The sequence below is a fragment of the Lathyrus oleraceus genome, chromosome 1 (genome assembly GCF_024323335.1).
Source record: "Lathyrus oleraceus cultivar Zhongwan6 chromosome 1, CAAS_Psat_ZW6_1.0, whole genome shotgun sequence".
NCBI lineage: Eukaryota > Viridiplantae > Streptophyta > Magnoliopsida > Fabales > Fabaceae > Lathyrus > Lathyrus oleraceus.
Window position 1 is genome coordinate 144,080,784 of NC_066579.1, and position 72,089 is coordinate 144,152,872.

At 36.7% G+C, this 72,089-nt stretch overlaps 2 protein-coding genes and 1 long non-coding RNA gene across 3 annotated transcripts; 2 read left to right on the plus strand and 1 right to left on the minus strand.

Annotated features, from left to right (window-relative positions):
- Positions 1-28,653: 28,653 nt before the first annotated feature.
- Positions 28,654-29,453, plus strand: LOC127122770 (uncharacterized). Its single transcript, XM_051053060.1, has one exon. The coding sequence runs from the start codon at positions 28,724-28,726 to the stop codon at positions 29,291-29,293; it is 570 nt and encodes a 189-aa protein (XP_050909017.1). The 5' UTR covers positions 28,654-28,723; the 3' UTR covers positions 29,294-29,453.
- A 2,091-nt stretch (positions 29,454-31,544) lies between these two features.
- Positions 31,545-42,114, minus strand: LOC127115539 (uncharacterized). The gene is made up of 3 exons (XR_007800764.1): positions 41,619-42,114; positions 33,376-33,640; positions 31,545-32,264 (listed from the first exon to the last, which is right to left on the minus strand). It is a non-coding gene; the product is annotated as an uncharacterized LOC127115539 (long non-coding RNA).
- Positions 42,115-48,362: 6,248 nt separating this feature from the next.
- On the plus strand, positions 48,363-48,866 carry LOC127096215 (uncharacterized). The gene has a single exon (XM_051034815.1). The coding sequence runs from the start codon at positions 48,363-48,365 to the stop codon at positions 48,864-48,866; it is 504 nt and encodes a 167-aa protein (XP_050890772.1).
- Positions 48,867-72,089: the final 23,223 nt, after the last annotated feature.

The window sequence follows — 72,089 nt, forward strand, 5'->3', positions numbered from 1 at the left end:
ATAAAGTGTCCGAAGTCACAGAATAGGGGAACTTGGTAACAAGTGACTGAATAAGTATTGTTTGAAATCGAAAGGTGAAAGTATATTGGAATCCTTAAGAGAAATGAGATTTCTACCATAGAGGGAAATATCGTTAGCCGATACGTGGACTAGCAGGCCGCCACTATAGGGTGTTAGCTAAAAAAGAAGGAATTAAGTGTTTGGGTTAAGGGCCAAACAACTCTTGGTAAAAATGTAGACTATTCGTTAGGCGTCCTAAAGGGGTATATATGGAATTCCAAAGAAAGTGTATTTCGATGTCAAAGGAATAATATGTCATTGGGTGAACGATTTATGATCGAAGGGTAGATAATGAGTAGTGAAAGATATGGGTGATGCCCTATGGAGAACGAGGAATAATTAGAAGCATGTTTTCCAAGGATTCACATCCTCGTGCCTATGTATTCTCATTGTGCAATGAGAAAGTCAGAGCAATCGTAGTTCGGAACTACGAGAATGAAGGGAGAGAGATGTTTGTCTAAGCAATAGAGAATCACAAGACAAACACAAAGTCAAGGAATGATTGCAGTACTGAAGTGCAAGGAGTAGTGTATCACTTGCTGGGGAATCAACAATTTAAGATCAAATCAGGATAGTATCTTGGATCCAAGAGAAGGATAAACTCTTAATAGAAGAGCAAAGTAGGCACTTACCAATACGTGGACTAGCAGGCTTCCACTATAAGGTAAAGCTAAAAAGAAAGACTGAACTACGTGTTTGGGTTAAGGGCCAAACAACTCTCGATTAATAAGGTGGACTGTCGTTATCGTCCTAAAAGGATGGACAATGAGTCTAAGGAGAAGTATGACGATCTCAAAAGGATGGTATATATTGAATGAATGGAGAATGATTGATTGATAAATAGGGTAGCAATTGATAAGGTAGATTGATAAATAAGATAGCTCGCGAAGAAACCGGGTTCTCCTGCCTACGTACCCTTATGGTGCAATAAGGAAATTAGAGCTTTCGTAGTTCAGCCCACTAGGGCTGAAAGCAAGATGATGGAGGCAACAAAATGTGATCCAATAGAAATAGTGGAATAGACTTGATGGTCATTTGATAAGAATAACACTAAAGTCTATGAGTAAAAGTGGATACGATAAGCAACGAGCCAAACGTCTCGCACCCAAAGATATCCAGAATGAATGTAGGAAAGCTCCAGTCTCATTCCTTCTTTACCACTTAAGGCTCATGGCATGTAACTCTGGTCTTAAACTTCAAGTGGAGAGAGAAGAGTCTTTGTAGTTGTTTCTTGCATTGACGATGAAGACCTTATCAATCGTTCGATTCGAATTGCACTAAATATGAATAGAGGTGAATACGATGAGCGCTGGGTCATACTCCTATACCCAAAGATACTCAGAATGGGGGTAGGAATACTCCAGTCCCACTCCTTCTTTATTTCTTAAGGCTCATATCGTACAACTTGATTCAGGATTGATAAGTTGTTGACGTGGTCCTTGCTTGTTGTTTTTGCTTTGTTTGTGAGAGAGACTTGTCAGGCGTGAGATTAGAATTGTGCTAAAGTCTATGAATAGAGGTGAATACGATGAGTGTTGGGTCATACGTCCCATACCCCAAGATACTCAGAATGAGGGTAGGAATACTCCAGTCTCACTCCTTCTCTATTGCTTAAGGCTCGTGTCACACTCTTCTAACTTTGATTTAACAAGTGTTGAAGATTCCACCTTTGATGTGCTTGAATAATCCGCTGCTTGGTATGACTGAGGATGCCTTGATCGAAGATCTTGTCTTGAGGCCTTGAGCTCCACAGCTTGGAAGAAAAGTCATATTAAGTGACCAAGGGGTCTTTTGGTCACTCAATTTAGACTGTGGGATTATACAAGTTCAAAGGATTTAATCAATCAAAATGTATTTTGATCAATTTAATCATGGGTTTTGTTTTGGTTTTAGGGAACTAGGTTTGGATATAATCAAAGTTAGTAATTGTTAGAAACTACCCTAAGGGATCATGCATTAGAAACTGATTGAAAATTCGAAGTTAGAAGTCCTAAGGGAGCATGTGCAAATTGGTCAAAATATTGATTAAAAGTCCTATGTATAAGTACTAAAATTATAAGAAAGTGATTAAATTCTATGTCACATTCTAATCCTAAAGGGATCATGTCATTCTATCACAAAAAATACCAAAATAAGCCCATAAGGGCAAAATGGTCAATTGTAAAATATGTCAAATTCTATCCACGACCTAAAGTTGATTCTAACCTAATGTAGAAAATTGTCATGATTCTCAAGTTAGTCAAACCTAATTGTTTCTAGTTAAGAGTCCTAATTAAAATTCTAAGGGAAAAATCCTAATAAAATTCTAATGAAAATTCTAATTAAATTGCAAAAATCCTAATTAAGTTCTAATATCCTAATGATCAAGATTTAAATTCTAATTTCAATGATTAACCTAATTAAACCAATAATATGCTAATTAACCTAATTAAATTGTAAAAACAATAAAAGAAAATAAAAGAAAACAAATAAAAATGGAAAAGGAGGTATGAATGGGAGAGGGGGTATAACCTGAATTTTGGCTAATAGGCTGCAAGAAGAGCCCATTGCTGATTTTGTATAACAATCAAGTCCAAAAAAAAGGGGGGTATGCGAAGCAAAAACAGGAATGGGCTGCCTAAGCCCAAACAACATTCAAGCACTCAAAAAAGGGGGGTTCACATTGGAATTGTGAGGTGAAACCGGTGAAAATGGCCATGGGCTTGGTTAAGCCCAATTCAATTTCCTTCTCAAGTCACTAGGGGGTGTGTTAGTAATGGTTGGTATGTGGTAAGTAAATCTCAATGGGCCTCAAGGGAATAAGCCCAAAGCCTCATATCTCTGTTGACTTGTCCAGGTCAATAGAGTTCAAATGACTCTAACATGCACGCTCCACCTTACTGTCGATCACCTTGGCTCACCGTGCCGGCGTCCGTCGCCGGCGCTGGTGTTGGCTCATAGCTAACCACCACTACCAATATAAGCACAAAGCCAAGATGATCATGAATATGGAGATGAAATGGGTAAACACTCCTTGTGTTGGTCTAATCGCACATCTAAATGGAGGAACCCTAGCCAACTACAAGTTAAATTAAATAGTGTATGGCGCAAATCAATCCCTACTACCAAAGGGCTTATATTTCCTACCTCAGATACTACAACTTGGTGTGCTCAGAGTAAGAAAAAGACACTGAACAAGAAATGACATACCGGAGAAGATGATCGGAAAATCCACCGGTACGTTTCCTGAACTTGATTCTTTCTTCTTCTTCTTCTTTCGCCTCCTTCTTCTTATTCTGAATTGGCATAGTGAAAAGTGAGGATGTTGTGGCTTAGCTCAAGCGAAATTGAAGCTTCAATGGCTTCTAGGAGAAAGTAGAGCTCTAAGTAGGGTGAGGGAAGAGATTGCAAAGAGAGTGCATAGGTTCAAGCAAATTTCAAGGATGATGAAAATGTGAATGGTGAGTTTCTTAAATAGATGCTAGGCTTGGGAATTGTTAGATTTTGAATGAGGTTAGGAGTTATTTTGGTGTGGTTAGGAGTTAGTTAAGTGTGACTCACTGAGTTAACTAAAAACTCAGTTAGTTAGGAATGACTCAATTAGTTGGTGATAGTTATGTTAGTTGGTGAATGATTTTGTTTTTAACTGGCTGCTGCAGGTTACCACTTAAGTGGATTTGGCTTTGTACTTTAATCCTTGACCTGCTGAATAGGTATCTTTGAATGCCCATGGCCAATGATTTCCATTGTGGTGAATGTTATTCCTTCTGCTTATGTTTTGATCATTGCTCTACAAACTCACACATGTGTATACTTCCACTGCTTGCACTCATTCCTTTGTTTTTCTTCCTATAACCTCCTTGGTTTTGCTGCAGAATTTTTGCATAATAGGAAATTCATTGAGACAGTGGTCATGGTTTGAATTTGATTTGCATAGATACTTGCTTGTTTTCATCACCTTGTGGCAAGTCTTACTCACACTTGGTTTGGTTGTGGCTAACAATGGAATCATTTTGATGTAGGCTTGGAACAGGGTATTGTTTTAAGGTGTGTATTACACTGCTATGATGGTGCACTACATGTTTCAGGTTCATACTTGGCTTTGCAATGCATGTGTGTGAACTATGTTGTAAAGGTATTATGGTTATGTCATTGTAGGGTTTACATGGTTGGCTACTGATGTTGGTAGTGTTAGGTTAGTTGATTGGAAGTTGATGTCATGGTGATTGTTGTAAACACTGACTCATGTTGTACTGAAGGTTGCACTGGGTTTGTAATGTTCTGCCTTGGTATGTTACATTGAGCATGATGAATGTTCATATATTGTTGCAAATGTATTAATGGGTTTTGAGTTGCATTGCCCAAGTTAGGTATATGACAGTTAGGTATTTCTTATGGTCTTGTTTTGCAATAGGTCTACAACTCTGATGTACAAGCTTGATAGGCATCATGCAGGTGATTCTGTTTGATGTTTTGTGGACTGGTTCAGGGTCATGATGCCACTGACTTGTAATTGGCTTCACTGTAGGATGGTCTTGGTTTGCATCATGTATGATGTTGTGCATAGCTATTTCCACTCATGGGTTGGCATGCTTCATGTTGTAGGACTGCCTTGTTTGGCTTGTGGTGAGCTTTCAATTAATTGCTGGTTGTTTTCAGTGTTAACTTTTGGGTGACTTGGCATTTATGACCTTGTTTCTCATACAGGTCTGCTATGTCAAGACTTGTGCACATGTAGCATGATGAAGCTAGCTCCAGTTCTGACTTTGCAACATGTCTTGCCCCCTTATCCTATGCCATTATGACTCTGTTTCTTGCTTATGTTGGGCATGGCTCCAAGTGTGCTTGGCTGCAGGTTCATGATGGTTCTTGGCTGGCAGGTGAGTCCTTGCATTGCAGCATGATTTAAGGACCTGTTTTAATGCCATTCTGCCTTGGTTTTGCAGGATGTGTGAGGTTTGCATTTGGCCTTGTGTTGGTTCATTATTGTGCTACATTGGCCTGCTCCTGGTATGCACGGCTTGGTGATGCATTTCAAGTCTTAAATGTGCATTGCCTTCATGACTTATATCCTACAACATGGAGTCCAGCTTGGTCCAGCATGGTGCAACATATCATGTAGTGCATGCATTTTTGTTTGTGGTATCGTGATTGATATGGCATTGCAGGTCCATTTGGTATCTTCTCTGTTGCATGATGCTACTTGCTTTTGGTTTGTAGGTGAAGATGCAATGTTTAAACAGGGTATGAGTTATTCCTGCTGCATTTTGATTTGGGCAGAAGTTCATGGTGAGTTTAAACATAAATTCATGAGTCTTATTCCATCCAATTGGTTAATGTATGTGCAACATTTAATTGTGTGACCAAGACACTTGGTATGGTGGATGCAATACCTGTTTGGCAAGGTAGAGTTATGGTTAGAAATGCAACAAAGTCTAAGTCATGGTATGGTGTACATGACTTTGGAAATGGGCCAAGTTACTTGGAAATGAAGAAACAAAGCAAAACCAAACCAAAGATGACTTTTAGATGATGAATCAAGGCAAGGTGGATTAGATGAGATCTTAGGTGGCCAAAAAGGGTTGAGTTGACTTTGGTCAAAGTTGACCAAAAGTCAATAGTTGACCAAAGTCAACAATTGGTCAAAAGTTCATTTTTCTTTGTATTTTCCTTGTAAATGGACATTGAATGGATGATTATGTGTGATTTTAGGGTTTATGGAATTTGGGGTGACTTTGGTCAAGGTTGACAAAAAAGTCAATTGTTGACCAAAGTCAACATTTGGTCAAAAATGTCAAGACTTGTATTTTCTTATGTAGAATCAAATGTAATGGTTTAAAATGACATGAAGTGGATTAAAATGGTTTGAAAAATGATTGGATGTTGGTTTCACAATTGGTTTACTTATGACTTGAATGTTTGACTTTTGAAAAGAGAATGACTTGACTAATAATGTGTGTTGACAAGGCCATGAACTGAGGGCATAAGATTAGGGTTTGAATGGGGTATCCATGAATCAATGGTCATGACTAGCAGTTGGCTAGAGACACAAGAAGATTGGTTGTTTAAATGACCAAGACCAAAAATGTATCCACAATCACATGAACAACACCATGACTTTGGACCAAGACCCATGCTCATATAAACCAAAAGTAAGGTTAGGCCAAGCATATTGATAAAAGGTGAAGATTGAGGGGTCATGGATGCACAATCAGGCCACCAAGTTCATATGATTCACCATCTCCTGATTAGGGTTTTGAAGGCCAAGACAAGGCCTGAGGAAGCTTCATGAGATCATGCCTTGAAAAATTAGGGTTTTGAAGACCCTAAAGGATTGCCTGTCCAAGTCTTTGTTGAATTCAAGCCTTTAACACCACAATTAGGGTTTTGCATCCCCCATGTTGATGATATGGTTAGACCATGCTCTTGAGCCTTGATATCCACACAAACCCTAGCTTTATAAGCCCATGTTTTTTTGAATCCATGATGAATGATGCATGTGGATGAATTATGAATGTATGCAAGTGATCTCCTGATCAAGTGGTTGGATAAATAATTAAGAAAAGGGGAGGGAAATTTTTTGGGTACAATAATAAGCCCTTTCATTCTGTTAACCACGATCCTGCTCAGAATCTCATGAACCACATTGCATAAAGCTATAGATCGAAACTGACTAATGAGCTCTAGATGAGGGACTTTAGGAATGAGGCAAATCCCCATACAGTTAACCTCAACAATTTGCACATGATGCCTCCATGACTGTATGGTAAACTGACACACGACATCTCCAACAATATCCCAAGAATTTTGAAAGAAACCAGTAGGAAAACCACCAGGACCCGATGATTTCTAAGCTGCCATATCGAAAGTAGCTTGCTTGATTTCCTCCACCACAAGCCCAACTGCCAGACTGAGTTTGGAAACCTCCAAAAGCGTTGGAAATGAGATGTCGTAAGGCTATCACAAATATCTATGTTAGAGGTATACAACTGATACAATTTTTCTCTAAAATTAGTATCAATTTCAAGTGCATCGGTTAACTAAGTCCCATTAGCATCCTTAATAGTGTGCACTTTCTCGCGACACCGACGTTGAAGAGCTTTTATGTGATGGAAATAGGTGTTTCTATCGCCATCTGCTAGCCACCATTCCGTGGCTCTCTGAAACCAGGCTAACCATTTCTGATAAAGGATTTTGTGGAGATCCTTTTGCAAGCTAGGTTCCAGTCTACGAAGAGCAGCATGACAAACACCATCATGAGCTTTGTGTTGAATCCCTTCAACTCTGCACATAATGGCTTTCTTTTCCTGCACTAAACTCTAAACCGAGTGTAAGTTCCAACTTTTAGCATGAGCCCTGACTTCGTCCAAATTTTGCGACATGCCTAAGTAATACTTCCAAGCAGCCAACATCATGGATTTAAAGGAGCTTTCCAAAATCCAAGAAGATTCAAATTTAAAGTCCTTCGCCATAGGTTTGCATTGGTCCTCATAAAGAGAAACAAGAGTATGGTGATGGTCAGAGTAGTCTATTCTAGTGAGAACCCTAATAGAGGCATCCGAAAATTGAAACCTCTAGGTATCGTTAAAAATAGGCATGTTTAACCTTTCAAAAAATCAAATACCGCCATGGCCAATAGCACCACGCCACGTGAATTTATGCCTAGTAGATCTAAGATCAAGAAGCTTGCACTCATTTAATCTGTCATGGAACAAGGAACACTTCTTGTCCAAGGGGGAAACACCATCACATTTCTCGGATTTATCCTTGATATCATTAAAATCCCCACCTAAAAGCCAACCAGAATAAGACTTAGCAGTAACCTTCATGAGCTCTTGCCATAATTCCTTCTCCCCTTCAAGCTTGGGACTAGCGTAAAAAGTCGTGAAATTCCAAGAAGCTTCATTCCCACTCGTAATTCTAACATGCAAAAATTGGAAGTGCTTTTACAAGAGAGTGAGTTGAATAATATCACTTTCCAACCCATGGCAACCCCTAGCATAACCTTGATTCTCAAAGAATAGATAACCATCAAAACCCAAGCAGGAAAACATTTTACTAAGTAAGATAAGATCTATACGGGCCTCCATTATGATGAAGATAAAAGGATGGTTCTCCTTAATATAGTGCTTACAAACACTGACAAAGTCCTTATTGCCGACTCCACGATAGTTCCAAAACAAAACTGTTGATATTTGTAAATATATAGTGTTGAGAATATTTGTATATAGAATAGTCCCACATCGACTATATCATGTAATTAGTTGTAATCTCTCTATATATAATAAATTCTATGTAGTGCTTTTAAACACACACGATTTAACCTAAATGTCTCTTAGTCTCTCCTAATTCAATATGGTATCTAGAGCCTACTAAGAGACAACTCTTCGCCGTGCTTTACCCGGTTGATCCACTGTCTTCCGGTGAGATTTTTTTTCCACAAATCGTGTCACCACTCCGGTTTGCCTCTCACTTCTTAAAATTCTCAGGTAAAACCACCTTGTCGCCTGATCCAACCGTTTTCCCAGCCGCCCCACTCGTCTCCCTCCATCGATCACAGATCCGGTCTCCATTTTTCATTTCGACTCTCGAAAATTTGTGCTCCAATTCAAACGGCCCCGGTTTTATTTCTTTAAGCCACAGGAGATGTTGATTCCGTCTCGTTTACTAAAGTTACGCTTATCCCATGTGAAAAACTAACCGGATCAGACAACTATAACATATGGGCTCGTGCTGTCGATATATGGTTTCATGGTCAGGGATATGAAGATCACCTAACCACAAAATTGGTTGATGTTGTCACCGTAAAACTCGCTAAATGGAAGAAAACAAATGCCTATCTGTGTACTTTGTTATGGTTTTCCATCGTACCTAACCTCCAAGCGCAGTATAAAGCCTTCTCCACTTGCAATGAGGTTTGGGAAAAGGCTAAGAAAGTCTTCTCCAACGATGTTCATTGTCTATACAGTGTCATTCTCGAACTCGACACACTGAAGTTGCAAAATATAGATATGCAAGCCTATCTGAGTAAGCTTGATGCCTTGAAAGCGAGTTACGAAACCCTCATGCCTTATGCAAAAGATGCAACAACTCATTCCGAACAACATAGTAAAAATTTCATGGTCATGGCACTTAAAGGACTACCACTAAAACCCGAGTCCGTTCATAACCAGATTTTATCAAGTACTAGTGTTCCTAACTATGATGCAGTTAATGAACAACTGTTGTGCTTGGCTACACCTCATGCATTTGGTCCAATTTCCCCTCCATCTATTGTTGCTCCGACACCAGGTGACACTACTACCCTTGCATCTCTTGGAAAAAATCAGAATCGACTTCGAGGGGGGTCATCCAACTCTAAACCTTGTACCAAGTGCGACCATTGTAACCGACTTGGACATACTATCGACCGTTGTTGGAAGTTACATGGCATACCTCCACGCCAGGTAAATGAAGCTCAAATTGATAACCCAGACACTATGCAAACTTTACCTTCTCTTCAGAGCCCTACGCCAAGCTACGAGTATTTTCTCAAGTGGTGTCAGACTAATTAGACCTCTGGTTCCACAACTTTGATTGCACACACTGGTAATTCATCTGTTTGCTTCTCTCAATCATCTCATATTGGTCCTTGGATCCTCGATTCTGGTATGTCTGATCATGTTATCGGTAATAAAGGTTTTTTTTCTTCCCTCTCTACCTCTGGTTTCTTACCGAGTATAACTTTCGCAAATGATTCTCAAACCCGATCCCAAGGGATTGGTACTGTTCAAATTTTACCATCTTTCTCTGTAACTTTTTTCCTATATGTACCTAATTACCCATTTAATTTACTGTCATTCATTCCTTTAACTTGTTCCCTTAATTGTTCTATCACCTTTACTAATAGTAATGTTACTCCGCAGGATCAGAGTTCGGGACAGACGATTGGCGTCAGATGTGAGTCTCAAGGCCTCTACTACTTCTCTATGTCATCTACCACATGCTCCACCACAGATTCTCCACTCATTATACATACACAGTTAGGTCATCCAGGTCTTCCCAAGCTACAAAAGTTGGTTCCTAGTCTATCTAAATTGTTCACTTTACATTATGAGTCTTGTCAGTTAGGGAAACATACTCGTAGTCACTTTCCTGATTGAGTCAATAAACGGGCTACGCCCCCTTTTACCTTAGTTCACTCCGATGTTTGGGGTCCCTCGCGTACCGTGTCTACTTTTGAGTCTAGATATTTTGTAACTTTTATTGATGATTTTCCACGTTGCACGTGGCTATTTTTAATGAGGAACAAATCTGAATTGTTTTCTATTTTTGAATAATTTAATCAAAAAATAAGAACCCAATTTGGTTTGTCTATTCGTACCTTAAGAAGTGACAATGCACGTGAATATTTATCCCAACAGTTTCAAACTTTTATGTCATCCAATGGTATTCTGCACCAAACATCTTGCCCTCATACACCCCAACAAAACAGGGTAGCCAAACGCAAAAATCGGCATCTTGTAGAAACCACTCGGACCCTACTTCTCCATGGTAATGTTCCTCTCCGTTTTTTAGCGGATGCGGTGCTCACGACATGTTACCTCATAAATCTCATGCCCTCATCTGTCCTTAATAATAAAATCTCTCATTCAATCCTATTTCCAAACTCTCCTCTCCACCCAATTCCTCCTCGATTATTCGGATCAATGTGTTTTGTACACAATCTCTCCCCTGGTCTTGATAAACTAGCAGCTCGATCACTAAAATGTGTCTTTCTTGGTTATCATCATTCCCAAAAGGGTTATTATTGCTATTCTCGTACTCTACAATGATACCTCATATCGGCTAATGTTACCTTCTCCGAGTCTGTTCCATATTTCAGGTCCAACCCAGTATCTCCGAAACCTCTTCAAGAAAGTACTCCCACACCTTTTCCGGAAGTTATTAATGTCCCGCCTACCATTATCCCCCACCAGTCTATGGCTCCTGACCCCCTACTTCTCGACCACTTCAAACATATCAGCATCGTCGCCCAACGTCTGTCGTCCCTGTCCCTGAGGTCATTGTAGACTCTCCTCCGCCTCCGCCATCACTAGATCCGATCCTGCAACCTGAGTCCGACCTTTCGATTGCCCTTAGAAAAGGTATACGTCAAACACGAAGTCCTTCTCCATATTATATTGATTTATATTATCATCGTCTTTCCCCTTTGCAGTATACTTGTTTGTCTTCTTTGTCTTCTATTTCTATTCCTAAAACTCCAGGTGAAGCATTATCTCACCCTGAATCGAGGCAAGCAATGCTTGATGAAATGTGTGTTCGTCAAAGCATTAGTACCTGGGAACTGGTTCTCTACCCCCTGGGAAATCTTTAGTAGGTTTTCGTTGGCTTTATACAGTGAAGGTTGGCCCAGATGGTAAGATTGATCGATTTAAAGCTCGCATGGTAGCTAAAGGATACACTCATATTTTTGGATTGGATTATAGTGATACCTTCTCGCCTGTAGCCAAGATGGCATCTATTAGACTTCTTTTAGACATTTCATCCATTCGACATTGTCCTCTTCATCAACTTGACATCAAAAATGCTTTTTTACATGGTGATCTTGAAGAGGAAGTATATATGGAGCAACCATCTAGATTTGTTACTCAGAGGGAGTCATTGAATATGGTGTGTAGGTTACACAGGTCTCTTTATGGTCTTAAGCAATCTCCGAGAGTTTGGTTTGGCAGATTCAACACTGTAGTACAACAGTTTGGTATGGTCTGTAGTGAAGCAGACTATTCTGTTTTTTATCGTCACTCAGCCCAATGGTGTATTTATCTTATTGTGTACATAGATGATAGTGTCATAACTGGTAGTGATCAGCAGGGTATACTCCAGTTAAAACAACATCTCTTGAATCAATTTCACACAAAAGACCTTCGTAAACTCCTCTATTTCTTGGGTATTGAGGTAGCCCAATCTAAAGATGGTTTGGTGATTTCTCAGCGGAAATATGCTATGGATATTTTGGAAGAAACATGTTTGTTGAATGTTAAAACAACTGATACTCCTATGGATCCAAGTGTCAAACTACTACCCAATCAGGGGGAGCCTCTATCTGACTCAGTAAGATATATGAGATTGGTTGGAAAGTTGAATTATCTCACAGTCACACGTCCAGATATTTCTTTTACGGTTAGTGTGGTAAGTCAGTTATTAACTTCCCCTTGTCAGGAACACATGGATGCTGTTATCCAGATTCTAAGATACATCAAATATGCTCCAGGAAAAGGTTTAGTGTATGAAGATAAATGACATACTCAGATAATTGGATACTCTGATGCTGATTGGGTAGGGTCACCCATTGATAGACGATCCACCTCTAGGTATTGTGTACTTGTTGGAGGAAACCTTATATCCTGGAAAAGTAAGAAACAAAATATAGTTGCAAGATCAAGCGCCGAGGCAGAGTATAGGGCCATGGAAATGGCAACATATGAACTTATTTGGTTAAAACAATTACTCAAGGAACTTCAAATTGAAGAAGAAAGACCAATGACACTTATTTATGATAATCAAGCTGCATTGCACATTGCTTAAAATCCAGTCTTCCATGAGAGGACCAAACATATTGAGATAGACTGTCACTTTGTTAGAGAGAAGATCGAGTCAGGTGACATCGTCACAAGCTTTGTCAACTCTAATGATCAATTGGAAGACGTGTTTACAAAATCTCTACGAAGTCCCAGAACTAATTATATATGTAACAAGCTTGGTGCATTTGACTTATATGCTCAAGCTTGAGGGGGAGTGTTGATATTTGTAAATATATAGTGTTGAGAATATTTGTATATAGAATAGTCCCACATCGACTATATCATGTAATTAGTTGTAATCTCTCTCTATATAATAAAGTCTCCATAGTGCTTTTAAACACACACGGTTTAACCTAAATGTCTCTTAGTCTCTCATAATTCAATAATAACTTTAATATGATAGTGATTCATGAAAAAACTGATGAAAGAAACTAGCCCCTTGGAGCTCCTTGGGAGTTTCCTCGACAAATTCCACCTCAATGAAGAGATCCTTGGACCTTGATTCAACAACACCATCCATCATTTGTTCCAACGCTCTAGGAGTAAAACCTTTGTCAGGAACAATAGGAATAATTAAAGGTTGAGATAGACAATGCTCTGCATCAACTACCACTGCAGCACCTCGGGCTCTCAATTTTCGGACCAAGTTGATCAAGATTATTTCGCTTTTTTATTTGAGCTCCATCATCATCCTTAGGAGCAACTTTCTCCACAACAGTTGATTCATTTTTTAGCTTAAGACCTGAAACAAGGGCAATGACTTTATCTACTGACAATAAATCATCCATATCTTGGCTTCCTTTACTCTTCGCTGCATCTCTTCCATTCCTTTTATGAATTCTTCGGGTCCTCACTATTGACAACTATTTACTTATCTGCTACTTATTTAATAAAGCTTTTCTGATCTTCCTCTTACCCCTATTGACTTGGTTAACATCCAATTTCTCCACCAATGGGTCATCTTCAGACTGACTGATAGCATTTATATCCGTTCTAAACGAGTGAATCTCTATCTCCTTTTCCTTATCAGCAACAATAAAATCATCACCAAGCACCCTAAATCCGGAGCCCATTCCGCTAACAGGATCTTTAGTTTTCCCAGAAGGTCCAACTCTATCAACCTCTTTAACTTCCTTAGTAGCCTCAATTTTCTTTTTTCTAGCTCGTCTCGGTTTCTGAACCACTGTCCATAGACCTGGGGCCTTAACTCCATCTTAAACCATGGATGCTCCAAGAACTATACCTTCAGTGACATAATTCATTTTAACTTTAGGTTGGAGATCCTTAGCAGCATTGCATCCACCATAATTATGACCAAATCTCCCACAAGAAAGATAGAGAAGGTGAAACCCTTTGTATTCAATTTTATAGTGTCTTCCCTTTATCGAAAACATAGAAAGCAAAGGCTTCAGCAAATTGACTTGAATACACAATCTGACATATTTCCCTCTCTCTCTCTAGGAAGCGTGTTCTTGTCTATTTTGACTGTTTTTTCTATTTTATTACCAATGTACATCAAAGCTCTTCCATAGTATTTAATTGACAAGCCTGAGATACAAACCCATACCGTAAGATTTGAATCGCATCACCAACTGGATATAAGTTAGGGCTCCAGTCTCGCACAGTCAAATAATGATCTTAAATCATCCAAGGACCCTATAGTAAATCAAATTCTTGATCTTCTTCACATATAAAGGTAACGAGAAAGAATTATTTCCCAATATCCATTATGTGAAGGATACCTTTTTGCACCCACAGTTGTTGCAATCTAGTTTCCAAGGCTTTGAACCTTATACGCCTCCCCATCATCTTGACAATGACGCCATTTTTCCATGGTTGAGCAATGCGGTTCTCGTCCTCCTAAGAGAGTATGATTTTAGGTCACTCATACTCACCGCATTTGCGTTCTTCAATCCTTAGCCCTTGCATCCTTCTCCTAGGCTCCCATAATACCTCCTCAATCGACTCTTTCTCAAAATGATGAACATTCTCACCCAAGCGTTCCCCACTAACCATATGTTTATATAAAGGAATATTCTCCTGACAATGGTGCATATTTTTCTTAATCTTGCATTGTCAATTTCTGACCTAACAAGGAGTTAGATGGAAATAGCACAATCAAGCCACTATTTCGCCTTCAATGTCGCTATGAGATGTCTCTAATCCTAAGATGAGGAATATAAACCATAACAAAGAGAATTATCGTCGATGAAGCTGGGCAAACACCGGGAAAGGGTCACACCGGAACCCTGACCCAAACCCAAACTCGGTATCTCAGTAAATTCTTATTTTATAATCAGACTGCACTAAAAAGTAACCTTATTTGATTAATGCATATGCAACATTCTCTCATTTTATACGATTTTGTATACTACATAATGGTATTTATGGCATATCATATAAAATCTGAGTTGTCATGATCATAATATTATTTATTTTCATTCTTTATTAATCTTTTATTATAAGTCGCTTTGGGAAAATATTTTCTATTACAATATAAGTCGTTTTATAATATTAATGAATCATCAATGTTAACTTCCTATTATACCCTTAAATATTTATTATTCTTTTTTTTTTCAATTATGTTAATTTGTCTTTCCAATATCATTAATGAAGGATATTTTTATAATTTTTTTTCATAATCTCTCTTTTTTTATACCAGAATTATTATATTTTTTAATACGTGTGAAAAGTCAAAACGACTTATAATAAAAAACACCTGGAGTAATATATAGCATACAAATTATTTGGTTGCTAAAAAATTAGAGTTCATAATTAATTCATGAAATGTCTCTCATACACTCTTCCACCAAAAAGTTAGAGCTAATAATTAATGCATGATATTAAAAAAGAACGACTATCTTTAAATCACATGTAATTTATTCTTTTTACAGACTCATAAGTTATTCTTATTAGATCTAATCGGTTTTTTTACAAAAATAACCCACTTTTTCAAGGAAATTCCCAAAATATCCCTGGTTTAAAAAAAAATCCCAAAATACCTCACTTTTAGGAGGAGTCTCCAATTGAATTAGCGACTCCTCTTAAAACTTGAATCGAGGCGCTAATTGGATTGGCTAGGACAGGTGCCCTAGCCAATCCAATTGGCGCCCCAGTGTAGGTTTTAAGAGGAGTCACCAATTCAATTGGAGACTCCTCCTAAAAATGCATTTTTTGTCTTATAAATAGATGCGTTGTGTGACTAATTGTTCCACATCTCATATAATCATTTGACTATCATGTTTGGTGTTCATCACCGATACGGAAAGGTGATTTATGCGAGAGACAAACCTCAAATGCTGATGCTGTTTTGGAACATCACCACGTTCGATCAACTGAAGAGGGAGCTGGTTCGTTGGTTAGATGGGAAAATACCAGAAGGGGAAAAATCAGAAGTATTGAGAGACTTGACAGTATCTTTGGTTGGGTGCGAATGAAGACTGATAAGGATGCAAGGGAAATGATGTTCGGTCGAGACGACATCAATTTGATTATTGTAATCAGTTAGAAATATTTATGTTTTCAGATGTTTTGTACTGATGTTTGTTGTGAACCTCGTTGTAACAAGAACTTAATGATATATAATGATTGAATGTTACAGAAATACAATGTTACAAAAAGCTTAAGACCTAGATGATGCTCCTCGATTGGGACAATTGTTCTTGTTGTGTCCTGGTTGACGACAGATACTACATAATCTTATCATTTTATCTGTGAAATCCATCTCTGTTCTGATACATGTGTTCTTTGGCCTTCCTTTCTTCTTTCTACGCATCTCGTCATTGTGCCAAACAATATCACCTTCATATGAAGGCCAGTAATCCTCCATTGGTAGTACTGAGAAGCTTTGAGTATATACATTCATGATGGTGTTGGCCTTGTAGACATCAGATAAATGGCTGTAAGCGTCTTGGCGAGTATAAGCGCATGCTGCTATGACATGTGAGCAAGGTATGCAGAAGGCCTGGAATTTTCCACAATCGCACCAACTTCTATTTAGTCTAACAGCGTACGCTAAACTTGGTCTCCCCTCGTTGTGGTCCATTATTTCCTGGACGCTGAAATTTTGTCTATGACGGTCAAAGACTGTTACAACGTGTGTGCTAGCTTTGATGCTCTCCTCTTTCATGACCTTCATGCAACACTCACTGAATACTTTCCCGGACATTAACACCGCACTCCATCTTTCACCTCTGGTTGCGAACATAGAAGCCAACCTATAATAGGTTGATCTTACCAAGGCGGTTATCGGCAGATTTCGAATTCCTTTGAATACCCCGTCCATGCATTCCACAATGTTTGTTGTCATGTGGCCCCATCGACAACCTCTGTCAAATGCCCTTGTCCACTGCTCTAGTGGTATGTTATTTATCCATCTCACTACGTCTTCATTAGACAGTCTAATTTCATCACGATAATATTGAAATGACGGTTGAGTTAAAGCATACCAAACATTCATCACCTTCTTGCGAAGATTCTTATCTTTTATAGCACGCATGAAGTTTTGTGCAATGTGTCTGATATAGTAGACATGTGTAGAAGGAGGATCATGCCATCCGTTGTCATGGTTGTTATAGGCACTCTCAATGGCAGCATGTCTATCAAAAATCAAACAGAGATTGGCTTGTAGAGCCACATGCGTTCTGAGATGTCGAAGAAAGAAACCCCTTCCACCATCCGTTTCACCTTCAACAAGAGCAAAGGCAATGGGAAAGACATTGTTGTTGCCGTCTTGTGCAACCGCCATGAGCAAAGTACCCTTGTATTTTTCGTATAACCAAGTGCCATCAATTTGAATAATAGGTTTGCAGAATGCGAAACCTTTGATGCACGAGTCAAATGCCCAAAAGAGACGGTGAAATATTCTATTACCTGTAGCACAGGTTCCGTCTGGCATCATCGCTGGCACTGTCTCCATAATTGCCACAGTTCCTGGGACATATGTTTTTAGTGCCCATAAAAACCGTGGCAATTCCTTGTATGAATCCTCCCAGTTGCCGAAAACTTGTTCAACAACCTTTGTCCTCGCAATCAAGGCTTTTCTTGTAAGATGGAGTATAATTATATGTTTGTTCTGATATGGGATATAATTATACTCACCTTCACTGATGGGTCTTTATTAACCAACGACAGAATATCTTGACATATCAAAGTTGCGCTTAGTTTACGGTGATCTTGTTCAACGTTAGTTGCAATGCAACTGTGCGGTGGGTCTATTGAAGCGATCTCCCAAGAGTCATTTTTCTTCTTGTAAGACGCAGCCAAACGAAACATACAAAGCATGTTACGACATTCGATAACATACCTTCTAGAATTAGTGCATTTCACTGTAAAGTCAGTAGAGTTGTTCATGTGGAATTTTTTGATTGCTAGAACACATTCTTCTTTGGTACGAAACATGTCTCCCACCTTTAATTCGCCTTCTGATCTCAGATACGGATTATAGAAAACACTGTTAGATGTTTCATCGCCGTGAAGATCCATATTTGTCATATGTTGAGGCGGATTATAGACATGACTAGGAGGTATTGGTGGTGGTTGATCATCATCTTCAGCGTCGTTGTTCAGCATGTGATCAATCTGTATCTCGGTCTCCTCTTCTTCTTCATCAACGACATCCACTTATGCTCTGCTTCTGGGTTGACATCATCTGATTATTGTCGATCATCTTCACCAGATTCATCCTGACCGGTTAGTTGAGACTGTTGAGATGATATACATGGTTAAAGAGTAATGTACAACTCAAAACAGTTGCAGCCTGAATGTTCATGACTAACAAACATGTATTCAACATCTTCATCGTCTCGAATCTTAAGGGGGAAATACTTGCATTGACCATTCTCAAAAAATATTGGATTTTGATATGTGATCTTTGACATAATACCCGATCCTATAAAGGATTGTATTCTTTTTTTCAAATGCAAGAAGGTTGCATTTCTCTTGATCGTGACTCTAATGGTATCAGTGTTTCGAAAACAAAAACCATGTAGCTCAGACTCGTATGTTTCACCGTTGCAGTGAACGTTGACACTGTATAACGATGAAGATGACATTGTGCAGGTGAAAACTATTTTCTTACTGCAGATGAATGTGAGTGAAGTGTCTTGGATGTTGATAGTAAGACACTTAAATAGATGAGTTAAGTGTCTCACATGCTAGCTAGTTCGGAGTGACGTGTCGCACATGCAAGCTACTCCGTAATGACGTGTCGGACATGCAAGATACTCCGAAATGATGTGTCAACCATGCAAGCTATCAAGAAGTGACTTGTTCAGCATGCAAGAGACAAGACAGCCACGTGTCAGACATGCAAACACACACTCCAAATGGATTGGCGCCTCCACTTATTCCTTGCACATGGGCGCCAATTCAAGTGGAGACACCATGCATTCAGACCTCGAAACCAAGCAATCAGACCTAGGTCTTGCATGCATGTCCCTATGGAGGCGCCAATTTGAATGGCGACCCCTCTTAAAGGTTGTACATGGTCGCCAATTCAAATGAAGACACCATGCAAGCACAACTTTTCATGCTCCCATCCATTTGCCTATAAATACATCCACTCCATCAACACTTCTTCCACACCATCACTCTCACTACTTCTTCTACAATTTCATCTACAACAACTTGTAGTTTCATCTACACCAACCCCCCGAAAAAATGTCTATCCTCACAATGGGCGAAGCACATAGAGGAACGGTTGCAAACATCGCAACATATGTAAGTTTTTTCTTTTGTTAACTTTTTATCTTTCATCTTCACCAACCTCATTTTATTTTGACATACCAACTTAGTCAAGTTTTTTATTCTTTCTTTTATAGGATGTATCAAGGTTCCGAACTCGGGTCCACGAATATGTCCATATGGACCCGATGATTCAACCTTATGTTGAACTCGCCGTTTTTGGTCATATTAGCAAGATTTTGTCTTGGTCCATAGATAACAAATTTATTCTAGCCTTATGCGAAAGATGGAGACCAGAGACACACACATTTTGGTTCCCAACCGGTGAGTGTACCATGACGTTAGAAGCCGTCTACATGCTTTTAGGACTATCCATTGAAGGTAAGACTGTTAATGGTAAGACCAACTATGCAAATTCAATTTGCATGGAGCTCTTAGACACTGATTTGTTAGATGATAATGCAAGAGGTCAAGGTATACTACTCTCACGCCTTAAGTCGTACTATAATAGTTTATACTTAGATGAACATTCTACCGAAGATGCTCGAATAATAAAAACTAGGTGTTACATTATGCTATTAATTGGATCTTTTTTATTTCCCGAAGGTAGTGGTTCTAGCATGCATATTATGTACTTACCTCTACTTAGACATGTAGATAGAATAGGAAGTTACAATTGGAGATCTGCTTGTCTAGCCTATCTCTATAGCTCCTTGGGGATCTGTAGTTAGAATAGGAAGTTACATTTTTTGGATGTGCTGTTTTGCTACAAGCATGGGGTTGGTGTTAGAGAATAGCCATCCAAGGCGCAGCGGAATTTAAAAATTTCTCCATTTAGTGATCCTTACGAATGGGCATGATCAGCGATAGAATCGTTAGCTCTTGTGGCGATTCAAACCTTTGGTGCAGATCTCTGATAATGATCAAAACCTTTGATACAGATCCACGGGGCGATCACAAACGTTGAACGATGACAACGTCTCTACTCAGTCCACACGAACGGATTCCTTCAATCGCAGTGCTAGCTGTTATGAATGAAGGCTTTGAGTGAGAGAAAGAGGGAAACAAAATTCCAAGTCTCTACTTGAATTTCAGTCTGAGTGGAGTGGAGTGACAATGCTTCTACCCAAGGGGTTCTATTTATAGAACCACTTGTGTGGGCTTCAAGTTAAAAAGCCCACTTAAGTGTATTTTGGCCCATATCTTATAATATGCCCAAAATCACTTAAGTATTTGGTACCTTACCATATTTCGTCTCCCACTTAAGTGCACCGTACCTTACGGTGTTCCTTAGTTACTCTATCTCTCATCAATCCGTCCTTTGTGTGTGACCCTATAGGTTTTCGCGGCGTTGGCAATTATATTAAATCACGCATTTAACATAATAAACAGTGAGAGGTATCTAGCAACACATCACTGCTACCCAAGTCACGAAAATGTCATGTGATCTGACAAAACCTCCTGTGATAATAATTACGTGTATAATTACCCCTTTGCCCTTATGTCTATATTGAACACAAGGTATAGACCGTGTCACCCTTGTCCAGTTCAATATTGGGTCCATAGACATTTATCCTGTTACGCAGGATTGGCAAATTCCATCTAGGACACTCATGTCCCTCAGCATGCTTCGTGGAGTACCCATCAACTGTCTTTATGGTTATCCAGTTACGGACAATGTTGGATCAGCAATAAAGCACTCGACTCTACATCTAGGATCCATAGTGGTTTCAGGTCGAAGAGTGGTATACACTATTATCACCATGAGAATAACTTATGACACTTTCAATAACTTTCTATATAGTATTCTCATAGCGGGTCAATCCGGTATAAATACTACTCCTAATATTCATACCTATGTTTAAGACTTGATAACTCTTTATCCATGATCCATGAGATGTGATCATCAGTCTACAAACATAATAGTCTTAATGCTTTAATATTATCCCACTTCACACTAAAGCTCGACTATGGATACTTTAAGAATAGTGTCCTTATGTTCAATGTGTTCTCATGATTAAGTCACACTTAATACATTAAACGGACTATCTATTCCAGGGACTTTATTAATCAACCATAATAAAGAAAATGCCTTTTTATTATTAATAAATAATTCGATACAAGTACCAAAAGTATTGGCCTCTAGGGCTTACACCAACAGTTGGTCAAGACTACCGTCTCTAGCACCGGTCAATAACAACCCTTTCACGTTTCCGTATGCACAAAAGTAAGTTGTTTAAATTGCTATATCTTTACTTACTTCTTTAAAGTTTATTACCTCAAACTAATTTTTTTTGACTTTTTGGTGTAGATGGTCGGCACGTGGTATGAGCTACAACAGATGTCCGAGACACTGTATTACTCAGTATCGCGACGTGTTAGATCACCTTCGACCGACAGACGTAAGCAAAATAACTTAATTATTTCGTTATATTTTGTTAAATTTTTCTACATTGATTATAATCCTATCTTCTTTCACATTTCAGTTCATTTGGCATCCATACCTTAATTTGGATCATGACCATGAGGTCAACGCTGAAGACGTAGCCGTATGGACTGCATGCACACCGATAATACGGTTCACAACTGTGGAGATGCACAACAGTGATCGTGTGAAGCTGCAGTTCGGTATGCTCCAGAATATCCCAGATCCCCCAACTAGCCTAGGAGAATGACATCTGCGTAAAGTTAACGACCAATGGAACTTCAATCCATGGCAAAGCTTCGCAAGATCGGAGTGTCGCAAATGGAAGCACCGTCATGACCATGTGTTAACTGACGCAGTCATGCCAACTGAGGTAAAACCAAGTCGTACTTATATGGCTTGGTACAAATCGGTTGGTTTTCAGTTCATCGCCGAAGATATGTACCTATACGACCCACGCCAGACAACTTACACACAAGAAGGATCAACATCTAACCCCCAACAACATTCTCAGTCCGGTTACTCACAACCCCCTATCCGTCAAACTTTCCATTCCACAAACACACAAACATACAACCAAAACATGCCATTCACCCAACCCCAATACCAAGAGCATACCCCATACCACGACCAACAAATTGACCATCAACCTGAGACCCAACATCGCTACGCACCCACCTCATCACCCTACCAAAGTCGCCTTAGCCAAAACACCAACCGCCCCTTCTCCTACCGTAGCCAAGAAATCCAAACATCTCAAAACCAAAACATCCAACAACCTTATCTCTATCAAACACCCCAAAAACCTTTCCAACCTTTCCTCGACGCATCATTCATACCCATGTCTCCCCTCAACCGTCCCGGTCGCCCATCCATGAGTCAACCACATCCCAACTTCTCTGGCATGGGTCATGAGCTCAGCTACGGCGGTACACCATCGATGCATACTGAAGACTATGCCGACTTGTCTGAATACCTCAACGGACCTTCTCCTGTAGTTGGTAGTGACGCTCCTGGCCCCTCAGATGATCAAACACCGGTGCAGAATCGTCAACGTGGGTTAGAGCCAAGGGTTAGGGTAGCTAGAGGATGTGGGACCGGAGGTCGGTTAGGTGATCCCGGTCATCACCATTAGGTTTCTTTGTGTAAACTCCAAACTTTATTAATATCAAGTCGTCTTATATCAAATTTATCTTTCACTTATACCATAAAACACAAAAAAAATGCATTTTAGGAGGAGTCTCCAATTGAATTGGCGACTCCTCTTAAAACCTACACAGGGGCGCCAATTGGATTGGCTAGGGCACCTGCCCTTGCCAATCCAATTGGCGCCTCCATTCAAATTTTAAGAGGAGTCTCCAATTCAATTGACAACTCCTCCTAAAAGTGGGGTATTTTGAGATTTTTTTTTGAAACTAGGAGTATTTTAGGAATTTCCTTTAAAAAGTGGGTTATTTTTGTAAAAAAACCGATCTAATCTTTTGCATTTCTAACTTCTCACCCATCTGATTGAAATAATCTTAATTGCATTTCTAACTAAATTCTTAATTACAATTCATGAAATATTCTACACTTTATTTATGTGATTGGAATATTCTTAATTGCATTTCTATCTATATTCTTAATTACAATTCATGAAATATTCTACACTTTATTTATGTGATTGGAAATCATTAATTGCATTTCTAACTTCTCACCCACATATAAAATTCATGAAATTTTCTACACTTTATTAATGTGATTGGAAATCACTAAGTAAATTTGTCTTCTTTATCTATAAATATAAATCAAAATGTATGTAACATACTAGAAATGTATTTTACATTTAATTTACATTTTCTAGTTTTACATGTTCCTATGATGTCCATTTTTTATATTATTTTTGTTATCACATCCAATTCTTTAAATTAATTTTTTTTCTCCGTCTATCATGTTATTTATTTAGGAGGGACACTTTGTGTAAATTAGAGATGATATTCATTTAAATAAACACGTACTCATTTCATCTAATGTAGAATATCTTTTCAATATAAACTTCAATCCCTTATTTTATATCCAACTAAAAAAAACTTAACAACATTAACCTAAATAAATTTAACTTTTCTTTTACGTTTTTATCTTTGATAATCATATTTTCTTTAACAATATAATTATTTCTTTATATATATATATATATATATATATATATATATATATATATATATATATATATATATATATATATATATATATATATATATATATATATATATATATTCTTCTTTCAATATTCATATCAATAAGCATAACTGATATTTAAATGTAATTAATTTTTAACTACAATTTATTATATATTTAATAGGAAACTGAAAGTATTTATTGATTATTCTTTAATAGTTTTTTTTTGTTATACATAAAGAAAGTGAGAATATGTAGTATATGGATTTTTTTTAATGGTTACTTTACTTATACCTTCTAAAATGAAAATAAAAAATCTACAATTATATAATTTAATATATTATGTAACTTGTAAAATGAAAATAAAATCTACAATTATATAATTTAATATATTAATTAAGTTTTTTTTAATGTAAAATTAAACAAAAAGTAATGTACTAACTATTAAAAACATAATTGATATCTATCCATAATTTCTCAAATATACACAATCATTCTCAATTTCATAAACTCTGATTATATTATATATTTCTCCAATAAAGTATTCTATCATAGAATTCATTAAGGTAGGTAGAGATGTCAAAAATGGATTATTTGACCCGTTTTGATTTTATTAAGAATTTTAATGTTTCCTATATCTCTAAAAGGTGATGGTGTTCCATTCCGATGACCTGTACTTTCTTATCACCGTAACCAAGCATTACTTTTACCGAATAAAAAATTATTAATAAAATACATTATAAAACATATTATTAAAAATTCTTAATAGAGCGCATTATGAATTTATAAGTCATACTTCTTTCAACCTTTAGATAAAAATTATCAACTTTATATTTTATATGTATAGGAAGTTATTTATACGATTTTATTTCTAACATGATTCAGATAGATCCATCCCATTTTATTTTTGTGTGTGGTATATTTTAGAAGCTTGGTTCTTTGTATCATGTCTCTAACATGCATTAACACCAATATTTTTTATTGTCCGACCTCAGATAGTTGTGAATTCTACATAAACTCAATTAGAATTGCTTAACATAGAGTTAAATATGTCCCAAAAGGCATACCATTCTTGTAAGTGAGATTGTAAGTCTCTCATTCTTCATGGCATTGTGTGAAGACTTAACCTTTTTTTCCATTTGTGAGAGCTAGTGACATACTTGTTGATTTATCCAAGTCGGAGCCCTTCTCATAGGGGATGTCTTCATTTAGATCTTCATACTTGTGAATGAATGGTTGGGTGTTCTCAAAAGAATGACTTAAATAGTTGAACTCTTCATTAACATTTGACTAACTTCTTCTTCTTATTGCTTTACTTTCAAGTCATTTACTTAATGCAATTTAAATTTCAATATCTTTATCATTCATTGCCATTTACATTTCATGCAAGATGTTTATGTTTCAGTCATTTTTACTTTGCTTACTTGAGCCATATCATTTGTGCTTGTATATATTGTGTGTTTGTGATGTTGTTCTGTTTGTGGTCTTAGGACCTTAAAATACTTAATAACAACAAAACACCCTAAAAAATATGTTGGTGGATTGTTGGACCTCTTCCCTTGACTTGATCTGAACTCTTGGACTTAGAAGTAGGCAACATTACCTTGTTTTGAAGGGCTTGACCAATGCCATTATTGTGAGTCTGAGATATCCTTAACTGTGCCTTTCATCTTATGCAAACCTTGAGTGCCCTTGGCTCATCTGTCACCTTGTCTTTGTGCTTAATTGTTATGTTGTTATTATGATTGATGTCTGATGATTATTTCTGTGAGTTTGCCAAGAAAATATTTCATCTGATACATTTGAAGACATTGAAGACTGCTTGCTATTGGAGTGCTTGCTTGGATATTATGACCATCTTTATTTGATACCTTGGTCTTCATATTATTTGCTTGGATGTTGCTTATGCTTATTGCTTGCTCAAAAGTCCAAAGGAAACAGGTTTATATATGACATTCTTATCTTGTGGATTGCTTTCCATTTGTCAGATTTTTCAACACTTAACTTTTAATTTTTGTCTAGGATAATCCCTTCATCTCCATCTTTCTTTCTTAAATTTTAAAATCTCTCCCTCCTTTTAAAAACTTTCTTTGTGTTTTCAAACTTAGACATATTTTAATGAGTAGAAACTTTGGTCTTATGCCAATGAATTTTCAAACATCTTCTTAATCAACTTTGTGAATAAACTTAATCATATCGACTTAACTTAAAAAAAAAAGAATTAGCAACTTCAATAAAATTTCTGGCCATTTTGTGCCCTTTTCCTTTTAAACCTTTGCTAAAATCAATCCACCAACTTCTTTGAAATTTTTACCACGAACTACATGACTTTGATTCTTCATTTTTATGTTGGTACGTAGGCATAAGACCGAAGGTCTTGTCAAACACAAAAATATAATAAATTAATTCTTTTCTCATCCCCCCATTCCATTTTTATCAAGCACCTTTTCAACTAAATCACTTGCACGTAAAAAAGGGCTCTCTAGGAGTACCTAGGACACTTTGGGTGCTAATACCTTCCTTTTGTGTAACCAACCCCATTACCTGTAATCTCTGACATTTTATTAATTTTAATTTGAAAATTTCTTATCTCTGGGTTTTGTTCGTACTTTTTCCATTTCCTTTGGAAATAAATAAAGTGCGGCGACGACTCTGATTTTTTCAATGACGTCGGGTTCATCCATAGCTCGATGGTCATGAATGCACCGCTATAGGCACCCGCTCCTCACTCCCTTCATCAGAATCATAATAATACATCATCTATGGAACTTTTCTTTTCTTTTGTTTCTTCTTATTCTTATTGCGTATCCTCACCCGTAATGCTTCCTGTGTGTTAACCAACCTTGTTGATTGGGTTTCTTCCACCTGTTAAGGCGTTTGTGGTACCAGAACTTCATTGGGCATGATGATTGTCACTGTCTTGTTTGGAGAAGCCATTATGCTTGAAGAAAAGTAGAGATGGATGAAAAAAAATGATAAATGTGGTTTTGATGGACTGATTTCATAAGTAAGATGAGTGTCTTGAACGTTGTAAATGAGAAAGTACAACTTCTAAGTCTTGAACGTTGATAGTACTATTGTTAATGAACTCATTTAAATCTATTTCAATGTTTTGATAATAAATCTCTTATTTTCTCAAAATGGAAACGGTAAGATTTCAAACCTCACGATTTTGTTAAACTGCTCTTTGTTAACTTTGTTTTTGTTAACTATTTTTGGAAAATATGCACACACCAAGATTTGAATATCCAAAATTAGAGTGTTTAAAATTGAATCAATCTAATAAAAAATCGCTAATCGAATCAAATTAAATCAAAAATTTTAAAAAATATTGAAGTTAATTCGGATGTGCTTGAATCATTTTTAACATTAGGTATTGTTCAGTTTTGATTGCAGTTTATATTTTGCAAACCGAATCAAACCAAACCAAATCATATTATATTACAAAATCTTATATATATATATATATATATATATATATATATATATATATATATATATAATATATATATATATATATATATATATATATATATATATATATATATATATATAGTCATATTTTTTATATAATATTTATTTTAATTTACATATAAAAAAATACAAAATATTATTTATTTATAAATATTATTATTTTTATTTAAAATAAAATTGATATATATTTATTATTTATCTATTTTTAAATTGTTAATGTTGATAAAGATAAGATTAAAAAATTATTTAATTTACGTTACTTTTGTATCCTTTTATATATAAAATATTGATGATAAAAAAGAAATTATACTATTATCATCTAACATAGTCATATGCATGGAGTTGCTTGTAAGAGATAATTCATATTTATGCATTAAATTATAAGTTTATTTTGATAATTATAAACTCATTTTATAGTAATGTATGAATTACTATACATAAAATATGTTGTCTTTTATATATATATATATATATATATATATATATATATATATATATATATATATATATATATATATATATATATATATATATATATATATATCACTTGTTTGTAAGAGATAATTCATATTTATGCATTAAATTATAAATTTATTTTGATAATTATAAACTCATTTTATAGTAATGTATGAATTACTAAATACAAAATATGTTGTCATATATATATATATATATATATATATATATATATATATATATATATATATATATATATATATATATATATATATATATATATATATATATATATATATATATATATATATATATATATATATATATATATGGCTCAATAAAAATATTAAAAAAAATCGAACTAAATAAATCACATTGATTTTATTTCTAAAAATAAATTAAATCAAACCATATTTTTTCTCATATAATTCGGATGACTTTGAACATTAAAATCACTCAAACGATGACACGGACCCCTAGCCAAAACAAAGATAGTGAAAATTTATTAATAATTTAATTTAGAAATATGGTAACTAAGAAATGCGGGATTCTCTTATCATAAGAGTCTTGTTCACTATGTGCCTATGTCACAAACTTATCACTCCTTGAAGGCTAATGACTATTGAGATGATTTGGTATTGCACGCCAAGACCAAACACTCCTTGTTTGTAATGTGTTTACTTGTCTCTTGATCACCTTACACCACTCACATTCACATCTTGGCTTGTTATATTCTCTCATCATCACTACTTTACTCTTTCATTGTTGTTATCAAGTCCCCCACATCACTAACAAAACTATCATTCTTGCTTCCACATGAAAACCACTTTATCACATTCATTTATAGTCAAGTTTTCTAGTTCTATTCTATACCTCACCACTCAAAACACTAAGCAAACAATAAGGAAAAATCTAATCTTCCAATATGAAGATGAAGAAATGTGAATGTGAGAGAGAAACAAAAAAACAAGAATTCAATGAAGATAGCATACAAAGTGTAATGTTCACATTAGGTACTTTTCTTCTAATGGTTTGTCTAAAGGGTTTCTTAGTTGAAAAATGGCGTTCTTATATGTTTATTATTCTCAATGTTATTCTATTAGCCATTCTTTACATGTCTATGAAGCCAAATTATTGGAGTAGTAGAAATTTAGAAAATGAAAGCAATGTTGAAGAAGTGAAAAATGATGACAAAGAGAAGAAAGGGGCATGTGAATTTTCTCAAGAAATTGAAGAAGAAAAAGAATGTTACAAAAAACAGTGTTGGAATAGTACTGGTAGTTTTCATCATGTTGATGTTGAAAATGAGATTGATGGTGAAGAGAAAGAGGATGAACATGTGGAAGTGTTGTCTAAGGAAGAATTAAATGAAAGAGTTGAAGCATTCATAGCTATGTTTAGAAAACATTTGATTTCAGATGTTAAACAAGGTGAAAATTTTAGACACCAAAAAACATCAAATTTGGCAACAAAGATTCAAGTTTCTTGTTGTTGAGATTTAGGTTCAGAAGAGAGAGGGCTAGATTTTTTGTTTTGTTTGTTATTTAGTATTTTGGTCTGAATGATTAAGGATGTTTTCTCGGTACGTACTACATTGTTTGGACTCATACAAATTGTTTACATTATATAAAATCCAAATTTAGTTTATGCGTTTATATTGTATGTTTATATGAAAGTGTTGTAAAAATGCCCCGCATAATGTAAGAGTTAAAAAAAACACAACTTAATTGTTGAGAAATGCAATAACTTCTAGAATGTTTTGAAATAACTTCTAGAATGTTTTGAAATGTACATGAAATAATTTTGTTATATTTTTGTTACTTATTTTATATTAAGGATAATGTAGTCATTTCACATATAATTAGGGATGTGAATTGGATGGATATCTATTGAATTGTTAATGGATGAATCAAAATAATTTATTAATCTATTAACAATATTTTTTATGAATATCTAATCAAATTTATTCATTAAGGATAAAATTCATCCAATTACCATATTTTTAGTGGATGAATATTCATCTATCCATTTTTTTTTTAAATAATTTATTTTATTTTATTTTTGAAAGTCGATATTTTTTATATTTAAAAAAAATGGTTTTTTATTTATTTTTGAAAATCATAGATTTTTTTTTTTAAAAATATAGATTTTTTTATTTTCGGAAAAACATAATTTTTTTTATTTTTCAAAAAAACATAAATTTTTTGTATTTTCAATTTTTTTAGAAAAAGAAATTGTATTTTTGTATTTTTGAAAAAAACTATTTTTTTTATATTTTTGGAAAAAAATTCGATGTTTTGTATTTTCTGGAAAAATATATTTATTTTGTATTTTTCGGGAAAAATATCATTTTTTTTGTATTTTAGGAAAAAAATCATTTTTTTTTATTTGTGTAAAAAATCGATTATTTATATTTTCGAAAAAATAATTTTTTAATTTTCGGGCCAAACAATCGAATTTTTAAAAAAAGAAATGATTTTTTAATTTTCAGAAAAGAATCGGTTTCTTTTATACTTTTGAAAAAAAATAAAATTTTTTAAGTAGATCTAATGGGGATAAAAATAATTCATTGGATCATTATCTTGGATGAATTGGACCAATCCATACATCTAAATCTATTTAGTCCAATCTATTAACTTAGTTTTTATGTGGTGATTTATTTTTTTATGGATGGATGAAATGAATTTTATTTTAATGGTTCAATTGTCCTCCTACATATAATATATAAATGTGAGATATATGAGATTTTTACCTGCTATCCCATACTTTAAGTTGACACCCTCCCAAAATTTGAAAATATACCCATATTATTTTTGTCAAATTTTTAGAGAAAAAAGGCATATAAAAAATCTGATAGAACAAATAAAATATTCGGTATAAATTAAAAAATCGACACTGTATGTAAAAAATTCGATATGCATTTATATTGTAAAAAACTGGTATGTGGAAAAACTTGTTTTTCTTTTAAAACACCTTATTATATCAGTTTTTTTGCAAAGCTTTGAAATATTTTGCAGTGTAAAATCAACGTTTTTAAAAAAAAACTCCTGCATTTATCAGATTTTTAATGGGGCATCAAATATCTGGTAGTGTAATTTCTAACCGTTGAGATTTTGCTGATAATTTTGTATGACTGTGATTGCACAAACAATTGTGTGGTCCAAAATGCATCCAAACTTATATAAATAGGGATCACATGTTGTTAAAAATAATATCTTAAAATGCATCATTATTCATTTATGGCATGTGTGCACTTCAACAGGGCGAAACCGACTCTTGATTTTGGACTCCCGGGGGACAACACATGTCTTGCTCTTTAGAGATTGAAATTGAATAATATGTTGCCTAACACCGAAAATAGAATGGTGAGTAAGATCGAGTTTTGTGCACCATAGATTGATATTTATGGAAAAATGAAATACAACCATATTGAGTTGAAGACTAATGCAAATTTAAAGGTTATATGGAGAACATATCATGGTAGGCTAACAAAGGTACCGGTCGTGTTTGATATAATATTTTTTTGACATGTCGACTACATATTCAAGATGTTGAAACATCCCAAATCATATAGTAGTGTCTAGGTTTTTGTTATTTATTATTGTTAAGTTATGTAATTGTCAGTGTTAAGATATGTTAATTGTAATGTGTTAAGTTATGTTCATCTTGCAATAATGAAAGTGACAAAATGTTATCCAATAAATTATACGGTACAAATGTCTGAGTAATAATACACATAATATACAAATAATACAAAAATAATAATAATAATTACACAGGTCACCCACAAGCTATGTGTGTTGCCTGCGATGCCAAAGTATAAACCTCACTATATGGCTTTACCAAACCCATGAGGTTATCCATAATGACTACTATCATCTACAGACGATGTTGGTCAGCCACAACAGGTGGAAACGGTTGAGGCGGTGACACGTCATTAGAAGCCCCCCCAACATCAAAAGGTCCAACATCATCTCCAGTCTCAACAGATCGGATGATGTGGGGGTGTGATACAATAAGGTACCACTCTAAGTAACCATTCACACACTGCGCAGGGAACTGAACCTCCATTACATGATCTCTAATGACACGAGCATAACTAATAACATTACCCACAAACCATCTATCAATACCCTCGGATGGAACGATATGAATTGGTCGTGGGATGTCCTGGACATACCCAAAAAATGGAACGTACACCTCTCAGGTAAGTGTCTAGCCATTAAGGCATCCCATCGCAAATAACTAGAAAAAAGGAATATTTATCAAACTCCCGATGCACTCTATGGTCTACGTAAGGTGTCTAGATGATATTGTATATACTTAGAACATCAATCCTCTTCCTGTACTCCAGAACACCGCCTAGGTGTGCAAGACTGGACTTTCATCTTCTGGAATGTGTGGAGCTAGTAGTCGTATGAATACCGCCTCTTACAAATGAAAGAGAAATGCTCGTATATTCGACACTGCACAAGAACATAGGAAAGTAAACAAATGTCATAAATTAGAACTAAATTAATAAAAAATAATATTTTTTTATACTTGAAATAAACTCATATAATTGGAAATCTTCCTAGTCTCAAAGATAGACACCTCTCAAAATGAAGAATATAGAACAATTCGTGTATCACACCCTTATGCCTAGAGGACATGGTGAATATTACTAAACAACCACATGTACTTCACATTAATATATACATGAGACTTATCTGTTAAGATAGTACATCCTATAAGATGTAACATGTATACCTTAGCAGCTACCTCATACATAGATTGTTACACCATCATGGCATACCTCTTTTGGAGCAAAGATAGGTGAAAGTGAGCCCCTTATTACCCTTAAACTCATCTAACACTTGCTCCTAAGCAACCCCCAAGTAGGGTGAGAATAGTTTTGGTCGAGTTAGGATTTGCCAAGCCTGAGCCTAGCTTATAAAAACTTTAAATCCTAAGCCTTTCTTGTATTCTATCATAGGCTTATTTTAGGCCCGAGCCTAGCCTTTTCGAAGGCCTGATTAGCCTACTAACCTACTTAAAAGCCTACTTCATATGAACATTTATAAATAAGCAATTCAATTAACATTAAATAGACTAACAAATTAAAAGATCAATGAGACTAAATGTTTCTTTTCATTAACTCATTCGAGTTTACCTATTAGCATAAGTTTTGTGATACTATTTATTTGAGAGAATATATGAAAACAACATATGACATTGTTTATAATATTTTTTTTAAACTTATTTTCATAAGCTCTTAAAGATAACTAAGCTATATTTTTGTATTTTAATTCAAAGTGCAAAATACAATATCATAATAATAAAAAGTTATTCATGTTTTCTCATATAGACCGGCCTGATATGCTTAAAAAACTTTTGTATGGCCGTGACCTAGCCATTTTAGATAAATAGGCTTATAAAAAATCCTAAGCCTTTTCAATTAAAAAAAATCTTGGCCTGACCTGAGCCTGTGTATGCAACTGTTAGTTGATCTGGCATATTCCCACCCCTACCCCCAGTCTTATATAGTAGTAATACATGCTAGCTGCTAGCTAATGAGAGGAGCAATGAAGAAACTACCTGGCAGAGAAAGATGGAACTGAGAGGAGACATCATCCAAGGTAATCGTCATCTCACCAAACAGAACATGGAAGGAAGATGTCTCATTATGTCACCGCTCAATAAAAGCTCTCAATAGTGAAACGTCAAGAATGGTCAGGGAATAATCTACCAATGTAAGGATACCACAATCATCAACAATCTCCTTGACCTCCCGAGGCAGCAGGGCATCTAAGAAATTTTTCAACTTTGCCTTGTGGGTGGGCACCTTCAATGATAGTCGGTCCTGTAACAAACAAAGTAAAAAGCATAAATTATTTTAAACGTATCAATAATAAATAAATTCAAGTTCAAAAATAACATATATACACCTCTCCTCGCCATAATCTGGATGCCACATGATCGACATATCCAGTGAGCACGGAATGGTCACCGGGCCTTCCAAGAAACCCTCAATCTATGTGTACATACGACTTTGTCAAAGCCATAGTAGTAACCCCTGCCTCACTCGTAGTAGGCACAATAACCTATGTATTATGGAGGAGTAGATTCCATATCACTCGTAGTAGACTCATTCATATCAGTTTAAAGAGTTACCTCTATAACATCCTAAGGAGTCTCCATATCATCCAAGGCCTTTGTCTCAGTACCATGGGTCACCTCTGTCTCGACCACCATCTGCCTATCTGTCGCATCTCGAGAAATACGATCCCTCGCGATGGTCGCAGAAAAATGTGTTCGAACAGAGTTTCCATCGAACTTTATTTATCCCAATAAAGGAATAGGAAAATATCGATAATTTTTTTTTTTAAAATAGAAAATTATTGTCATAACCATATTCGGGTTCAGGAGTCGATTACACAAGGGGAAGGTATTAACACTCCTCACATCCGTTGTACTCAACAAGAACCTTTTAGTCTAATTTGTGATTTGAATGTTAGCTAAATGTTATTTGTTTTCTTCGAAAGATAAAGAGATTGAAAAGAGAAATGAAGCAAAACCTCAAAAGGGGAAAATGGAGGTTTTTTATTAGCGTGCTCGCCAAGATCTAGCAATCTCGTGCCTACATATCCCTAGAGTGAAATAAGGAAATCAGAGCATTCGTAGTTCTTGGAACTATAGTTTGTTGGTGTCTTTTAATAAACAACTTTTTAGATCACATTCCAAAGGCTAAACACTGGCTTGTCTACTCTCGATGGAGGCTTAAGCACTAGTTTGTTATGCACGTTAGAAGGGATTAAACAAGGTTCTTTTTTAAAAGAGTTTTGATCACACGGTGGTGACAAGTTGGATTAATATGTTAGATGTTTTATTTGAATGATGATTACTCGGATAGTCAAGTAAGACAACTCGTATCCAAATAATTGTGGAGAGAAATCGAAAGCTTTAGACTATCTCCCTTTTCATCCTTAATTGCGAAGGATTTGATAATATTAAGGAGTTTTAAATGGACGACAAATACCTGAATGGTCGAGTAAGGAAACTCGTATCCAAGTATTCGGAAGTAGGAAACGAAGGCTCGAGACCATCCTCTTTTTCATCTAATTTGTTATAAAAAATGGGTTTGCATATGGTTGATATTTTTAAATAAACGGCAAATACTCGAATGACTGAGTAAGGCAACTCATATCCAAGTATTAGAGGAGAGGAATCGAAGACTCTAGACCATATCCCTTTTCGTTCTTAATGAAATGGTGTTTAATTTTGATTAGGTACTTTAATTTGATTTGGATAAAATACTCGATCTTTGATCAAGATTTGAATTTGTGTTTGCGAATTAATTAAGGGTATAATTGGTGAATCAAACGTCTAATCAATTAATTAAAATTGAATAATTGTAAGAAAGCCCAAGAGTAAGCTATGTGAGGTTGATGACGATGCTAAAAGCAATCGACTTACAAAGGTAGGGAAATGAGGCTTGATATTGAATCGGGAATTATTTGATCTTTCTTTGAAATTGGTTTGACATGGTTTTGAATTGATGATGAGATAGTTTTGAAATGATGTGAGGTCGAAGTGATTATAAAATCGAGTTGGTAATTTGAAAATGATTGTCGAGACGACGGTGAAATAAGTCGATCAATTTCTAATTAACAAAACTAATTAATTAAGATTTGATTAAATCACTTATTTAATACAATAAAAAAGAATTATCAAAATTGTTTGATTTAAATCAAATATTCAAGATAATTAAAATAAATATTGAAATTAACTAATTTAAACAAATCTCAATTAATTAATTAAAAATGATTGAAGTAAATAAATCACAATGTGCTCAAAAACCGGTTTCTACGAAATGACAACATGATCAATGTCATACGCAAGATCATAACGTGGTGATAATATTCTATCGATGTATTGAAACTTTGGTGGCATATCGATATAAAATTTCCAAATCCGTGTATTAGAATAGCTTATATTATTCTTTTATTCTTTTTACTATAGGATAATATATTGTACAGTTGACTACTTCTTATTAGGTCTCTTAGTGTTTGTATATAAACTCTTATCTTGTAATCTTTTCCTTTTTTATCAATGATACACAAGAAAAGTTTCTTTACAATGCTTCTTCTTCATCCCTTAACAGTTTTTCTGTTATTCTGTTACACGATTTCCACCATTGTTGACATGGTATCAGAGCTTTAGAAGCTCTGGTAGCCATTGTTTCCTTTTGCTGCGATTGTCTTCTCTATTCTCGTTTTTCCTCTTCCTCTTCGATCGCACCTTTTCTTTCTTGTTTTCTTTGATTCTTCAATGGTAAACCAAAGTTATGCCGATTTCACAACCAATTCTGCAAATCCGTATTATCTTCATCCTAACGAGAATCCCGCTCTTGTTCTCGTTACGCCTCCTCTCACGGACAAGAACTATCACACTTGGGCGCGTTCTATGCACATCGCGTTGATCTCCAAGAACAAGGAGAAGTTCATCGACGGAACCCTAGCCAAGCCACCGGTATCTGATTCTCTATATGCGCAATGGATTCGTTGTAATACCATGGTTCTTGCGTGGATTCAGCGTTCAATCTCGGAGTTAATTGCGAAATCGATTCTATGGATTGACAATGCCGCTGGCGTTTGGAACAACTTGCAGATATGGTTTTCTCACGGCGACATCTTCCGCATCTCTGACATTCAAGAAGATCTATACAAGTTCCGGCAAGGTACTCTCGACATTTCTAACTATTTCACTCAGCTGAAAGTAATGTGGGATGAACTTGAGAATTACCGGCCAATTCCTTTTTGCTCTTGCGCAATCCCTTGCTTGTGTGGTGCTATAGCTTCTGTTAAGATGTATAGGGAACAAGATTACGTTATACGTTTTCTTAAAGGATTATTTGAAAAATTTGCTCAGTCCAAATCTTAGATCATGATGATGAATCCATTACCTGACATCAACAAAGCTTTTTCTCTTGTAATTCAACAAGAACGTGAAATGGATAGTGTGGCATCTAGTGTTGTTGCTCCTGCAGGTTCTGCTGAAGATGCTTCTGCATTGCAGGTTCAGGCACATGAAGGCAATTATGCCTCTAAACAAGGCACAAACTCTTCTCGTCCCAGAAATCAGAATTCCAATGCTCAGAGAAGCAACAACCGTGTTTGTACTCACTGTGGGCACAACAATCACACTGTTGAGACATGCTTCATTAAGCATGGATACCCTCCAGGATTTCGAAACAAAGCAAAATCTCAAGGGATTTCTGCAGGTGCAGCAAATACTGACAGTACGTCTAGTGCATCTCCTCAAGGTTCAACCACACCATCATTTGGTTTTACTAAAGAGCAGTATGACAGCATCTTAGCTTTGCTTCAATAATCCAAGTCCAACCCTGTTGTCAATTCTGTCAGCACCTTTCCCTTTGTCATGACTTCTCATTCCAGCAATGTCAATGGTAAGAATCCTCTTTTATGGATCCTTGATACTGGTGCCACTGACCATTTTTCTTTTGATCTGTCATCGTTTATTACACATAAGAGCATAATTCCCATACATGTTACTCTCCCTGATGGATCACAAGTCACAGCTTCCATTTCTGGCACAGTTTCCATTTCACCCTCTCTCACCCTTCATAATGTTCTCTATGTTCCTACCTTTAATGTGAACCTTATTTCCATAGCAAAACTTGTAGATTGTAATCATTGTTCTATTCAGATTAGTGCTAATACTTGCCATATTGTGCATAATCATTCCAAGGCAATGATTGGTATAACTAGCTTGCACAAGGGGCTCTATGTTCTTGAATCCTTGCCCAACAATTCTTCTGTCAATAATTCATGTAATTTTGTTTCTCAAAATACATGTAACCTGTGGCATTCTAGACTTGGCCACATTTCTAAGATAGGTTTACAAGCTATTTCTAAAAAATTTCCCTTTATTACATGTAATAATGACAATGTACCTTGTGACTCTTGTCACTTTGCTAAACAAAGAAAGTTGCCTTTTTCTAATAGTATATCTCAATCTATTGTTCCTTTCAATATTTTACATGCTGATTTATGGGGTCCCTTTTCTACCATCTCCACTTAGGACATAGATATTTTCTAACTCTTGTGGATGATTACAGTCGACATACTTGGGTAATTTTCTTAAAAACTAAAGATCAAACCAAATGAAGTCTCATCAATTTCATAGCTTACTTTGAAAACTAGTTTCATACCACCCTTAAATGCTTGAGAACAGACAATGGCACAAAATTCATTGCCATGACTAATTTTCTGTTGTCCAAAGGTATTACTCATCAAAGAACATGTGTTGAGACACCCCAGCAGAATGGGGTGGTTGAGAGAAAACACCAACACATTCTCAATGTTGCTAGATCAATTTTTTTTCACTCTAATGTACCTTTAAATCTGTGGAACTTTTGTATTCAGCATGATGTGCATATCATCAATAGACTCCCTAGTCCTCTTCTGAAATATAAAAGCCCTTATGAACTTTTGTTCAAGCAACCTCCTGTCATGTTGCATCTCAAAGTCTTCGGGTGCTTGTCCTATGCTACTTCCCTCCAGGCACATAGAACAAAATTTCAACCTAGGGCTAGAAAAGCTGTTTTCATAGGATATAAAGAAGGAACCAAAGGATTCATTCTTTATGACCTTGAAAACCATGACATCTTTATCTCAAGAAATGTTGTTTTCTATGAAACCACTTTTCCTTTTAAAAGTCACATTTCTCCCCCTGCTATATCTCCACACACTGCCCAAAATCTGGATGATATCCTCCTTCCCACATCTCAGTCATCTTTTGGTCAGCAGCATAGCATAAACATGACTTTATCTTCTTATTTTTCATCTTCTACAAGTACAGATCCTGCTAGCCCTACTTCTCCTAGCTCTGTCTCCCCTGTACCCATTGATTTGACCAATCACAACCCTACTGCATCTACTTCTAGTGAACCTACTGCATCTACTTCTAGTGACCCTCTTTTAAATACTCAAAATAACATCCTTACACCCATACCTGTCACGAATACACAGGATAATCTCATATCAACAAACATTTAGCCTTTACCTACTAGACATTCCTCTAGAACTTCTCATCCTCCTCCACATCTAAAAGACTATCATTGCTATGTAACTTCCTTTGAACATTCTTCCAAAGTCCTTTATCCCTTATCTTTCGTTCTTAGTTATGATAAATGCTCACCCTCATATAAACATTTCTGTTTCTCTGTTTCTTCTATTGTTGAACCAAAAACCTTCAATCAAGCTATTAAACTTGATTGTTGGAGAAAGGATATGGATGCTGAACTGCAGGCTCTTCAAGAAAACCATACATGGAGAGTGGTTGACCTCCCACCTGGTAAAGTTCCCATTGGTTGTAGATGGGTTTATAAGGTCAAATATAAATTATATGGCTCCATTGAAAGATATAAGGCTAGGTTGGTAGTTAAAGGCTATACACAAATGGAGGGAGTTGATTATTTTGATACATTCTCACTTGTGGCAAAGATTACCACAGTTAGAGTTCTATTGTCTATTGCTGCCATCAAAGGTTGGCATCTTGAGCAACTGGATGTCAACAATGCATTTCTCCATGGTGACCTCCATGAAGAGGTATATATGACAATGCCTCATGGAATTTCTATTGATTCTTCTTCTAAGGTGTGCAGGTTACAAAAATCCTTATATGGTCTCAAGCAGGCAAGCAGACAATGGTACTCTAAACTCCCATCTTTTCTGATTTCTTTAGGATATGCTCAATCTCAAGCTGATCACTCTTTGTATGTGAAGTCTCACCATAATTATTTTACTGCTATCTTAGTGTATGTTGATGACATAGTCATTGCTGGAAGTTCTTTGTCTGAGATTGCACAAGTTAAGCAGGTTTTAGATCAGAAATTTTGAATAAAAGACCTTGGTAAGCTCAGGTTCTTTTTGGGATTTGAAATTGCTAGATCCTCTAAGGGCATTTTCATGAATCAGAGGAAATACACTCTTGAATTGTTGGAGGACACAGGTTTTCTTGCAGCCAAACCATCCTCTGTTCCTTTTGATCCGAACCTCAAGCTTTCTCCTACTGATGGTGCTCCTCTATCTGATCCCACCCTGTATAGAAGACTCATTGGAAGATTGATCTACTTGACCAACACTAGGCCAGATATCTCATTTGCTGTGCAACATCTGAGTCAATACGTTTCTAAACCTCATGATTCTCATTATCAGGCTGCTACTAAGGTGTCGAAATTCCTTAAGTCTTCTCCGGCTAAAGGCATCTTATTCTCAGCTTCCAGCACTCTTAAATTGTGTGCTTTTGCTGATTTTGACTGGGCCAAGTGTCCCACCACAAGGAAATATGTTACTAGTTTTTGTGTGATTCTTGGCTCTTCTCTTCTTTGCTGGAAGTCCAAGAAACAAAACACAGTATCCAGATCCTCTACTGAGGCCGAGTACAGAGCTTTAGCTTCTCTTGCTTGTGAGATACAATGGTTACATTACTTGTTCAATGACTTCAACATTAGTTTTTCTCAACCAGCAGCCGTTTATTGTGATAGCAAATCTGCTATCTATCTAGCTCATAATCCTGCTTTCCATGAAAGAAGCAAACATATTGAGTTGGACTGTCATGTTGTAAGAGAAAAGATTAACTCAAGACTTATTCACTTGCTTCCTATTTCCTCTGCAGCTCAATTGGCAGATGTTTTCACCAAACCGCTGCACTATCCAGCTTTTTCATCATTTATGCACAAGTTAGGACTCTGCAGCTTGCATAGTCCAACTTGAGGGGGCATATTAGAATAACTTATATTATTCTTTTATTCTTTTTACTATAGGATAATATATTGTACAGTTGGCTACTTCTTATTGGGCCTCTTAGTGTTTGTATATAAACTCTTATCTTGTAATCTTTTCCTTTTTTATCAATGATACACAAGAAAAGTTTCTTTACAATGCTTCTTCTTCATCCCTTAACAGTTTTTCTGTTATTCTGTTACACGATTTCCACCATTGTTGACACCGTGGATAAAAATCCGATTTGACGTAATGAACTTAAACAGTAATCCAATATTATTTATTACACTATTTACACTATTTACATTGTTGTACCAATACCTCAATATCAAAATCTAGCATAAGCATCACGTAATTAAATCGTAAACAATACAATAACCGAATAACAAAAAAAAAAGCAATTCGGGCTATCCAATAAATCCAAAGTTAGAAAACCAATACATCATCTCATCCATTATACTTACACTATATTATCCTCTGCAGTGGCTGAATGGTCCTACTCCATCTCAACCACTCATTTTGATCAAATATAAAAAATTATTAATATTAATTAATGCACAAATGACTAAGATTGAAGCAGTATAGAAAACATGAGAGAAGGGACAGGAGACGATCTGTGTCCTACCTAATATCACCATTACAACTCTTAAGACAAAAATCCAGTGGTAATAATGGAACCGAAATGAAAACAAATTAAACATAACTGATACAATGAACTTGCACAACCGAAAAGGAACTTGCTTAATTAATACACAAAAACCAGCCCGTTAATAAATATAATACTTAACAGAAAACAAAACCAAATAAAAAACTTCATTAATATAACTAAAGAGAAGTCATATTTAAACAAAATAATCAAAAGAAATTGAAATAAAAGAATAACAGGAAGAAAACTTGTAGGCAACGAAATGCATCAATGCCATAACGGAAGATCCAAAGAACTCATACTCACAGCGGAAAATTCACAACTCGAAATGAAAGGAAGAACATAACACGATTAAACATAACAATACTTTAGAGCAAAATTGTTACCGTAATGTTGTTGTTGATGCAGTGGCAACAGAACACAGTTGTTTGTTACCGAACTCAGCAGCTGGAATTTCCTTGCTTAATAACTACCACCCTAACATACTTCTCCATGATCTTGTATGTTCTTAATCCTGTAACACATTGAAGATCTTCCATGTCCATAGAACCTCCTGCTCTAGAGATGTCACAGATCGGCCATTGTAGGCATTGAATTCTCCTTCGATAATCTAACTGAACAGGTGGTCGGAGAAGGTTTGTTGACAGTAAAGAGAAGCAATTGGCGGTGAGGTTTGGTGAGTTGTTACGGTTTGAAAGTTGTTGGAAATAGATCAGAAGGAGGGGGTATGTTTGTGTGAGGGTTGAGAGATTGATGGAGGTTTTAAGTTGTTGCTTATTGTTTGATCACGGTGGTTTTGTAGCCGAAATAAAGTTGTTTAAAAGTGTATTGGTGGTTTTATGGTGTAGATGTGGTGAATTGTAGATTTGGTGGTTAGGGCTATCAATTGAGGGGGTCAATTAATTTAGGCCCCAACCCCTAAAATAAAGGGGTCTAAAAAAATTAAAGAATAGTAAGTCTAGGGATGACAATGGATAGGATTTGGGTAGGGTACTATAGTATCCGTTCCCATATCCGTAGTTGGAAAAAATCCTCGTACCCGAGCCCATATTCGCTTGGGTATTAATATTGGCACCCGTGCCCGTATTCTATGGGTATGTAAGTGCCTGTACCCGTACCCGTTACCCGCATTTCTAATAAAAATAAATATGTCAAGTATAAAATATCATATTATTTTAAGTTTTTAGCAACATTAAAAAGTTTTAAAAATATTTTCTTTTGAATTATGAAATAAATGATCACTTATATTAAATATGTAGTAGTTTAAAATTGATGTATTTTTAAAAATTGACACAAATTTATTTTTATATAATAATATAAATTAAAATATATAAATATATATTGTGCAGGTATGGGACGGGTTGAGTACCAAGGTGTCTATCCCGGCACTCATCCCTGCTTATTTAAATGAGTAATTATCCGAGCCCATACCCGTATCCATGTATACGGATTTTTATCCTATCCGTTGTGTGTATTTTTATGAGTACCCATTAGGGATGAGTCAAATTGCCATCCCTAAGTAAGTCCTCAAATACATAGGACCTAAACAAAGAAGGGCCCAAAATTTAAAAGGGGGCCATAAGGCCCCAAATAAAATTAAAAAAACTTAATTTTGAAAAACAAAATAAAATAAATTCAAAAAATAAAAAAACTTAATTTTGGAAAACAAAATAAAATAAATTCAAAAAATAAATTTCAAAAATAAAAAACAACTTTAAAAAAATTAAAATTAAAAATTTCAACATAAAATTCCAAAAATAAAAAACAATTTTCTCTCTTAAAATCATATTTTACACATTATAAAATGAGAAGGAAAAGAAAACATATTACACAAACGAGTTCAATTATGTGACTTGCTAATATATATACACTTGAGTAAGATTTTATGTTCTTTTTTAAACATAAACAACAATATTATCCATCTAAATTAAGGAAGAATACTATGTATATATATCACTGAAAGATATATGTCAATACTCCGGACATTCGACATTCGAAATTGAAGTAAATCAATACAAACATGAACCACATACCACATAAACAAAGACACTAATTCAACCAAAAAACATGAAAAGATAAATTCAACAACCAGAATGAAGTATATGGCACTAAAATTAGTCTTCCACTTCAATCTTGCAATCCAAATGTATGTTGAGTCATTGTCACCTCAGTATTACCTTCATCATTAGTGTTGATATCTTCCTCATCTTAAAAACACAATAAATCATACTTAGGTGCATATGCAACAAAACAATGACATGAGTATATCATAAACATGAACAAATAAAAATAAATAAAATACAAAGTAGTATTACCATTCATATTTTCCGAAAATCCATACAACCAGCTTCGAGTACAAATCAACATTTGAATGTGTTCAGGAAGAGTAGAACTTCTGTATTTCGTAAGAACACATCCATCAATACTGAAAGAAGACTCAAATGCTACTGTCGTGATAGGAATGCTAAGCACATCGCGTGCCATTATGGAGAGTATTGGAAACTTTTTCTCATTAAACTTCCAATAAAGAAGTACATCAAAATCTTCAGAGTATTCTTCATTTAGCTCCAGTAATTCATCGTCAAAGTATATATCTAATTCATTCTTTCCAAGAACAAACCTACTCTCAATCGAGTTCCATGTTTTAAAATGTTGCGACATATATAAATAGTTAAGACATATTTTACTCCCAGTATTCACAGAAACAACATAACATAGTTTTAAATTAAAGTGATGGTAATCGAAACAGGTTTGCCTTTAAAAGGTTTTGATAAAGAGACGAATGTTACTCCCAATAATGAATAAACATATAATATCAATATGATAAGAAATGTTATCAATGAAATCCAGAGAAGAACTAGATATCTACAAGTGTATATTGCTAAATAACTGAGTCTGTTTTATTAGCTTCCACAAAGGCATTATAAAGTGCTATTTCCAAAAAATATTTAGATAAATACATTTCATTTCTATCTATGTAAGTTCTAAATGTTGCTAAAGACCAATCTATTTACATCACCTAAAAATAGTAATCTGGATTAATAATTAGATAAAGACCAATATATTTTTTCTAATATATGTTAGTTTAGATCACCTCTTAGAGAGGGTATCTTATTTATTTAATTGCTCCTTACTAACAATTTCATGCAATAATCCTTCTCTTTTTCTAATACTAATAAAATATAAATAATAGACAACCTAAAGTTTTCAAACAAGTATATATATATATATATATATATATATATATATATATATATATATATATATATATATATATATATATATATATATATATATATATATATATATATATATATATATATATATATATATATATATATATATATATATATATATATATATATATATATATATATATATATATATATATATATATATATATATATATATATATATATATATATATATATATATATATATATATATATATATATATATATATATATATATATAAAGAAGAGGAAATGGGGTGAAATAAATATGTTAATATAAAAACTTACCGTTATAGTCTTTGATGTTGTAGCTTTATTCCCCTCTCTAGATAGCTTAGCCAATGAGTTGAACTCATTAGATGGTTGAGAAAGAGAAACACTTTCATTGGTAGAATAACTAACATGTTTTTCATAAAACCCTTTTAATTTATCCATTACATTCTTAAGTTTCCCTTCAGAGGTTGAGGCATCAAGTGTAGTATAGAAAAACTTCAAAAATTTATCCTTCAAGCGTGGATCAAGAATAGCTCCAAATGCTAGCACAACACTATAGTTTTTTCAGTATTTGTCAAATTTCACTTTCATATCACTAGACATATGTTTTATCACCTTATCAATACTTTTTTGATGTTTTTCTAAAATGCACTGGACTTTCCACACTTGCATGAAATACGGATTTGCAGTTGGATAAGATGAACCAGAAATCAAATTGGTAATTTCATAAAAAGGTTCTAAAAACTCACAAATCCTTTCCCCCCTTCCCATTCCTCATCAGATGGACAATATTTATAGCTTCTATCCGCCACCTTATAAAACTCAAAAGCTTTCCTATATTGCAAGGAACTTTCAAGCATCAAATAAGTGATATTCCATCTAGTAGATACAACAAATCTTAAACCACCGCTAACATTTATCCTTGCGTCCTCGACACAATCTTTGAACTTAAGCATTCTTCCATTAGATCCTTTAATATGCTTGACACTCTCTTTAATTTTATGGAGAGCTTCACTAGCAACTTTTAAACCCTCTTGGACAATTAAGTTGAGTACATGGGCCGAACATCGGATATGAAAAAATTCACCACCACACATCAAATTGCATTGCACTCGAAGATGAGTTTTCAAATGGTCTTGCATGTTATCATTGGCAGATGCATTATCCATCGTAATAGTAAATATTTTCTTATCTATTCCCCATTGTTTTAAGAAATTAAATAAAGTAGCTTCTAGTGCAATACCCGTGTGTGTGTGTGTGTGGGGGGGGGGGGGGGGGGGGGGGGGGGGGCTTCATTCGAAGAAAGTTAAGAAGTCAACTAATTAACTTCCAATTTTCATCAACAAAATGAGCAGTCAAACAGATATAAACCTCACTAGTAGATGATGTCCAAACATCCGATGTTAGACAAATTTTATTTGGAATCCTACCCATGATTTCCTTAAGCTTGATCCTTTCTTTATCATATATTTTTTTCAATATCTGACACCATGGTATTCCTATAGACCATTTCAACACATGGATTCAAATATTTCACCCAAACTCGAATTTTCTCATACTCGACAAAGCTAAAAGGAAGATCATGTGCAATAATGGCTTCTCCAAGTAATTCACGATGTGTGTTTTGGTTGATTGGGGTTAGGCTTGACGATTCCTCTAGACTAAGAAGGCTTAAGTGGAAACTTTTACAAATAAAAACATGACGACTTAGATGTGAAGTTCCATAATTTTGACCAGACTTGGGATTTTTTTCGATGGCAAAATTAGTACTACAAAAATTACATGCATCTCTTTCAACTCCATCCTTTCCTTTTCCAATTTTAGTGAAAATAATCCAAAGTGTTGACAATATTTCCTTACGAGTTTCATCTTGACCTTGTGCATACTCACTCATATCCATTGACTCCATACTATAACAAAAGGAATGTGTGTTATGTCATGGTTCTATATTAAGAATCACATTCCAAAAACTAAAAAAATATATAAACATAGAGTTAAAATATATTGCAATGAATTTTAATATCATTCTATTTACTCGTATACTCCATTTGGTAACTAGTAGAAAGATAAAATGCTGAAATCTGAAACAACGATAGACACTTATTATACCTCATCATATACAACCTCTTTTAATTAACTGTTTTCAAAACCTCAAATAAAACAACAACACTGCTGCAGCAGTTTGATATGCTTTTATGAGCTGGGAATTGAAAAAACATGTGAACTTAGATTTTATTTATTTACGATTAGAGAACAGAAATAACAACATATGTGTATGCTTCATATTAAAGCTAGTTTTATTTTTCTTTCTAACTTATATATCCAATTATTTAATATATTAAAAATTGCTATATAATACAATGCTTTTGTTTTCCATTTTGTTAACTCAATTTCAATTCACGTAGCAGTGTGCACCTAGCTTACACTCTCTGCAGCAGTGTGTGCATCTAACTTCTACCCTCATATTTATCAAATAATACTAATATACGTAATTAGTATTATTTTCCTTTTGTTTCATAAATAGTGATCATGAAATAGTGATCATGAAAATAATACAAATTATGAAAGAAACAATTAGTTGCTATGAGAAAATATTGTAATGTAATATTACATGAGATATTTTCTTCTACTTTTCTCAATTTCCAAACACACAATTTAATCTCTCTTTTATGACCACAAGTTCTACCCACTTGCTTAATTTTTTCCAACCACATATTCCAAGCCTTGTTTCTAAACCATATTGCCTCTCAATGTATCAGTAGCAGAGAAAAGAACATGGGAAAAAGGAGAGGATACTTGTGAAAAGAAAACAAAGTTTGAGAAGAAGAAAAACTTGAAGGAAGAAATAGGAAGCTTGGGTTCATTATCTCATCTCATCATCTCTCAACATCTCTTTCTATAAGGTGGATTCTAGTTAGAACATTTCTTACAATAGAGATTAGGGTTTTGGTAGTAATGACATAAGATCCATTTTACTTGTTGTGTGTGCTATCTTGATGATGAAATTTTCCATGAATGTATGGATTATTTATGATTTCTATGATTGTTGTAGTTTCCCATATTGATGAAGTTCTATACAGGTGAAGGACAAGGACAAGGTGCTTTGATTTCCTTGACTGATTGATATTTTAGATGGTGTTCCACTGTGTATATATCTATTTTGAGATCATTCAGAGAATGATCTAGATCATAGTTTTCTTTTTGGCATCGTTGTATATATTATGCCATAGTTGTAGTTGTTTTTAGGCATGTAAATATGTACATTGTTGCTGATAGGCGCTTATGTATTTCAGTATCAGTATTACACTATATGTAATATATACTTCTAGACATGTATTATATGTGGGTTTTACAATTGGTATCAGAGCAGGTTGAATCCTCGATCTAGCCGTGAAATATCATGATAAATTCTTTCTACCTCATATGTACATTGTCATCATTATTCTCGATGCCATATTTATAGCATTGAGCCTGATCAACTTAATTCTACTTATATTTTGTTTAGGATCATGGATGACAGATGCAGAGGTTCTGGTAGGCCAAGAACTTAGAATTCAGACTTAGAACCAACAATTGGGAGTGATGGTGTTCAGTGGCCTCAATTTGTGCAACAGATGTAGCAACAATAAAACCAATCCATGTAGTTGATGATGCAACAGTTGAATGGCAGTCTTCACCCTCAAGTAATTCCACAAGAAGCTTCAGGTGGTAGTTTTCAGGATTTATTCTATATGAATCCTCTGAATTTCATGGTGGATTAGATCCTATGAAAGCCCGTTAATGGATAACCATCATAGAGAGAATCTTTTAGATAATGCACTGCAGTGAAGAGAATAAGGTTGTGTTTTCTTCTCACATGATGAAGGGTCTGTTGTTAGATGGTGAGAGAGTGCTTTGACTCTCATGACTAATCAAGGAGTACCCAAGGATTGGAAACATTTTAAGACTACTATTCTGGACAAGTATTTTCCTAGCACTTTGAGAATTCATAAGGAGTTTCAATTACAACAGCTTAGGCAGGGTGTTATGGCAGTGGTTGAATATGCTGAAAAGTTTGAGGGCATGGTTTCTTACTCCAGGAAATCTGTGTATGCACCAGATGGGAAATGGAAGATTGATCAGTTTATATTTGGATTAAGGGGTGAAATCTCTCATAGTGTTTCTCAGAGGGAATTCAATACTTATGCAGAGCTATTTAGACAATGTTATGTAACTGAAAATAGTTTGAAGAAGGTTCGAGAGGAAAGGGAACAATTTAGAGTTCGCCAGAAGGACCAAGGGAGACCAAGTCGTCAGTTTAGGCCTAGACCTCAACCTTTCAAAGAAAAACAAGTGCAACATGCAAAACCTACCCACCCTCTTCAATGTCAAATGTCTAAGAGGTTTAATTTCGAGAGATATGCCTGAAGTGCAATTAGGTGTTTTAATTGTCAAAGGGAATGAAAATTGGCTAGAGATTATCCTCATAAGAATATCCAAGCGCAAGGGAAGAGTACTGGTCGGGTTTATATCTTGGATGAAAAGAAGGCTAAGGGTAAAAATGCTTTAATTGATAGTACGTGTCATGTAAATGACCATCCTTATTTTGTATTGTTTGATTCTGGAGCAACACGCTCTTTTATGTTAATTCAATGTATGAAGTGTCTCGATTTGAAAGTAATTCCCTTGTCCCCTCTTATGGTGGTAACTACCGCCATGGATGAAGTTGTAGAGACACCATTGATTTGTTAAAATTGTTCACTATCGGTGAATGGTAGGATTTTTCAAATTGATATTATATGTTTAACCCTTAAGAAGGTGGGTGTAGTATTAGGAATGGATTGGATTCCTGCCAATTTGGCGTTTATTGGGTGCAAAGAGAAGTTAATTATCATTTCATAGTGAAGTTACTCCAAAGGATATACTAACCACTATTTTGGAAGGTACAGTTGGTTTGGTTAATTACTTGTTTGAGAAGGAAAAGTATGTTCTCTTGGTTCTCACTAAGGAGTCAACTGACAATCTGAAGGTTACACAAATTCATATAGTTTGTGAATTCCCAGAAGTTTTACCCAAGGGTGTCACTTCCCTCCCTCATGAAAGGGAAGTGGAGTTCTCTATTAATTTGATACCTAGGACGACCCCAATATTTGTCTCTCTATATCGTATGACATCACTCAAAATAAGAGAGTTAAAGAATCAATTGGAAGAGTTGTTGAGAAAGTACTTCATCCGGCCTAGTGTTTCACCATGAGGAGCTCTAGTGTTACTAGTAAACAAGAAGGATGGTGATAGGTGGTTATGTATTGATTATCGCCGGTTGAATAAAGTCACCATTAAGGACAAGTATCCCCTACCAAGGATAGACGATTTGTTAGATCAATTAAACGGAGCTCGTGTGTTCTCAGAGATTGATTTATGATCAGGCTATCATCAAATTCGAGTTAAAAGTTTTGATATACCAAAGACTGCATTTAGAACCCGATATGGCTATTATGAATTCCTTGTAATATCATTTAGAGTGACGAATGCACATGCTATTTTCATGGATTATATGAATCGGATATTCCAACCTTATTTGTACTATTTTGTAGTGATCTTCATATATGACATTGTGCAAGTGAGAGATAACTTGACTATTGGGGCATCACCCATGTAGATCATAAATAAACCTATCATGCAGGATGCTAGACTAACTCAAAATTATATGAATTGGTATAGGTCGGTTATAAAAACATAGTTTGTGTCTGGCCTGGGATATTTGATCGACCCATGCCAACAAGATTCGTACTCATACGTCCAACAACAAACCCCCCGCCCAACAACAAACCTCACACCATTACCAAACCCAACAACAATATCAACCCACCCAATCACAATATCACCATACCAAAAACATCCAACCACCTATAAAACATGATTCCAAACCCACATACACCCAACTCTACAATCAATCCATGCCACACATCCAAACACAAAACCAAGAGCATGACCTTTACCACTAACAACCATATGCCGCCACCATATCTTAATATAGCCTTGACGATGTATATGATTCCGCCGCACCCAACCATATCCCCAACCTATGTACACCCAAACATCCACCACCAAAGCACCAAAATATCACACCACCAAAGCTCCCAAACATCATATCACTAAAGCACCCAACAAACACATGCCTTTCAAACACCAAAAAAACCATCGCTTCATTTCTAAAACGATTCAATATACCAATTCAACCTACCATGTCGCCAAAACCTAACCCAACCAACACGACCCAACTACGACAGCATGGGCACCAAACTCGATTACAGAGCGCATGGTGTTAGGGGGATATGATTGAAAATTTGTTAGATATGACCCTCTCACCAACCACCTTTGTCTCAGGCGAATACTAGGAGACCCAAACACCTTATGGAAATCATGGGAGACCTCGAAGGCATGCGAATGTGTCGGGGTGTAGAATCGGAAGGCGTTATGATCGAGGGGGTCATTAATTTCTATCCAATTGTTGTGTAATAATGTTTGATGAAATAATATTATAATTGTTTTTATTAAATATTTTATTTTATTTTATTGTTAAAATAATTATAAAAAAACAAGATAACACAATAGCCACTACCTGTGGCGCATGCTCATAGAGGATGCACGCATGCACCACATGCAGTGGCATGTCCTATAAGCATGTGCCATGCATGATGGCACCTATTACAAAAAATGAGTGCATGTGTCATACCCTCTGACTACTCTTCTTGTGGGTGCTTTTTTTATTGAAACATACTTTGGTACTTTTTTTGAAAATATTGTTATTTTAGATTTTTTTTTTAAAACATGATTATTTTTTAAAAAATCCCTCTTTCTCACAAGGAGGAGCAAATAAAAAATTAAAAATTCAATAAAAAAAGGATGATTTTTAATTCTTTAATCTTTGTAATTTAATTTAATAAGTGTCACATGTGATACATATGTGAAAGGAACGGGGAAACTAGGTATAATAACGAACGGAGGGAGTAACTTGCATACATTTTAATTCATCCATATGCATCATTCCTTCACTAATGGATCATCATGGACTCAAAAACCTTGGGCTTGTGAAGCTAGAGTTTGTGTGTATATCAGGTCTCAAAAGCATGGTCTGATTACCCCATCAAGCATAGGGGATGTGAAACCCTAATTGTGATGGTAGAGGCTTGGATTCAACAAGGATTTGTCCAGGAAATTCTCTAGGGTCTTTAAAACCCTAATCCCTAAAAGTACGATGATGGGATCTCATGGACCTTCTCTAGGCCTTGTCTTGGCCATCAAAACCCTAATGCGGGCTCACACACTGAAAGACTGATGGTTGAAGCATATGGTTTGATTCAAAAGACTTGCTTGAGGGGTAGGCCTCAAGAAAACCCTAATCAAGGAGATGATGAATCTGATGGACTTGGCAGCTTGACTTTGCATCCATGACACCCAATTTTCACCTATTATCAATGTACTTGGTCTAATCCATCTTGGTCTCAATGACCTATTGTTGTCCAGTTGAATGTTGGTATATCTTTGGCATTGGTCATCCAAACAACCAAACCTCTTGTGTCACAATCTATTTGCAAGTCATGCCTATTGATTCATGGATGTTTCATTCAAACCCTAATCATATGCCCTCAATTCATAGCTTTGTTCATAAACCATGTTAATATATATTACCAGTCAAGTCATGTTCTTTTCAAAGTCAAGCATTCATGTACATGGAATAAAACAAATTTCAAACCATTTGTCAATCCATTCCATTTCACACCATTCTAAACCATCACATTTGATTTTACATAAAAAAAGTACAAGTCTTGACAATTTTGACCAATTGTTGACTTTTTGGTCAACTTTGACCAAAGTCAACCCAAAATCCCTAAACCCTAAAATTATCCATAATCATCAATTCAATGTCCATTAACAAGAGAAATACAAATAAAAGTGAATTTTTGACCAATTGTTGACTTTGGTCAACAATTGACTTTTTGGTCAACTTTGACCAAAGTTAACTCAACCTCTTTTCATCCTAAAATCCTAAGTCTTCCATCCTAAACCCCAATCCATCATGACGTTGTTCATGTTTGCTTGCTTCCATTATGATTTCTTCATTTGCAAGTTATCCTTGGCCAACCATGTTCATGTTCATGCCATGCCTACGAGAGCAACCAAGTCATACAAAAAGAGCAATTCATAACCATTTTAAACCCACCTAAGTCATGACATCTTCAAGAATTCAAGCAAAGGCAATTTTACAAGTCTAGACATAACTATGGACCATGTGAAGTAATGTTATATGAACAAAAGCCAACAAAGAAAAACATTGCCATAAACCATCCAATTTGCTGCTGACCATTGAAACTAGACCAAACAATTCAAAATACCACCTGCAACCATCAGGCATATGGACTTATCTGCAAACCTGAAGCATGCCAGACCAATAACAGAAGCACACAGTCAGTTGAGCCTACCTGCTACAAAGCATAAAAACAATGGTCATTAATATCTACTGCATGTCCACAAACTGAACCAATGCCAAGTCAGGCCTGCAACATACAGACCAAGCTAAGAAGCAAAGATGAGCCAACCCAAATGATATTTGCTGCATCTTCTACACCATAACTCATACCAGAATGCCAACATATCAATCTCCCAAAATGTGCATCCAACAATCGTGTCATATGGAGTCATGCTAAGGTGAAATAGAGGCTATGTGGGTGAGCTATACCTGCAGAACAAGGATAGGTCAGAACATCCTATGAACTCATGCCAACCATGGCCTAAATGCAACAATCATGGCAGATATACATCATGACCTTGCATTCCATCAAATTCTTGGTATTGTACAACACCACATCATGTTGCAATAATCCAAATAAGACCACACCAAGGCAGTGGATTTGCAAGACTTGCTACCATGTTGAGCATCTAATGCATGAGCTAAACCTGCAGACAACCGAGTCATAACTAATAAGAGACATCACAAATACCAGACCATGAAGTGTGTTAACTTACCATGAACCTAAGTCCCCAAGACCTGTTGCAGCCATGCACCACATAAGGCAATGACAAGGTCACAATCAATTAATGGGATGTGACCCTGCTACAACGTTCCTGCTGCACACAACCAGGATTCAGCATCACAGGCCAACTATGCCAAATCAAGACCACATGCTGCTTAAACTCAGCTCAAAGTCAGAATCAACAGCATGAACCAAGCTACTTCATGAGGCAGACCATGCCAGAGATACAGTGTACCGCAGAATCAATAGGACCATTCACTTAGCTTGCTGCAGTCAATTAGAATACTTTACAAACCTAGCAAGACAATGTAATGCAAGGTCAGAAGAATGCATAAGCTACATAAGACCAAAAAAAGAAAATCATTCCAAACTGCAACAGAGATATGAAATACAAACCAGGAGAATGAATAACCTAGCAGGGCAAGAACCAATGGGGCAATTGGAAGCAGGATTGTGGCCAACATAAATAGGCCAACCATTTGCAGTTTGAAGCAATATATAAGGCCCTGTTATGCTTTGATCATTTTCTACCTGACCTGAATATTAACAACAATTGACATCACAAGCGAAATATACAGAGGGAGTTCAATAAATTTTGATCTAGACAGGTTGTGTATAAGTTAACTTGTTACCTTGCTATAAGCCAGTTGAACAACAAGCCAATCATCAATCTAAATTACAATTACCACAAGGAGCATATTAAAAGCACAACCTGCAACATGTTCAACAGGTCATCAACCCAATCCCACATGACTTCAGTCCAATTATAACATGCAATGGCCAGTCACTTGAACCTATTCCACTTAACTAACCAATTAACTGTCACCAACTAACTGAGTTTCCATTTCTTAACTAACGGAGTTTTCAGTTAACTCAGTGAGTCAACACCAACAAATTCGAAGCCATCCTTAACTGAATCCTTCCTAATCCCAAACCTAGCCAAATACCCAAACCTCACTTCTATTTAATCAATTCATCATACACATTAAATCACCCTTGGCATTTGCTCTAAATTGTACTCTCACAACTGCAACCTCTCTTCCCTCCCCTTACTCAAAGCTCTCATTCCTAAAAGCCATTGAAGCTTCACATTGAAGCTTCAATCTGCTTGAGCTAAACCACAACAACCTCAGTTCATCATCTCCAAGTTCATAAGAAGAAGAAGAAAGAGAAAAAAGAAGACGACGAATCAAATTCAAGAACTCACCTGTTGAATTTTCCGATCGCCTTCTCCGGTAAGTCGTTTCTCTTTCGTAACATTTTCCTACTTTAAGCTTACCAGAGTGTAGTATCTAGGGAAGAGAGTGCAAGCCCCATAGTGGTAAAGACCGATTCGTGCCAAGCGCCAGTTAATTTGAATTTAGAAAACTAGGGTTCTTCCACATTTTCGTTCGATTCGACCAATCCAATAACTGTTTCCCAAATCCGTTACCATATTCGTGTCCAACATGACCTTGTGCATCTAATGGTGGTGGTAATTTAGGTTTAGGCGACCACCATTACTGGCGACAGCCACCGGCGCGGTGGTCTATGGCGGACGAATAGTAAGATTGAAGAGGAGTTAACGTGCGTGCAAATTCAATTTGAACTTGTTGACTTGAACAAGTCAACAAGGAAGGGTGATTGGGCTTAGTCTGTTCAAGCCTACCAAATTACGTTTCATACCCTGCCCTTTCTAATGAACCCACTGTGGCTAGTGAAGGAAATGAAAATTGGGCTTAGCAAAGCCCATTGGTCTTCCTGTCGTCTCACACTGCGTTTTGATCATACACCCCTCCTAGGAGATGAGTTAATTGATAATGGGCTTGGACGCAACCCATGTATCGTTTTACTCCCCATTTTGTTTTTTGGAACCTACATCCTCTGACCAAAAAACTTGAGTTGGGCTTGTCTGCAGCCCATTAGGATAATTCTGTTTTACACCTCAAGTTCTAGTGTACACCTCCCAATTAATTTCATTTCTTTTACTTTCTTAATTGTTTTATTTTTTCAATTTGTAATTAGATTAATTAGGTTGATAATTGATAATTAGGAATTAAATTTTTATTTTAGGATATTAAGATTTAATTAGGACCTTGATTAGATTTTAATTTGGGATAATTAGACCTTCGATTGAATTTAGAATAATACCATTTTCAACATTAGTTTAAAATCAATCTTTAGGATTTAGCCAACTTTAGGCCATGGTTAGAATTTGATTTGTGATGATATTTGGACATATTTTGCAAATGACCATTTTGCGCTTTAAAGGTAATTTTAGGCATTTTATAACATGATCCCATTAGAACTAGAATTTGATATTAGGATTTAACCATTTCCTCACATAAGAGCAATCACATAAGAACCTGGAAGACACCAGCCTACTCCCACAAGTGAATGGGCATCCTGAAGATCTCCCAAACCGAGAGAAAACAGTTACGAGCAGTGTTCCAAGCGAACTTGATCACGACTTACCACCTGAAGGGAGTGCGATATTGGGAAAATGGGGTGCACGCCTGTCCCCGAAGTCTCAGACTTATTACGAAGAGCTGTTGTCAAGATGTTTCTAATTACCGCTCTTTAAGTTTGATTTGTAACTTACTCTTGTTCACAAGGTTGATGTCTGATAGGGTCAATGTTGATACTCCTGTAGCCCAGTGGGCAGTTCCCTGATATGTACTTGTATTCCGTCTTCTCGATATTGAATAAAAGAGTTTCTCATGTATTGACTTCATAAACTATATCTCTTTATGCTTTGTATTTGCTTATGTTAGATAAACCAACTCACGGATTCCTTGGAATTGTCTTCCTTTACAAAAAAATGAATATAATGAAAAAAAAAATGTACACATCAATCTTTTCGCATGCGTACATACATTCACACATTTATATGTCATATGCCGCCAGAAAACAAAATGCTTACTCTCGTCGTTTTTCCACAGCAACAACGACGACTCGTCATCAATACTTCGCACACTCAAACAAATCAAGGATAATGGTTGATTATGAATCTGACAATGCTGTTGTCCGCGAATCCCTCGCCCGATTTCAAGGTGAGATGAACCTCTTCAGGGGCAACATGGAGACCATCCTGGAAATTCTCCAAACTCATAAGGCCCCTACCTCTACTGCTGCCAATGTCACCTATGCTGTTGGGGTGACCAATCCTACTACCGCTGTTGGCACTACCGTCAAAACTCTGGTGGAGGCTATGGTGCCAACCACTGGGAATCATCAACTGGTCCCTGCTGACACAACTAGGCTTGCTGCTACCTACCCTTGGGGGATTCCCCTACACTTTGCTGCTCATCTCGCCAATGGGGGGCTTTTTTCCCTCACCCGACTCTCACTGCTTCTTCTGCTATTGGAAACGCTGGTTTCCCATGGGGTGTCCCCACTATCCAAACTCCTCCGGTCGATGTCGCCAATCCGGAGACTAACCAAGGTCAGGTCCCTGATGACACCCCTGACGCTGAGGATGACTACCAAGGCCCGCGCCTCTATTTTCAGATTCCCGCTCAAACTGCTCAATCTACGAGCATAAGTCAGTTCCCGACCGTTCCATTTGGTTATCCTGAGGAAACATCCATGCCCATGTTGACTTACGCACCTACCGATCCTGCACTCCAGCATATGTAGACAGGGGCACCTCAGGCCCCCAATGCTCAGGCTGGAGGACAATATCCTCAGATGGTTCACACTGCCCAAATCGTGCCTCCGGGTTTCTCTTACCCGCCTCAAATGTGGTTTACCCTAAACATGCCCACACAAATCGCTCTAGAAACTCCCCGACCGGCCAGTCAGGTCGCTCCTCCCGCTACTGATCCGGCCAAACCTGCAGGTTATCAGCTCTTGGATGACAGAATAAGGGCCATCAAGGGTTTCTCCACCTTCGGCATAGACGCTCGAGATCTCTGTTTGGTCCCGAACGTGGTACTCCCGCAGAAATTCAAGGTGTCTGACCTTCCTAAATACAAAGGCATCAACTGTCCTCGCAGTCACATCACCATGTACTATCGAAAAATGATCTCGTATATTGACAATGATAACCTCCTGATCCATTGTTTCTAGGATAGCCAGTTTGGGGCTTCCCTGGATTGGTACATGGGTTTGGAATGCACAAAGATTCGGTCATTAAGGGATCTATCCGAGGAATTCTTGAAACAATATAAGTACAACCTTGACATGGCTTCGACAAGGCTTCAATTACAGAATCAGTCACAAAGATCTAATGAAACCTTCAAAGAGAATGTTCAACGTTGGCGCGAAATGGCATCTAGGGTCTGTCTAGCATTATCTGACAACAAATTGGTAGATATCTTCATGGGTACACTGCAAGGGATGTATTACGAGTAGATGATTGACAGTTCATCGACAAATTTTGCTGATATGGTAACCATTGGGGAGCGTGTAGAGAATGGGTTGAAATCGGGGAAGATCACAGACATGACCGCTCCACAAACAACAAACAAGAGGCCGTATGGGGGCTTCATAAAGAAGAAGGAGGGGGAAGCAAACGCTCTAACGACGAGTGCTCACCCCCAATATCAATTTCCGATGGCCCATATTCCGTATTATCGTATCCATACGTCGCCGTAACTCAATATCAACAACTACCATTCCAGTACCAACCACAAAAAGGCAATCAACAATCAACACCCGCTTAGAGAAATCCTAACCAACAATACAATCGTGATAACAAAGGACAAAGTCGAGGTCAGAATAATAAGAGCAATTTTGGTAATCGTCACCAATTTGATAAGATCCCGGTACCGTATGCAGAGTTGGTGCCATATTTGATCCATGCAGGGGCTATCGTACCAAGAGAACTCCCAACAACCTCTCCTCTCTTTAATCGCAGTCACAATCTTAATGCCACATGCGCTTTCCACGCAGGGTATATAGGACACTGCACCGAGGACTGTTGGGCTCTCAAAAAGAGGATCCAAGAGTTAATTGATAAAGAGGTCCTGTCTTTCTCTGAGGAAAAGCCCAACGTGAAGACGAATCCCTTGGAAAACCACGGTGGTGCAACAACCAACGTTGTGATCGAAGAAGAAAATTCCGAATCTATACTAAGGGCCGAAGAGGTGAAGACTCCGATGTCAGTTGTGTTACAGAGGCTTGAACAGTTTGGGTTTGTAGAAGGTGTACATGATGATTGTGCAGTATGCGAGTTTGATCCAGACAATTGCGACAAGCTGAGGGATTGTGTGCAAGAACTGATGGATCAAGGTTTAATACATTTCTCCAAATCTAAAGCAGCAGAAGAGGTGGAAGTAATTGAACTAGTAACAATTATGTACAAAAAGAAGAAGGTTGAAGCTTCTCCCAAGAGGATTCAACCGATTCATTTCCGTGTTCCCACTCTGTTCCCGTATCATAATACCAAGGCAGTGCCTTGGAATTATGAGACTACAACATATTTGGGAGGAAAATAAATTCGCATTCCTGACACAGAAATCGTCAACATTGCTGAAACAGGAGGTATAACTCGGAGTGGCCGTGTATTAGCTCCAAAATACACTCCTAGGGTGTCTCCAACACCCACAGTTATCCCGCCTAAGGAGAAGGTCATTCCTACTCCGACTCTGCAGGTAGAGGCAACTGTACCTGCCACTCCGAGCGTGACGACTGCTCCAGTGCTGACGAAGGTTATTGACAATAAAGTTGCAGAATCTGAAACGTCTAAGGGTAAAGGGCCGATGGTTGAGAAAGAACAAGTTGAAAATCACAAGAAGAGAACCACTTTTGAGGAAAGCCAAGAATTCCTCAAATTGATTAAGAAAAGTGATTTCAAAATTGTTGACCAGTTGAATCAGACTCCCTCCAAAATATCAATTTTGTCTTTGCTATTGAGTTTTGAGGCTCATCGCAAGGAATTGCTAAAAGCTCTAAATGCTGCTGATGTGATGCAAGATATCACAGTCAATCAATTTGATGACGTGGTTGCTAATATCACTGCCAATAGGTATCTGGGATTTAATCAAGCAGAGCTACCTCCTGAGGGAAATTCCCACAATAAAGCACTACACATTTCGGTCACATGCACTGACTCTCTCTTATCTCGAGTCCTCGTTGACACTGGTTATTCGCTTAATGTGTTGCCAAAATCTACATTAAGCCAATTGTAGTTTAAGGGGCCTGATATGAGGACCAGCGCACTGATCGTTCGAGCTTTTGACGGTTCCCAAAGGCAAGATATTAGGGAAGTCGATTTTCCTATCTGTGTTGGACCCCACCAGTTCAGCATCATCTTCCAAGTCATGGATATAAACCCAGCTTATAGTTGTTTGTTGGTCAGACCGTGGATTCATGCCGCTGGGGAAGTCACCTCTACATTGCACCAAAGGCTGAAGTACTTGATTGATGATAAACTGGTAATTATGTATGGTGAAGAAGATATGTTGGTTAGCAAACTCTCCTTGTTCAAATATGTTGAAACAGATGAAGGAATTGTTGAGGTTCCGTTCCACTGTTTAGAGTTTGAAGAAGTCATTTTCGCTACTGCCAATCATAACCAATCTTCCGCTACCATCCTATCCTCAATGAAAAGTGCCAAGCAAACATTGGAAAAGGGCCCGCTTCCCGGTTGGGGTAAGGTTATCAATGTGATAGGGAAACGTGACAGGTTTGGTATCGGTTATCACCCAGCAGCATGCAAGGCAAGCCCGAAGAGAAAGCAGTTCAACCCGGTCAAATTCAGCAGCGTCGACTATCAAAATGAGCACACTGTGGCAGTTATTGAAGAGCCCAGCGGTAGCAAACCAGAGGCACATGTCCTCATACACAGATGTCCTCCAGGGTCCAAGCTTCCCAATTGGATGACCACCGTGATTCCCATAGTGTACTCGGAAAAAATGTAATGCATTTTGTTTTCTCAATCCCTCGTCCTCGCCTGAGACGAGAGGATAGATTGTAAGGGCCTCCATATTTAAAAGTATTATATGAATAAATAAAAAAGTACTTTTTATATGTAAAACTGGTGTTCCCTTTTCTTTCAGTTATTTTCCTTTTTCACTAAAAACAATGAAATGACAAAAGATTTCTTCTTTTCTTTTTCCACTTTTCTCAAAAAAGCATACTAAAATAAGCTCATCATATGCAGAGCAAACAAAACTATTGATTACAACATGGTTAAAATCAACTATAAATTTGGGTTTCCAATCAACCAAGATGAAGACGATAGTGAGGAAGATTGTGAATTACCAACTGAACTAGCACGACTCCTTAAGCACGAAGAAAAAGAGATTCAGCCATACAAAGAACCAATGGATGTCATTAACTTGGGTTCTGAAACTGACAAAAGAGAAGTAAAGGTCGGGGCATCTCTGGACAAACATGTACACTCTGAGTTGGTAGAGTTATTGCATGAATATGTTGACGTCTTCGCTTGGTCGTATCAAGATATGCCAGGATTAGACACCAGCATTGTTGAACATCACTTGCCACTCAAGCCTGAATGTCCTTCGGTCAAGCAAAAGCTCATAAGGACTAGACCCGACATGGCACTCAAGATCAAGAAAGAGGTTAAGAAGCAGCTTGATGCGGGCTTCTTAGCCATTTCTGAGTATCCACAGTGGGTTGCTAATATAGTTCCAGTTCCTAAGAAAGATGGTAAAGTACGAATGTGTGTAGACTATCGAGACCTCAATAGAGCAAGTTCAAAGGATGACTTCCCTTTGCCTCATATTGATGTTTTGGTTGATAATACAACTCAGTTTTCCGTCTTTTCTTTTATGGATGGGTTCTTCGGGTACAATCAAATAAAGATGTCTCCAGAAGATATGGAGAAGACAACTTTCATCACACCTTGGGGAACTTACTGCTGCAAAGTAATGTCGTTCGGCATGAAAAATGCAGGGGAAACATATCAGCGCGCCATGGTAACCCTCTTCTACGACATGATTCATGAAGAGATTGAGGTTTATGTGGACGACATGATTGCCAAATCTAGAACTGAAGAAGATCACTTGGTGAACCTGAGGAAATTGTTCGTTAGAATCCGAAAGTTTAAGCTGCGCCTGAATCCGGCTAAATGTACTTTTGGGGTCCGATCCGGTAAACTCTTGGGTTTCATAGTCAGTCAAAAAGGTATTAAGGTTGATCTCGACAAAGTCCGAGCCATCCAAGAAATGCCAGTTCCTCGAACAGAAAAAGAAGTCAAAGGTTTCCTTGGGCGACTTAATTACATCTTCAGATTCATACCACACCTCACGACTACCTGCGAACCGATATTCAAACTGTTGAGAAAAAATCAATCGATTGTGTGGAATGATGATTGCCAAGTGGCATTCGATGAAATAAAAAGTACTTGCAAGAACCGTCAATCCTGACACCGCGGTTCCTGGTAGGCCTCTCATTATGTATCTTACAGGGCTCGATGAATCTATGGGTTGCGTTTTGGGTCAACATGATGACACAGGCAGTAAGTAACATGCTATCTACTATCTCAGCAAGAAATTCACTGAATATGAGACCAGATACTCACTTTTAGAGAAAACTTGTTGTGCTTTGACTTGGACTGCTCGACGCCTGAGACAATATATGATTTGCCATACTACTTTATTGATATCCAAAATGGATCCGATAAAGTACATCTTCGAGAAGCTTGTTGTTACTGGTAGAATTGCCCAGTGGCAAATGTTGTTAACCTAGTACGATATTCAGTATGTGACCCAAAAAGCCATAAAAGGGAGTGTTTTGTCTAACTACCTTGCTCACCTACCTGTCGAAGGTTATCAACCGCTGAGGTTTGACTTTTCGGATGAGGACGTCATGCTTATCAGAGACTTCACTATGCCAGGCTTCGAAACAGGCCCTGAGGAAGGCCCTGAACCAGGATCGTGATGGACGCTCGTGTTCGACGGTTCTTCCAATGCTCGAGGCGATGGCATAGGTGTGGTTGTCACTTCTCCAACTGGTTTCCACCTTCCATTTACCGCTAGATCGTGTTTTGACTGCACCAACAACATGGAAGAATATGAAGCATGTATCTACGATTTAGAGGCGGCAATCAACTTAAGGATCAAGATTCTTGAGGTATACGGTGATTCAGCTCTGGTAATCAGTCAGGTGAAAGGTGATTGGGAGACTCGGGATAGCAAGTTGATACCTTACAAAGAGCATATCAGAAAACTGACACCCTACTTTGATGAAATCTCTTTTCACCATATTTCTAGGGAAGAAAATCAGTTAGCAGATGCTCTAGCCACGTTGGCATCTATGTTCAAAGTCAAATGGAAGAATGAAGCACCATCCATCCATATTGACCACTTAGATGAACTACCCCGATGATAAGCCTTGGTTCTACGATATAAAGACATTTATGGAGAAATGATAATATCCCGAGGGTATATCCATTACCGATAAGAAGGCTCTGAGAAGACTCTCTTCCAAGTTCTTCCTAAACGGTGATATGTTATACAAACGAAATTATGATTTTGTACTGCTCAGATGCGTGGATAGACACGAAGCTAGCACGATAATAAAATCCATACATGAAGGCTACAAGGGTGTACATGCAAAGGGTCCTGCTATGGCCATGAAGATCCTTCGGGCTGGGTATTATTGGAAGACAATGGAGGTTGATTGTTACAACTTTGTTAAAAGATGTCACAAATGTTAGATATATGGTGATAAGATCTTTGTTCCACCAACTCCGTTAAATGTTCTGAATTCTCCATGGCCTTTTTTTATGTGGGGCATCAATATGATTGGGATGATAGAGCCCAAAGCTTCCAATGGGCATCGATTCATCCTGGTCGCCATCAACTACTTCACGAAATGGGTCGAAGCTTCTTCATATGCTAATGTCACTCGACAAGTGGTTACCCGGTTTATTAAGAAAGAGATAATCTGCCGCTATAGGATACCTAGCAAGATCATCACTAACAATGCCAGTAACCTCAACAACAATATGATGAAGGAGTTGTGCAAAGAATTTAAGATCGAGCACCACAACTCTTCACTATACCAGCCCAAGATGAACGGTGCCGTAGAAGCAGCTAATAAAAATATCAAAAGAATCATTCAGAAGATGGTCAAGACATACAAAGACTGGCATAAGATGTTACCCTTCGCTCTGCATGGTTACAGAACATCGATCCGTACATCCACTGGGGCAACTCCATACTCATTGGTATATGGGGTGGAGGTTGTCCTACCGATTGAAGTTGAGATTCCTTCACTTAGAGTCATCATGGAGGTTGACCTCGATGAAGCTGAATGGGTTCAATCACGGTATGACCAGCTGAATCTAATCGAAGAAAAGCGTTTGGCGACCGTCTGTCATGGTCAGTTATACAAAAGATTTCTCAAACGAGCTTTTGACAAGAAGGTTCTTCCTCGTGAGTGTCGCGTCGGAGAACTCGTGCTCAAAAGGTATTCCACTATTCACTCAGACCCACGGGGAAAATGGACTCCCAACTATGAGGGACCTTTCGTTATTAAGAAGCCCTTCTCAGGTGGGTCTTTAATCCTCACAACAACGGATGGGGAAGACTTGCCCTCGTTAGTGAATGCAGACATAGTCAAAAAATATTATGCCTAAAAAGAAATGATGAAAGCCCGCTAGATTAATCTCCACAAGATTGGTCTAGGCAAAAATGGCTATCCCGATGGACAAAAAAATGAATTTCCCATGCAAAAGTTAGGGAATAAATATAAGGCTCGCTAAGCCGAAAACCCGAAAGGGCGCCTTAGGCAAAAAGGAGCATCCCGGTGGATGAAAATAATTAAAATGTCCAGGAAAAAGTTAGGGATAAAGGCACTGACTATGATCCTTGAGCCCATTACGCTACAAGCTAGATATTAGATGGTCGAGGACCGATCCAATCACCATCAGCCGAAGCAAGGTCTCGGAATTCAAATTTTACAAGTAGACTAAGGCCAATGTTGTAATCAATGGAAGGATATATATATAAAATATTTCCCATTGCCATTTCATTTATTTTTCAATTTTTTGCAACACCCTCATCAAGGGTGTCTGCATCTTTGTATACATCGTTATGTACAGTTTCATATCAATAAAATTCAGTTCATTCCCTCAAGTGTTGTTCTTCTGTGTTTTGTATGCAAAGTAGTTGATTTATCTTACTCACATAATGCTTTAAATTTTCGGGGAATAATAAAAGCTACACTAAAGATAAACATTTTGCATTACTGTAAAGACCCGATAAACTTGAAAGATGACTGGTGACTCAAAAGTGGTTTTGCTTGAACACATGTGACATCCAATCATCTAGGATGCTGCGTTGTTTCTAGCATCTCAGTGTTCCTCAACAGGTAGACGATTCCTTGACAGTAGTGTTAGCATCACCTAGATTCCACAACGATCATCTTCCAATCCTTGATGACGAGTCGAAGTTCCCATCATGATAATGATTCATATACCTGCAAATGACAAATAAACAAATAAGCATGCATCATAAAAGAAAAGCATACATCATGCATTACATATATCCCACTCCCCACCATGATATCCTATGTAAACATCAAAAGCCGGGGGTGACTTCAACCACCTGTTCAAGCAAATTTTGGATACATCGTATTTAATCCTCTTTCACCTCGAATACCTGAAAAGCTCTCGCAATTCTTATATTCAGGTTCAAGAAAATTAAATAGGGGCAACTGTTGTACCCCAAAATCCCCCCCCCCCCCATTTCCTAATTATTCATCCAACCACTTGGTCTGGGGATCACTTGCATACATTCATAATTCATCCATATGCATCATTCCTTCACTAATGGATCATCATGGATTCAAAAACCTTGGGCTTGTGAAGCTAGGGTTTGTATGGATATCAGGTCTCAAAAGCATGGTCTGATTACCCCATCAAGCATAGGGGATGTGAAGCCCTAATTGTGATGGTAGAGGCTTGGATTCAATAAGGATTTATCCAAGCAATCCTCTAGGTTCTTCAAAACCCTAATCCCTTAAATTATGATGATGGGATCTCATGGAGCTTCTCTAGGCCTTGTCTTGGCCATCAAAGCCCTAATGCAGGCTCACACATTGGAAGACCGATGGTTGGAGCATATGGTTTGATTCAAAAGGCTTGCTTGAGGGGTAGGCCTCAAGAAAACCCTAATCAAGGAGATGATGAATCCGATGGACTTGGTAGCTTGACTTTGTATCCATGACACCCAATTTTCACCTATTATCAATGTACTTGGTCTAATCCATCTTGGTCTCAATGACCTATTGTTGTCCAGTTGAATGTTGGTATATCTTTGGCCTTGGTCATCCAAACAACCAAACCTCTTGTGTCGCAATCTAGTTGCTAGTCATGCCCATTGATTCATGGATGTTTCATTCAAACCCTAATCCTATGCCCTCAATTCATAGCTTTGTTCATAAACCATGTTAATATATATTACCAGTCAAGTCATGTTCTTTTCAAAGTCAAGCATTCATGTACATGGAATAAAACCAATTTCAAACCATTTGTCAATCCATTCCATTTCACACCATTCTAAACCATCACATTTGATTTTACAGAAAAAATTACAAGTCTTGACAATTTTGACCAATTATTGACTTTGGTCAACAATTGACTTTTTGGTTAACTTTGACCAAAGTCAACCCAAAATCCTTAAACCCTAAAGTTACCCATAATCATCAATTCAATGTCCATTTACAAGAGAAATACAAAGAAAAGTGAATTTTTGACCAATTGTTGACTTTGGTTAATAATTGACTTTTTGGTCAACTTTGACCAAAGTCAACTCAACCTTATTTCATCCTAAAGTCCTAATTCTTCCATCCTAAACCCTAATCCATCATGCCATTGTTCATGTTTGCTTGCTTCCATTATGGTTTCTTCATTTGCAAGTTATCCTTGGCCAACCATGTTCATGTTCATGCCATGCCTACGAGAGCAACCAAGTCATACAAAAAGAGCAATTCATAACCATTTCAAACCCACCTAAGTCATGACATCTTCAAGAATTCAAGCAAAGGCAATTTTACAAGTCTAGACATAACTATGTACCATGTGAAGTAATGTTATATGAACAAAAGCCTACAAAGAAAAACCTTGCCACAATTTGTTGCTGACCATTGAAACTATACCAAACAGTTCAACATACCAACTACAACCATCAGGCATATGGACTTGTCTGCAAACCTAAAGCATGCCAGACCAATAACAAAAGCACACAGTCAGTTGAGCCTACCTACTACAAAGCATAACAACTATGGTCATTAATATCGACTGCATGTCCACAAACTAGACCAATCCCAAGTCAGGCCTGCGACATACAGACCAAGATAAGAAGCTAACATGAGCCAACCTAAATGATACTCGCTACATCCTCTACAACCCAACTCATACCAGATTGTCAGCATATCAATCTCCCAAAATGTCCAGCCAACAATAATGTCACATGGAGTCATGTTAAGGTGAAATAGAGGCAATGTGGGTGAGTTATACCTGCAGAACAAGGATAGGTCATAACATCCTATGAACTCAGGCCAACCATGGCCAAAATGCAACAATCATAGTAGACATACATCATGACCTTGCATTCCATCAAAGTCTTGGTCCTGTACAGCACCACATCATGCTGCAATAATCCAAATAAGACCATACTAAGGCAGCGGATTTGCAAGACTTGTTACCATGTTGAGCATCCAATGCATGAGCTAAACCTGCAGACAACCAAGTCATAACTAATAAGAGACATCACAAATACCAGACCATGAAGTGTGTTAACTTACCATGAACCTAAGTCCCCAAGACTTGTTGTAGCCAGGCAGCACATAAGGCAATGACAAGGTCACAATCAATTAATGGGATGTGACCCTGCGACAACATACCTGTTGTACACAACTAGGATTCAGCATTATAGGCCAATTGTGCTAAATCAAGACCACATGCTGCTTAAACTCAGCTCAAAGTCAGAATCAACAACATGAACTAAGCTACTTCATGAGGCAGACCATGCCAGAGATGCAGTGTATTGCAGAACTAATAGGACCATTCACTTAGCCTGCTGCAGTCAATTAGAATACTTTATAAACCTAGCAAGACAATGTAATGCAAGGTCAGAAGAATGTGTATGCTACATAAGACCAAAAAAAGAAAACCATTCCAAGCTGCAACAGAGATATGAACTACAAACCAACATGATGAATAACCTAGCAGGGTAAGAACCAATAGGGCAATTGGAAGCAGGATTGTGGTTCAGCATAAATAGGCCAACCATTTGCAGTTTGAAGCAATATACAAGGCCATGTTATGCTTTGACCATTTTCTACCTGACCTGAATGTTAACAGCAATTTCCATCATAAGAGAAATATGCAGAGGGAGTTCAATAAATTTTGATCTAGACAGGTTGTGTATAAGTTCACTTGTTACCTTGCTATAAGCCAGTTTAACAACAAGCCAATCATCAATCCAAATTACAATTGCCACAAGGAGCATATTAAAAGCACAACCTGCAACATGTTCAACAGGTCATCAACCCAATCCCACATGACTCCAGTCCAATTATAACCTGCAATGGCCAGTCACTTGAACCTATTCCACTTAACTAACAAATTAACTGTCACCAACTAACTGAGTTTCCATTTCCTAACTAACTGAGTTTTCAGTTAATTCAGTGAGTCAACACCAACTAATTCCAAGCCATCCTTTTAATCCTAAACCTAGCCAAATTCCTAAACCTCACTTCTATTTAAGCAATTCATCATACACATTGAATCACCGTTGGCATTTGCTCGAAACTGCAGTCTCACTACTGCAACCTCTCTTCCCTCGCCTTACTCAAAGCTCTTATTCCTAGAAGCCATTGAAGCTTCACATTGAAGCCTCAATCTGCTTGAGCTAAACCACAACAACCTCGGTTCATCATCTCCAAGTTCGGAAGAAGAAGAAATAGAAAAAAGAAGAGGACGAATCAAGTTCAAGAACTCACCTGTTGAATTTTCCGATCGCCTTCTCCACTAAGTCATTTCTCTTTCGTAACGTTTTCCTACTTTAAGCTTACCAGAGTGTAGTATCTAGGGAAGAGAGTGTAATCCCCATAGTTGTAGAGACCGATTCGTGCCAAGCACCATTTAATTTGAATTTAGAAAACTAGGGTTCTTCCACATTTTCGTTCGATTTGACCAATCCAATAACCGTTTCCCAAATTCGTTACCATATTCGTGTCCATCATGACCTTGTACATCTAATGGTGGTGGAAATTTAGGTTTAGGACACCACCGTCGCCTATGATAGTCTCCGGTGCGGTGGTCTATGGCGGACGGACAGTAAGATTGAAGGAGAGTTAGCCCGCGTTCAAATTCAATTTGAACCTGTTGACTTGAATAAGTCAACAGGGAGGGTGATTGGTGTCATACCCCAAACTTCACCCTACCCCGATACAACTTTCATCTGATCCATGGACCTACTGCACATGCATGCTTTCATTATTTCATCATCATAATTTCATTGAAATTTCATAACCAAATACATATTACACGGACTCAAGGCATGTTGTTTACACCCGGGGAAAACTGGGGTTGTCCGGTTAAAGTTCTGGAGGAAAAAAACCAACAAAATAAGGGGAAAATCAATTTTTGGACTGTGTAATCGATTACCCTAATCATGGTAATCTATTACACAGACAAAAATTAATTTCCAGGCCATTTTGGACTGTGTAATCGATTACCCTAATCATGGTAATCGATTACACATACAAAAATCAATTTCCAGGCCATTTTGGACTGTGTAATCGATTACCCTAATCATGGTAATCGATTACACAGACAAAAATTGATTTCCAGGCCATTTTGGATGGTGTAATCGATTACCCCAATTATGGTAATCGATTACACCTGCGCAGGCAGCAATAGTAACTCTATTTTTTCTCCACAAAGTAATTTTCTTTCACCCACTTCAACCCCTTTGCTTCCTCTATAAATAGAGCAATATCCCCACTCATTTTTCAAGCTTGAAAGCCACAAAACCTCTTTCCAAATCACATTCAAGCTCCCTCTTTTCAACCTAAACCCTAACTCACCCAAACCCTCTTTACTTCTTTGAACCACCCAACCACCATGTAAAAATCCACAATCTCCACACAACAAAAACAGTAGCAAACTTGTGACCTTCACTTACATAATCATTCACCGCCACCATATAAACATACACCTTCCTTCTCTTCCATTTTCCTACCACAACAACCATAGCCACCCTCTTCCAAGCTTTTTTGCTTCATTCTCAAACCCAAACACAACTATAACCTAGTTTTGACACCACAATCTTGGTAATATTTTGGACTCAAACTCCTTGACATTTTTGGTTTTGTTTTATCTTTGAAAATTTCTTTTTACTCTTGGGTTGTGTTTTGAGAGAGATTTGAGTCAACTTTGAGACAAGTGGGTTTTGTTGGGTTTACATCCTTTTGGGGATTTCTTGCTCTTGCTACTTTTATCCACCATTTTCAATCAAACCTTGTTTCTTGTTATCATTTAATATTTATTGTTGACTTGTTGTTACATTTATTTGGTTGATGAGATCTATTAGATCATGTCCGTGGTTGTTTAGAGTTGATAAAACCTTCAATGTTTTAAACCTATTAATGATTGATCAATAGATCCTTCATGATACTTTGAGGCATTGATATGTTGCCTCTATTCCAACCATATTTGGGTCATTTGATAAATAGATGAAACCATTTTCTTTACATTAACTTGTTATTCTATTTGCTTATTGTTATTCTACTAACTACTAACTCCTAACATTTATATTATTGCACTTTAATTCCTTGCAATTTATTTTATTGTTACTAACCACTAATTATACTTCACTAACCTTTTTTTTATCATTAACCTTTGTTATTGCAATTTTGTTACCATTAACTTGTGGTTTATTTTGTGTCATTTACATTCACTAACCATTATTATTGTGATATTGTCATTCTTTTATCTTGTGATTTACGTTTATGTCATTACCTTGTAATTTACATTCAAGTACTCATTATCATCATCATTGTACAAACTCATCATGCATGTTTATTTACTTGTTTTTTATTTTATTGTCATCATACCTTAAAAATAACAAAAACATGATAAAATGGTAAGACCAAAAATATTCACTCCACTCTTAATCAACTTGGACTTAGAGGATTTCATCTTAGGACCTTTGCTTAGAAGCCTTCCTTTACTCTTTGTGATACTTTGTAAACACTTGAATTTTCATCCGTAACTTACATGCATGTTGTAAGAATGACATCATGGCACCACCTTAGGAGAACATGTTTGTAAGACCATTTTCCTTTGTTTAGCTTAGGTCACTTTTGCACACAAAAGGTTTTCTCTTGGGCTACCTTACAATGAGACTCTTAAATTTCTTGTTGGTTATTTTGCATTCATGTTGCATAAGCCAAATTTCATAATCAAAATAAAATAAACCCTTGATTCAACGTCAAGTGGCATTTTTATAATCAAATTCAAAACACTTAATAATTACGATTATTATTGTGCGCCACGAGCCTTAAGTGGTGGAGAATGAGTGAGAATGGAGCATTCCTATCCTTACTCTGATTATTTTGGATGCAAGACGCCTGGCTTGTTGTCTAGAATAATCACATCCGGCCGTAGACTTTAGTACAATATAATCACAAACATTCTTTCATAAAACCCTTATTCGAGGTAAAAACAATACAACTCATCAAACTCATTTTCGTGCCTTAGGGCATCATCCTGAAAACCCTTTTCTCAAAGGTAAAATCAACCAACACACAAATATTTTCTACTCCGAACTACGAAGCTCTGATTCCTCATCCCCGAATGAGTGATACGTAGGCACAAGGGCCCCAATCCTTGGCGAGCACTATAATAACGAAAACACCCTTTTTTCACACATTCTTTTGAAAATAAAACAATAATAGATAAATCCCATGTATGTAAAACAACCCAAATGGTTCCCATGGAGTACCATGGACGTAAGGGGTGCTAATGCCTTTCCCTTACGTAACCGACTTCCAAACCCTAATCTCGGTTACGAGACCGATTCCTTATTCTCTTTTTGCGCTTCCCGTGCGCGTCTTTTTTCCGAGGGTTTTATCGACTATTTCCCCTCTCCTCTCCGATAGAGGTAAACTAAATAAAATTCGGTGGCGACTCTTCTGACTTTGCCTCTCTTTGGCATCTCTTTAGTCCCGGTTTCGTTATCGTGAAATCCCGGTAGCGACAGCTGGCGACTCTGCTGGGGACAACCGATTTTCCCTAAGCATGTCTATCCTAGTTTGGGTTGTTCCTCTTTTACGTACATGGAGATTTATCTGTTATCTATTTTTTCTGTATATATTGCTTTCTTTGCTAACCTTTGCATATTTTCTTTGTTTACCTGTTGGTCCGAAACCCTGACTCTGTGACGAAGATTTTTTGGAAGCAATAATGATTGCAAAGAAAAAACCTTGTGGGAAGGACTCCCCACCTGAGTCTGAGAGTTTTCTTGAGATAGGAGAGGTTGAGTAGTATTGATCCGCGAGGTGCCTTCCTCGTTATGGTCATACGAGAACCTCACTTAGTGGTAGATTCTCTTAAGGGGATTGATGACCGTCATGCTTTCGGCGTAAGCATCTTTTCTTTTACTAGAGTCAATGACCCTAAGACCCTTGTCATACGGTGAACTGACTTCGT

Coding starts and splice junctions, on each gene's coding strand:
- LOC127122770 (XM_051053060.1), top strand. CDS start 28,724: ATGAAGATGAAGAAATGTGAATGTGAGAGAGAAACAAAAAAACAAGAA.
- LOC127096215 (XM_051034815.1), top strand. CDS start 48,363: ATGACTAATCAAGGAGTACCCAAGGATTGGAAACATTTTAAGACTACT.